Source organism: Rattus norvegicus, chromosome 7 (assembly GCF_036323735.1).
Source record: "Rattus norvegicus strain BN/NHsdMcwi chromosome 7, GRCr8, whole genome shotgun sequence".
NCBI classification, from domain to species: Eukaryota; Metazoa; Chordata; class Mammalia; order Rodentia; family Muridae; genus Rattus; species Rattus norvegicus.
Genome location: NC_086025.1, coordinates 56,758,657 through 56,830,745, shown reverse-complemented (window position 1 = coordinate 56,830,745; position 72,089 = coordinate 56,758,657). Strand labels below are relative to the sequence as shown.

Sequence of the window (72,089 nt, the reverse complement as noted above, 5' to 3'; positions counted from 1 at the left end):
GGGCACGATGCCCAGGTCCCAAGCCAAATCCAGATCAGCAAACACGATGAGGGTTACACAGTGAAGAGGCGAAATGCCCTTCACCCAGCATCACAGGACACTAAACGGTCCCTTCACATCAGGACCGTCTTGGGACTGGAAAGAAGAAAAGCACCGAGTGTCAGGGATACTGCAGAAGAGTTTTGGGAATGAACTGGGAACTGAACTGTTCTTGACTGGTAAGATCAGACGTCACTGTCAGTAGGAACCGGCTTACAGAGGTGGTAAAAGCAGTTATAGAAACTATATTTCATTTTCTACCTTTCAAATGATGTGTCCATTTTATGCAGTCCATCCCAAGGCTACTGAGACCAGAATCATCCTCCTGTATGTACACTCTAACCCAGTCCTATTTTAAGTGCGGTCTATAGGGTGGGGTACTTGTTAGCTATCCTGGTTAAATATGCAAGTGAAAAGAAAGACGGAAGAAAGTCCTGCTGCCACTTGACACGATCACATGCTCATCTGTGATTGGTAGACTCGTCTCATGCTCATCTATGATTGGTAGACTCGATCACATGCTCATCTATGATTGGTAGACTCGATCACATGCTCATCTATGATTGGTAGACTCGATCACATGCTCATCTATGATTGGTAGACTCGATCACATGCTCATCTATGATTGGTAGACTCGTCTCAACCAATGGGGTAGAGACAAGGGCGGGCCCAGTGGGTGACTCGTACACAATGCATTGTGCTGTGCAACTACAGTTCAACCTGTGACTAACTAAAAATAGTCCTTCTCCACAAACAGTCTAAGAAGGACAAATGGAGATGGAAAAGGACAATTGGAGAGGGCAACCTAAATATGACACCAATTTCAACGCTAAAATTAGGTTTTATATTTTTAGGATCACCACAGAGGACATTCCGTGTAGATGGTGTGTTTACGACCAGGAAAATCAGGCGGTATGGAAAGTTCAGATAGAAAAAGGTTAGAAGTAGCGACACTGCTTTCTACAGCAAGGGCTGTCTTTGCGTTGCAGAGCGAATGTATGCAGCAAGACACATGCAGTGGATGCTGCTCATTTTGACGTCACTGATTTTCGAACGGTAGTGATTGGTGTTTCACCTGCTTGGCTTTGTGGTCACAGTGCCACCAGCGCTAGGAGTTTGTGCCTCGTTTTATATTACTACGTATTTAAGTGACATCACAGAAATGAAGGGGAAAGCAGTAGTTTGGCAAAAAAACCAAAAAACAAAAACAAAAAAAACAAAAAAAAAAGCTTCCTCTTTACTTATAAGATCACAAGCATGATTTCAGTTTCATAGTGATGGAGTTTGGGATACTGGGGTTGAGGTCAGGGAGCTGACCAGAGAGAGCCAGTAAGAAGCTGAGTTCCCTCCGCATTTGAACTGAACCCCACCCCCACTCGCACCCCTACCCCCCAGCCCACAGCCAAGGATACCTCGAGGGAGGAGAGCTGAACGCCATACCTGATGCGTCTTAGATACGCATGTGCACTACTCTGTTATACGTGCCCTGCTCCCTGACACGGAGTCAAAGGTTGTAAAGCCCAAGCCGGAAATCGTAAGACCCATTTGGACTTCACTTTGGAAAACTAAGAATTAAGGTTTTAATGAAGGGGTATTTTTTGCTATATTTTATAAGACAATAATAACTCAAATAAAAGTCCAGTCTTGAGATAGTCTACTAATAGGCAAATGTCCTTCAAGAGTCTTACATCTTTGCCAGCTTCCCAACATGTAATACAGCCGTGTAACAATATCGGCTCTCACGTCTGTGCATCACCCCAGCAGCAGGCATGCCCAGAAGGATCCTTACTCTACAGAGGGGAAAGGGCAAAGGTACTAGGGGCCGTCTACGTGGGTCAAGAAGCAAGAAAATGCTGAAAAATATCCAGTCTGGGTTAGCCAATTCTGAGTCCAGAGTAAGACGTAGATTAAAAGTATCCACAGAACACTCATTTATCTTCAGAAAGCCCAGATAATGAAGCTACCTAATCCCATTGTACCAAGAAGGAAGGCACTTTTGTAACATAAACACTATCATCTTTCTCTTTCAGTAGCCAAAGGGCATCTAAAATTCCAAGTTATTTTTAAGAGATACACATATAAGACAGTAGCTAGTTCTCATTTACAATCAGACAGCATGTGAATCTTATATCATTAAAGTAGTAAAAATGTTAACCCATAGTAAACTCAACCCAGACTGGTGGACTGCTACCCTGGTGGTCCTTCCTTGTGACACTCATGGACCAGACCTCATTAAGTCTACCCAGAAAGAGCATCAGGTGCTCTGAAGGGACAGAGTTCAAGGCCAGACTGACTACATAGGTAGAGCGGCTGCTAGAGGTACTAGTAAGACCTCTAGAAAGAGAGAGAAAAGGGGCTGCAGAGATGGCTCAGCGGTTTAGAGCACGGACTGCTCTTCCAGAGGTTCTGAGTTCAATTCCCAGCAACCACATGGTGGCTCACAACCATCTGTAGTGGGATCTGAGGCCCTCTTCTGGTGTGTCTGAAGACAGCGACAGTGTACTCACATACATAAAATAAAGAAATAAATCTTTGAGAGAGAGAGAGAGAGAGAGAGAGAGAGAGAGAGAGAGAGAGAGAGAGGACACAGAGACAGGCAGAGACAGAGACAGGTGAAAGACAGAGAGAAAGAAGAGTGAGAGACAGACAGGAGGGAGAGAGAAAGAGAGTTGGAGGGAGGGAAAGAGGGAGAGGGACAGGGAGAGAGAGAGAGAGAGAGAGAGAGAGAGAGAGAGAGAGAGAGAGAGAGAAGACACAGAGACAGGCAGAGACAGAGACAGGTGAAAGACACAGAGAGAAAGAAGAGTGAGAGACAGACAGGAGGGAGAGAGAAAGAGAGTTGGAGGGAGGGAAAGAGGGAGAGGGACAGGGAGAGAGAGAGAGAGAGAGGGAGAGAGAGAGAGAGAGAGAGAGAGAATATGAATCACCAAATCAAGGCAGCAGCCTGTTCACTCCCCAGACTCTGCCAAGTCCCTACCCATCCCAGCTTCCCTCCACACTACCCAGGTAACCTTTCTAAGAGATGAACAGAATCTGATCACTCACCTTGGACAACTCCACATCCCCCCATGGACAGCTTGAACTTTATCCTGGCAATAGGAAGTCCCGCGTTTTAACTGCTCTAGGCTCATGTCCCTCCTCCACTGGGCTGGAGGCGAGTCTTCCACCTACTCCATCCCATACACATGCAGCCATGGTCTACCCGTCAGCCCCTTGAGAAATCACTAGCGGCCCCTGGAATATTCTGTCCAGTAATGCTCAGAAACACACCGTTCCTCACATCTCCTCCCTATCTTCCAGAAGCCTCTTCCTCCTTTCAAGTTGTCCTGTCCTTCCTCTTGTCACCACCACTGGCTTCTGTCTTCAGAGCGTCTTCGTCTCCTAACCCAGCATAAACTCCTTCCCCTCCCCTCCCCTCACTCTTCCTTGGCTCTAGTCTTCACAGGCGCAAAGAGGTGGCAGCTACAGGTTGTGAGTCATACCCAGGACTCCATAACTGTATGTAACCATTTCCCCCAGCCCAAAACAAGGCATAGTCTCATCCACACACCCATCAGGGCCCTGAGGGCCCCACAAGCAAGGGGACAAAGTGTGGCCTTGCCTTGTTTGTTTCCTCATTGAGTTTTTGCATCGTTGTAAAAGAATCAGATTAGACTACATCAAAGAGCCTGGCTTCAGAATGCTCCTGCTTCCCGGTAACGTCTCAGGAAGCACTGGGCTTGGTCCCCTGTGCCAGCAGGGGACCTTTGTAAGGAAAAACCTCTTACCATCCCATCACCTGAATGCCCTTAAGGGGCTAAGTTTACAGGTCTTATACTTCAAGGCGTCACGGAAGTAATGAGAGTTTTTGCCATAAGTGAGCATCCAGAACACTTGGGTGTTTATCGGTGTCATTTCATTGTTAGGTAAGAGAGATATTACTTGTCAGAGTGGACCGTTTGCACTAGATGCCATTTCTCATCAAATCACTTGTTCTCTACCACTGTGCTGAAGTCAAGGACTCTATTATCCAGGATATAAGGGATGCCTTCTCCATAGTCGTCCTTTGGTACCTGCAAGTTAAACACCGTTGAGATGAAGGATGGTAGGACGTTAAATCTGATATATTTTAATTGCTAGATATATTTAGACAACATTAACTTTCCCATAAAGCTGACAGCATCTAATACACTCGGGACCTCTTCGCAGAGGAAACCTGTATCAGTAGGTCTCTCCTAGTCACACTTAAGAAACATGTACATTTCAGAAAGTCACAGGTGTGTGAGACTGAAGACTTTCCGAGCCGAGGCAGCTAGAGGTGACCCTCTGTTACTGTTGCTTTTGCATCTGGTATTACGTACTGCTCTTGCAACTTCATGGGAAAACAAATCATTCTTAAACTGTCCACCCTTGTAGAGTGCTTAGCACAACAACATTAAATCCCATAGTATTCAGTCCTCAATTTCCCTCACTGGTATGAACTGATAGTTCCTTTTCTCTGGATAAGAAGCCAATCTGGTAGCTGCAGAAGAAAGCATTACCAGAGGAGGTCCCTTCGTTTGGCCACTGGTAGCCAGGCTGAGCGTTCAGATATATGGTTTTAATTACATAATATGTTTGGCAACAAAGCAACAGTACAATGCCCACTACAATGCAGTCATTTACCAGCTCACAACAGAAAAACAATACCTTGTTCTCCTTAATTCTTACCTTCAGGGCTACTACACTTTGACAACAAGGAAAAATGCAACAATGTTGGAACCTTGGTGGGAAAAGCTATTCACCTGAGTTAAATGAGTGACATTAAGCTTGTCAAATAATTTTACTGAGAAACATATTGAGCCAAGTGTGCTGGTGCCCACCTGTAAATCCTACCACGGGAGAGCTAAGGAAGGCTAGTTTTCCAGGGAAGACTGGACCACATGGAGAAACTATGTATCAAAATTAAAGAAATAGGGACTGTGAGGTATCTTGGTAGGTAATAAGACCTGCTCCAGAGCCTGACCATCTGAGCCCACCCTGGATGCTCACAGGCTAGGAAGAACTGACTCCCACGGTTGCTCTCTGATTGTCATACACAAGCTGTGGCATGACCTACACATACAAAATAAAGATAAGACGAGGAAATAAATGCATTCGTGTCATCTTTACTACTCAAGGGAGTATGTCTGTCTTCCAAAGTCAGTGTACAGAAAGCACAAAATATACCTGACAAGTGCTTTCCCATATAAGTAACTTAAAATAAAAAAATAAACCACCTCCTGAATTCTTGATGAAAGATTTGCCAGCAGCATTTTCTGAGACAAACAATGCAAGATGTTATCGTGCTAATAAAATAGGACAAAGTTTCTCTAAGGAATTGTAACTTAACTTCTTTTTTTTTAATTATCTCTTTTAGAAATTAGTACCCAGGGTATTGACTTTGTAACTAAAAGCAAATGTGTTGATTATGGGCCACAAGTTCCTCATCTGATATCAATGCCTTCCTTACAAGTATAACGGAAGCCCATAATTGCACAAAGCCACACATATGTGGCACCCAACAATGTCCAACACCCAGCTGACTCTCGATTTGTTCTTCTTCTTCCCTTCTCCCACACAAAGCTTCCCAGTCAAAATTCAAATGTCAGGCTGGTATTTTATTACCCAGGGTGTGAGGTGATGTCACCAGGTCTCCCTGTGATGAAGAAATAAAACAGACCAAGGGTACACAGTAAAGGCATACTTTTTAACACCCTCCTCATCAATGCGTTATCAAAGCTAACTACGACTAAAGGCATCTAGCGCTCTCATTGCCAAAATACACATAGAAACCCTAGACAGTAACTTCCATAGCACAAATGCTAAGCTCGCATGTAGACCTCGAAAACTTACAAGAAAAAAATTCAAAGGCAAAGATGTGGAGGAATATAAAAATAGATGCCTTCCTCCCTGGTGAGCATATCTGCCAATATAATATGCAGTTGAAACATCGTTACAAGTGGATCATATCCATATTCTCTATTAAGCCTAAATTTCAAATTTAAAGAAAATGCCAATTAGTGTTATGTTATTGCCCCAAAATGAACAAGGAAGGGCTGTGTTTACAATAGAAAGATGTCAGTCTTCCTAGGCAGCACGTTTGATTTTGAATGCTCACTACCTTGTTAAACTGTAATGAACACTCACTAACCAAAGCCTCACCAAGTCAGAGGGAAAGCCACCAGGCAAAAGACAGGCACCATTAAGGACAAGGTACCTCTGCATTTGTGCTGTCTCCTGAGCAAATGCATTCCTACTACAGCAGCTAAGAAGCAGATGTAAAACAACCAATAAACTGCTTAATTTCATTTGATTGGAAGGGATATTAAAGAGAACATCATACTCTTTCTTACTCTCCTAAACACATTTACCCCCAAAGCGTATGTGGTGGCTTCTGAATGGATTGGGTTTAGCGGCTCAAGAAGAAAAATGGGGGTGGAAGAGAGGACAGGACAGAGAAGTGTGTTCTGAATTGTAATGGTGTGTCACCTGACACAGGTGAGTCTCAACATGCCATCTTGGCAGTGTGAGCGCCAACTGCAACAACCCATATGTTGCCGTTTCTCTGCTCAAGCCTCCATGCAAGAGCAATAGCTCATTCAATAGTGTCTTGACAGAGGCCTCCACGACAAACCCATGCTATGAATGGCATGTGAGTTTGACAGGAAACTACGGAGAGTAGCCAAAACACCTTTTGTATGTGAGAATGCCAGGAAGGTACGCCTGCCTCCGAGTTGTCCCTGAGAGCTGATGCACTGTCATTCCTCAATTGCTCCTCTCCCTTGTGTTTGAGACAGGGTCCCTCACAGAACCCAGAGCTCCCCTACGCAGCTGGATCAGCTGCCCAGCAAGATCCAATAATCCTCAGGTCTCCACTTTCCCAGAAGGAGCATTGCAGGCAAGCACCAGTGCGCCTACCTGGTTGTTTACAAAGGTTTGGGGGATTGGAACTCAGATCCTCAAGCTTGCAAGGATGCTGAGCAAACCATCTCCCCAGTCCCTCGCATCCATCCCAGAACCCAAGTCAGTATTTAAAAGCGTAATGCCAAGATAGGGACTCGTTCACATAGATGGACCTCGAGGAAGCTTGAATTTCATACTCATTTGGGTTATAATCGACAAAGATACTTCAAAAAGTAAAATTCACATGTAAAAAAAGTTATGCTCATCTCCATAATGGGTTTTAGAATGGTAAATGTAAACTGGGGGTGGGAGAAGTGTGGGAGGGGCCATAGGCACAGCCCGCCTTATGATTTAACACTCAAATGCTACAAATTGGCCTTTTGATTGACTGTATTCTCGAACATTAAAAAAATGTGCATTCCAGGTTCATTTTTTTTTGACCAGCCTGATAATTTAATCCTTTTGTTTATATTTCAAAAGTAATCACAGGGCAGTGGGGCAGTCTAAACAATGTTACTTCAAATGCAAAGAGAAACCATCAGTTACTCAATACTTTGTAATAAAAATTCTGCAAAGGGCATAATCCAAGCAGTGTCCTCTGACAGGCATGCTGAAAGTCACATGGGCATCTCAATAAACTTACATACACGTGATACATCCACATCCACACGGTCAAGGTTTGTGCACGGTATTTAAAAAACAAAACCATTTTCACATTCTCAATAAGGCAGGGTCTCAAAAAATACTACTAATTTACATACATATATATGTATATATATGTATATATACATACACACTTCTATACCTCTTGATGTTTTTTAACATCTTATAAGCAAAGAATAAGAAACATTTAAAAAAAAAAAAAAGCAACCAAGTCCCATACATTCCCTGTTTCCTCCTGTTGGAGGAGCTAAGGCAGTCCAATTTTTCTGACTCAGATTTTGTGTACTTGGAGGAATTCCGGTCTTATCTCAACCAAGCAGATTAGGTGATCATCTTTCAAAGTTACCATATTTCTAGAAGACATACAAGTACATTTTGTTATAATCCAATAATAATAATAATAATAATAATAATAATAATAATAATAATAATAATAACAATAATCTACCTACTTCAGCACTCTGATAAAACCTGGGGGCAACACGTTTTTTTTTTTTAATCAAACTGACGCACTTAACATCAGGTACGCTGCAGCCGTTAGCTGATAGGACGGACGTGTGTGCTTGACAGAATGCTTTCTTTCGTGCTTTTACCTGGTGGTGAATTATTGGCACCTGGATCTGCACATTTTAAGATATGGTGGTGCGGAGGCAGACACAGAAGCATTTCTGAAGCAGGGATACCACTGGAGGGGGTAAATACATTGGTCACATGCCAGAAGTGTACTGGAAATGAATGCACAATCTAATGAGGAAGTGGTTTTAAAAGGGACAAATTCCCTGAGTCATTAAACAGGCTGTCAACCAAAGACATGCTGTGCCACCTAGAGAAAAAGTGGAAACTGTACATTGGTTCCTCTGCTGTAAGCATTATTTCAAAAGCCTGAAACTTTTAGCATGACCAGTAAAGCCAGCCACAGTCCATACCAGCTCCCCCTCAACGCTCCGGAATCAAGTTGGTTCTTTTTGTAGGGGTGGGGGGAATGGGGGGAGCTGTCCCTTCTACACACCAGATTGGCTTCCTGCTTCCCTCACCACCCTCCCAGGAAGCACCATTTAACCTCCAGCACCAACTGTTAGTCATGAAGACCCTGCATCCTGAAAGCTATTCAATTCTCAAGCATGTTCCTGGAACAAGCCAAGGCAGGCTGGAGCAGAAGCAGCAGAATATAAACCCTGGTGGACCTTGACAGCCAGGAATCCCTCTGGATGCTGCGCACCCCACAGCCCCATGGGGCCTTGGTAGGAAATTTTGGTGTACTCGGTACATCATATCCAGGTTACGGCCAACCACTGCACAACCCAAACACCATAAAATGACAGCAGAACCCAGCGTTTAGAGTGCAAAAGGGCCTTCAACTTTCCTCTCCGCAAGTCACTTCAAACCAACGTGCCCAGTACACTTGTCAGGCTGAAGCACAAAGGGACTGCAAAGCCACCTGGCACTGAGAGCCATCTCTTAAGAAGAAAATAGACAGTAATTATGAAAAGTCCGCAGTCCTGCGGTATTAACTAGAAAGCCGGGACTGCGCTGGGCATAACTCATCTCCTAGGCAGTCACTACCAGCCGTGGGGGTGGGGGAGGTGGGGGGTGGGTGGAAGGGGGACAGTTCTCTCCGTCTCCCCTCCCCCCTTCCAGCGACCCAAGGCAGCGCCCCCTTTCCGCCCCCACACTCTTTCCCCTTCTCCTCCCTCTTTATGAATTTCCAGCAACTTTGGGTTTGGCAGCACCATCGTAGCCCAGCCAGAGGCGGGGACATCGCAAAGGCGGCCGCGGCAGGAGGAGGAAAGTTTGAAAAGTCACTTAAAGCATTGCAAGATTCTCCCCCACCCCCAGCACCCGGAGCGCCCACCGCACATTCAGGAGCCGGGGCTCCACGTGCGAGCGGGCCCAGGAGAAGCTGGAGTTCCCTCTAGGTCCTCTGCAGGCAGAACAAAATCTTTCCCCGGGCGAAAAGTTGCTTGTCGCAGCACTGTTCCCTTGCCCCCACGGCTTCCCCCCGCCAGACCCCCAAATCCCCTCTCGGATTTCGCAAGGTGCCACCTGGCCGGGAGCGCGGTCCCCCCGGAGGGCACGGCGCCCCTCCCTTGCGGACTCGAGGACAGGTCTTCGGGAGCTGGGGGGACAGGGAGGCACCGAGGGCGCCTGCCCCGGCCCCCAGGCTCGACCGCCAGGCTCACCTCTCTCCTGTTCCTCGGCTTGCAAGCAGATGGGGATGTTCTTCTTCCAGCCCGGCATGGTGTCTGCTCCCTCAGCCTGCTCTGGGGCTCGCTCGCTCGCTTTCTGGTCGCCGGCTCCGGGGCTCGCCGCGCCTCCTGGCTCACGCCCTCCGGCCGGTAGCAACACGCCCGAGGCTGCTCAGCGGGGCTGGGGCGCCGAGCCGAATCCCCGACACATTGAGCAGACGCCGCGCGCCCCGCTGCTCGCCTCCAAGTCTCCGGAGCTCCCCGGGGGTGGCGGTGGCGGTGGCAGTGGCGGTCGGGCCGCGCGGTAACCGGGCAGAGCAGAGGAGGGGGTGGGGAGGGGGGATCTGCAGCCGCGGTGGCGCGGTGTGGCCGCGAGGCCGGGGGACCGGAGCAGGCCGGTGTAGGACCGCCGAGCCCCCGGAGGTGGGCGCCGGCGGGAGCTCAGGGCTGGCGCCGCCTCGCTCCGCTCCTCCTCCTCCTCCACCTCCTCCTGCTCGCCTCCTTCTTCTCCTTCCTCGTCCCTCCGCCGCCAGCAGGTGGGACTCGGAGCCGCCGCGGCCGCACAAAGCTCCTCCGGGCGGGCGGGACCGAGCTGCGGGCTCCCGGGGCGCCTGTCGCCGGAGCCTCTCCCCCGAGACGCGCGCGAGGCTGGGCGGGCACGGAGGGGCGCGCGCGCTCACACCCTCCGCGCCCGGATCGCCGGCCTGCGAGGCGCGCCTGGCCCGCCAGGTACAGAGCCTGGCACCCCGCCGCCGCTGCGGAGCCCTCACCCGCCCCTCCCGGGCCTCCCGCCCCGAGCCGGACGGGCCGCTCTGGCGGCTTCGGCGATGACCTCGATGAAGCAGGGGGCAGTGTCCTTCCCTCTAGTCCCTCCTTCTCGCCGCTCACCCCCACCCCTCCCAGCCCTGCCCGTCGCCCCCTCCCCCAAGTTGAGACTCGCAGCTCCGGATTCGCTAACTTCGCCCTCAACATAGGGGCAGTGGCAACTTTCGGGATGGTCGGCGCTGGTCCCAGGGGTGGGGACGGTGGGAGTGGGGAGCCCCTTTTGTTTTAAAGGACGGAAGCAGATCTCAGCTGAGTGAGTATTTAATAGCTGTCTTCAAGTGTAGGAAGGAATTTTATGATCAGGTTTTATGATTAGTTTCTTCCTCTTATCATAGGCTCACAGGGAAAAAAATTTCAGTGGAAAATGAATAAAGGTGGGGAGGGGGAGGGGAAGAAGCCTTTGTAGCAGAGCCGGGAAGATTCTGCCCTGGCATGTGGGCTCTTCCTTGAGATTTCAGTGCTTCTAGGAGAGGGGCATTTGGCAGCTGTCTGTCTTGTGTGGAGATGCCATCCATTTCCTCAAGCCTGAGCCTCTGACTGGAAAATAACCATGCTTTCCCCTCCTATCTGATATGTTCTGAAGAATTTGGGGCCCCAGCGCTTGTACCTACTGGAGTATGGTTTGGAGGTTTCGCCTCTGCGGTTTATTTTGGCCTCCGAAGGAACTGTGGTTCCTCTCCCTCAATGGGGACATCAGCTCATGCCAGCCTTCTCTCTCACACTGCCAGGGAAATAGCCAAATCACACAACATTAAAAGATAAGGTGTCTTCTTGCCATCTCATAAACAGTCTGATCAAGCAGGGATGTTGGCACCTGCAGTCGCCCCTTATGTGAGACTGGTTGGTTGTCATTGCAGAACTGCCCAGCTGCCAAAAACCAGTGACTATCTCTCCTAAGGAAAGAGAGGAGAGGATTCAGAACAGAGCTACGCAGCACCACGGAGCTGAAGGGCTAAGTAGAAATAGAGTCACAATGTCCCAGGGGTTAGAAATCCCATCTGAGCTGGGCAGTGGCGGCTTGGTGGTAGTGCATGCCTTCACTTCCAGCACTTGGGAAGCAGAAGCAAGCATATCTCTGAGTTCGAAGCTAGCCTGGTCTACGGAGCTATTTCCAGGACAGCCAGGGCTACAGAGATCTCCCACTCCCCCCCCCCCCGCTCCCCCACCCCTAATCCCATCTGAACTTGCTCCTTTCAGACTCTTCGTAAAGTGTAGAAAACGGATGGCATGACTTTGGTCTTGCCCTAAGACTGTTTCAAGAATGTGACGCTGCTATTGCAGAACAATTTCCAGAGCTATAGCTGTACCCTCAGCTTCCAGCAACCCAGAAACCGCTGGAGCAATTTATGTAATATGTAAGATGTGGATGATTATTCTAAGGGGTGTTATTCTGGGGGACATACTCAACAAACCTCTAATCTGAGCTGACCCTTACTCATAAGGTTCTATTGCAATCAATGGTATGATTGCCCCACTGAAGTGACAGCTTATCAATGACAGAGTTCTAACTAATGCCTACTGATTGTATTTTAACTCTGATAAAATCCCTACTATGTTTTGGACTCTTCGATAAAAGTTTGGGATACAAGAATTTTTTTATTTCAGAAATAGTTCAAATTAGTAGTTCAAATTATCTTAGATATTAGGATCAGATACTATCTGGTGAATTGTACAGCTGCAAGCAACAAGCTCTTGAAACCATAACTTCCCCCCACTTCGTGCTATTCATCCCAAATATGTGCTCGCTAACATCGAACATCCTACACCATCTTTGCCTGTATGGCCATCATCAACTAAGTCCTGAGCTGTGTGGGGATAATGTAGCGTTTCTCTTTTTATCTCTAACTACAATAGTGATAGCTTTTTGCCCTCACTTGGGCCCCTGGCGTTTCTTGTAGGAAAATATTCTCTGCATGAATCCTTCTCATTATATTATTCAAATCACTTGACAAAAAATTGGAACAATAATACTAGATAATCTAAATTGAGTGGATGTGTTCAGTTTCATTTCCACTGTCCGATGTAGCCCTTTATATTCAAAACAATGTATCCAAAAGTCTATTCAAAGAAATTGTAACATTATCTTGAGCTTTATTTAAAAAAAAAAATACAAGATCTCAAATAGCTAGGCACATTCTTTTTATTCTTTTTTTCTTTAGTAATTTGAAAATCAATGTCCTTTTTAAAAAGGCTATAACAATTAGTCCAAAACAGGGGGAGTGAATTTAAAAAAGAGTAGGTGTCTTAGCTTTCTATTGCTGTGAAGAGACACCATGACCAAGGCAGCTCTTATAAAGGACAGAGCATTTAATTGGGGCTGGCTTACTGGTTCTGAGGTTCAGTCCATTATCATTATGGTAGGAAGCATGGCAGCATCTTGGCAGGCCTGGTGCTGGAGTACCTGAGAGTTCTACATCTTATTCTGAATACAAACAGAAGACTGCTGTCTTCCAGGCAGCTAGAAGGAGGGTCTCAAATCCACCCCTCCCCCCTACACACAGTGATGTACTTCCTCCAACAAGGCCACACCTCCTAAGAGTGCCACTCCCTGGGCCAAGCGTATTCAGATCACCACAGTGGGGAAGGGGGAATATATAAGAGAGTTTGGGGGGGGGGGGAGAAAAGCTGTAATTAAATTAACTCAAACAAATTCAGTAAATAAAAAAGGAAGTACCTAACCCTGCAGCCATGGTTTCTAGATGAGGTCTCTAATCTGTGGGGTTACTTTGAACATAAGTTCTTTAAAGAATCTAGAGCAGCTCAAAATGGTCTAATAGCATGAGTTTACAAAATGAGAAATGGACATTGATTTATTTACCTTAGCCAAGTTAGGTTAAGGTAAGACCATTAGACACACTCCTAAAGGTGACCTTGCTTGGTCTCAATTTTATAGCTTTCTAGATTAAGAAGAAATGGAGGTATATTCTCTGAATTCTAATGCCCTCTTCACCTGGTAAGGAGGAAAAATTCTAGGCCGGGTGGGGATGGTGCAGACCTTTAATGCCAGCACTCCAGAGGCAGAGGCAGGTGGATCTCTCAGTTTGAGATCAGCCTGGTCCACAGAGGGAGTTCCAGGATGGCCATAGTAAAAACTTGTCTTGAAAAACAAAAAACAAAAAACAAAAAACAAAAAAAAAAACAAAAAACAAAACAAAAAAAAAAAAAAAAACCACCACCACCAACAAAAAGATTGATGGACTGATTCTGTAAATTGAAATCATTAACTGTGTCGTTTGGTCATGGTTTATTTAAAGACCTGAGAACATGTGTGTCCCTCTCATTTCTTTGCATCCCGACATGAGGACCTCCAGTCTCTTGCTCGTGAGGTCTTCATTCCACTGATGGTATGAGTCTGGGGCATTTGGTTTCAGGGATTGGAGGAGTCCTGCAGCAAAGGTAAAATCTCAGCTATTACTTTGGGTTTCTTCCAAGGTCTGGAAATGCCCTCTACGTATCTTTTTTTAAACTATGTATTGACTCTTTACTCAGAAACCTGCAGCATATTAAACAAACCCGAAAGTCTGAGCCATGCCACAGAAATCCAGCACCTGCTTACTACCGCATGCAGTGAATCTAAAACTCTTTTAATGCCCCATCTATTCGCCTACTGGGTATGTGCATTCTTTTAGATGTTGCTAACTCACTTTTACCTGCAAAGTCCTCTTTGAACATTTGAAATGAAAGAAGCTTCTGGGGAAGTTTATCTTCTTGTGGGAAAAGGGGTAGACAGCAGAAAACAAACAGAAGAAGCAGCCTGTGTTGATTTTTAGTTAAAAATCTTGAGTTGGGAGACTGTGTAACAGGAGAAAGAACTTCCAAGAGCAAAAACAACGCTCACTTTTAAAAAGTCGCAGTGTGCTATAAAATGACAGAAGAGAGCATAGAAGCACCAGTCAAAAGTTAGTTCACTTTATGCCAACATGACTGGGCCACCAGGTACCAGATCTTTAGCAAAACATTAATCCAGACCAATTGACATTCCCACAATCAGCATATATGTGTCCTTTCCCCTCAGATCCTCATTAGCATTTCTTGATGGTGACCATTCTGATCAGGGCGAAATGGAATCTCTGTGTACTTTCTGTCCATCGGTCCATCCAGTATGGAAATGGGCAAGACGTTTTCTCTAAACACGAACAGAACTAACTTATGACCCAGCTATACTGCTCCTGGGTCTAAGAATCAACACGGCCTACTGTAAGAGCTGACATGCAGAATTATCCTAGGTGTCTTGCCCAGAAGAATGAATTAAAAAAAGATAGGTAGATAGATAGGTAGGTAGATAGATAGATAGATAGATAGATAGATAGATAGATAGATAGAGTCTTAGTTAGGGTTCTATGCTGTGAAGAGACACTGTGACCAAAAAGCAAGTTGGAGAGAAAAAGATTTATTTGGCTTACACTTTCACATTCATTCATTATTGAAAGAAATCAGGAACTTAAGCAAGGCAGGAACCTGGAGGCAGGAGCTGATGCATAGGCTATGGAGGGGTGCTTCTTACTGCTTTACTTCTCAAGGCTCGCTCAGCCAGCTTTCTTATAGAACCCAGGATCACTGGCCCAGGGATAGCACCACGCACAGTGGGCTGGGCCCTCCCCCCATTGATCACTAATTGAAAAAATGCCTTATAGCTGGATCTCCTGGAGGCATTTCCTCAAGAGGCTCCTTTCTTTGTGATGCCGCTAGCTTGTGTCAAGTTGACACACAAAACCAGCCAGTACAGATGGATAGATATTGATAAATGATAGATAGATAGATAGATAGATAGATAGATAGATAGATAGATAGATAGATGATAGAAGATAGATGATAGATAGTTAGATGATAGGTGGTTAGATGATAGATAAATGATATATAGATGATAGATACAGAGATGATAGACTATAGATAGATGCTTGATGATAGAAAATAGATAGATGGTAGAGAGACAATAGATAGATGATAGGTAGATAAATAGATAGCTGAGAGATAGACTGATAGATGGCAGGCAGGCAGGCAGACAGACAGACAGACAGACAGACAGGTGAAATCCCCTCATTTTCGGAATGAAACTGGATACCATCCTTTTAGGTGAACTAAACCAGATTCAGAAAGATAAGTATCTGTGGGCTCGCTCACAGGTGGAGTCTAGAGAAAACCGTAACCAACAAGAAGTAGAAGAGTAACCAAGAAATTGGAAGTAGACCAAAGGTAGGGAGGCAGGGGAGAGTGACGGGATGGGAGTGATCATGTTACGTGACATATAAAACTATAACAGTGCGCTCCTCTGCAGGCTTGCATGATTAACACACAGCAAATAAAAACATGAACGTTATAAACATTAGTTTGGATGTTTCTGAGAGGATGTTTTGGGGAGGAACAAACTTTCCAGTGAGTTGAAGCAGACTGCTTTAGGAGACCCTCACCAGTCGCTTGAAGGTCTAGCTGGAACAAAAGGCTAACCCGCTCTGTGAAAACAGCTCCCTTCCCACTGCTTCCTGAGGAATAGGACTTGGTGCTGCTTCCTGTGTAAACAAGAAGTCACCTGTGTCTGGGTCCCAAACCTTTGCTCAGAGCGGAGCTACACAGCACTCTCTGGATCTCAGAACTTTGGACTCGGGCTGAAAATGCGCCATCTCATCTCCTGGGTCTCTAGATCCCCAGCACGCCTTGCACAGCCTGAAGCTCATGGGCCTCTATGGTGGCACAAGCAGTCCTCTAAATGAATGTCTCTGTCTGGGTCTCTGGAGAGTACTAACATAGAGACCTATGTTCAGTTTCTGGTTCTACCACATTCCAGCTCTGTGACCCTTCCCTGTATTCGTCTGGGGCCTGAAATGGAAAGCCTGAGTGTCCATGTCATGGGAAGGATTAACTGTGCCCACACAGGTCAGGTGCCTAGTACAGTCCTTAAGCATTTAATGATGGGTGGCAAACAGTAATAATTTGGTCAACAAGAGAAGCCTTACAGAGTACATTAGAGGACTCCCATAAATGCATTGACGTTCCTACAAGCGGATGCATTCATGATCATACCCATGCCCAAGAACAAGCCACAGTTTACATCAAACTTGCAAAAGATTCCTTAGTTTAGACACAGTTTAAAGACCCCCGCTTCTACCCCCATAAGTGTGAAAAGAAGACTGCATTGTGTATAACTCTGGGACTGACTCTTAAAAGGGAAGGTTAATGGCAAAGAACTCTGCCTTCCTATGGGAGCCTTTGGCATACTGACACCCAAATGCTCCACCACGCCCTGCCCTTTTCCTCCAAACTTTCCACAAAGGCCTCTGGACTGCTGACAGCCAAGTTTTGGATTCTGATTCACACCTGGCCCATCTTCACTTTCGGTCTCACTGCCTCCAGCCCCTGGGGCTGAAAAGGAAGGAACATTTTAAAATCAGCCCCAAATCGCCAGTTGGTTACCAAATTCTTTCAAACATACCTTGGGAGTAATTCTTAAATCTCTCTCCTTTATCTCGGCCTCGCCCCAATTCCTGCCTTTTATTTTCTGTTTCCTGGGTAATCCCAGCAGCCTGTTCCAGACTCACTTCCTCCAACCCTGTTCTCCCCAAAGTGAAACACCCGGCTGTCCTCCTGCTCACTTCTCTCCCACTACAGTCCTGGTTGCTGTTCCCCGCACTCCTCCGCCACAGTTCTGTGGCAATGCTTCCTTCTCCCCCTTGCTTGGTTCCTTCAGCTGCCGTGGAAGTCCCTTGAAGCCCCTTCCACCCATCCTGCATGGCTTCCGTTCCTTAAACGTGAGTGTTTCTGTACACAACTGCTCATTAGAACTAAAACAGTTTGAGGGCCCCAGGCTAAGAGAAATCATTTCACCACAAAAATGTGCTAGATCCAGAGTTTGAACCCGGGAGTGGTGGGCCGCTATCATCTTCCAACCCCACCTTGAAGCACTGCTTTTATGCCTATCCAACTTTTTTCAACTGTTTCTTTAGATCACGACTTCCGTCTTTTCGCCAAGACCTACACTACCATACCTTCTGGTTTCTGTAGATATGATCTGCCCCGCCATGCAGAAGGGTCTGTCTATCAAGCTGAATTCTGAAGTCACATGGTTAGGTTCAAACCCCAGCTCTCCACCTGAGAGAACCTTTATCTCCTGCTACTTCCGTTTCTTTGTCTGTCAAGCAGGAATAAGGATAGGACCAGTGTTGTATCGTCCTCTGGAATCTGAAATGCTGGTTCTGAGAGAGCCCAATACATTTTAGTTAATATCAGTATCGCAGCATTAGGACTGTGCCTGATATCACTCATTGCCTTCTGTAAGTTGTGTGTGCTCAATGGACACTTGCTAAAAGGGCGAATATTAAAAAAATAGTCTCTTTTCTACATAAACCCACCATATGGTCAGACAGACAGAGCTCACAAAATGACAGAAATTTCATTTGTTCCTAAAATCAGAAAGCCTAACAGTATCTGTAAGAGAAACGCTTTTGGTCCAAACGGAGGTCAGTAACCGAGCTCCAGGGTGGTGGTTACGACGGTGATTAGCAAGAGCACGAGCTGCCAGTTGACTAGAAGACTAGACATGAATAAGCATTTCTTCAGAAAATTAAATAGGTGATTCTTACCTTCCTGGCTTGGGATGGGGGAACGACTAATAATGGATTTAGGTTTCGTCCCTTGAGTGTCTGAAAAAGTAGAGCAGAGGAGTGTCTGTGGATACTGAGAGAAACTGTAGCCGGTGAAGACTGACTGAAAAAGGCTTGGTGGACACGCAGGGCCTAGGACACAGTGTAGAACCCAGGGGGCTGGGCAGGGGGACATTCTTATGGTAGCAGGTGATAAATGAGAATAAAGAGAGAAACGAAAGGAAAATAGCTGGGTGAGAAGTAAGATCTTATTGGTGTGCACTTTCACTAAGTGGTAAAGACAAAAGGATGGAAACCGCCTGGACACATTCATGCTCCAGTTTGTGTCCACACTGACATGACTGTTCAGGGAACCAACCTGGCAACAAATACAATCTGCCAACCCCTTGGCTATGGTTGCAGGCATCTCCCAAGAAAACAGTCAAGGTTATGGCTAAGAGTTTATATACCAAGATGTCTCTTGTATCTTTATTTGATTGGCAGGAAGTTTCGAATGGTTCAGAAAGTCCAGTACCATGGAACTGTTTACATAAAATACACTGGATCTTGCAAAACCCTTAAACATCGCCAATGTAAAAGACAACCGTATACAAAATCGAACAGACAGGTGACACACACACTGTATAGGTCTCCTTGTATCCCCAGGCTTGGCCGTGTTTACATGTCTGGAGTCAGGGAGAACCCTGAGTCTGACATTTGCATTGTACGTAGATGTTTCTGCAGGAAGACTCGTGGGTAGGAGGCACCAGCCTGGGGGAAAGTTCTAGAGAGAATAACAGAAACCCAGTAGTTACCCAAGCTGGGAGAAGATGTCTTATGCAGAAACACAACCTTCAAAAAGTCTGAATCATTTAGTGAATCATAAATGTGGATGTAGAAAAGTTTTAGTAATGCTTAGCCAGCTAATTTCATTTATACTGTACTTATGTAATCGTGAGGTATTGAATAGGATCTATGCTTAAAGACAGATTTATTGCCTTTCTCTTGAGTTTTTAAGAATTTGTGTGTGAGTGCATGCCTGTCCGCCTGTCTGTGTCTGTCTGTCTGTATCTGTGTGTGTGTGTCTGTCTGTGTGTCTGTATGTGTTCATCTGTCTGTGTGTGTCTGTGTGTATGTGAGTGTCGGTGTGCACATGATGTCTGCACACCAGAGGACAACTTCCTCTTAAGAGTCACTTCTCCTCTTCTACACATGCATAGGTTCAGGGAAGCAAACTCAGGTGGCCAGTCTTGTGTGCCAGGTGCCTTTTCCAGGCTGAGTCATTTTGCCCAAGCATCGGTTTTTGAGACAAGGCTTCACTGTGTACCAAAAATCATGAGATTGGCCTGAAACTCTCTATTTAGTCTAGACTCGCTTCCAACCCACAATCCTCCTGTCTCAGCCTCTTGGGTCTAGGATTGCAACTGTGCATCACCAGAAATTTCCTTCCTAAAAAGTGTAAAAACAATGGTATTTGCCAAGACTGATGATTTCTTAAGTTAATAAGAAGCAAAATGTCAAAAGAAAAAAAATGCTCTGGAGGGGGATGAGAAAAACCATGATATGTTCTTTCTTGCTATTGACGTCACCTCGTTTCAGACATTTTTATTTTTATTTTTGGTTTTTAAAAGGCAGTTGCTCAATGATGGAGATTCATGTTGAGAAAAGTGTCATCTGCTGATCTATCTCTTGTGCATAGTTCAGGGTGTCTTTGCACAAACCTAGATGGGTAAACACCTAGTATGTGTGTATCTGTGTGTGTGTGTGCACACGTACATATGTGTGCAATGCCCTATTGCTCCTAGAGCTAGAAGAACAGATCATAAGTTTAAATCAAGTGTCAGGGAGAATGATATTCTCAAGAGATTCAAAACTTCAGAGATGTCTAAGTTGAGGGTCTGCATAACCCAGGAGGCTGTTCTGTTTTATATAAGCAAAGAGAAAACTCTAAAATAATGGTGAGGAGTGGGAGTGGAATGGTAGGGCACTAACCTAGCATGAAGAGACCCCAGTCCTGAAAAGAAACAATTCAAAGCACAGTAAAGACACAAAATAGGAAGTGCCTAACGGTCATGACCAAGAGGAATTCACTATAGCTATCAATGTGCAGTATGATTTTGAGTGAGTGAAGCGCAGCCAGTGTGCTGACACCAGCAGCACCCCACACAGAACCTGCACCACCATCTTTTGATGGCTACAGTGTGGCAAGGTGACACCTCTGATATGTTCCCCCAGGACTACCACTGTCCTCTAAGCAGACTATAGCTGGCTGAGACATTGTTATGAAACTTATAACTACTATGTCCACCAGTGTTTTGCCTGCATGCAGGTCTGTGTGAGGGTGTCAGGTCCCCTGTAACTCAAGTTAAAGGTAGTTATGAGCCACCATGTGGGTGCTGGAAATTAACATGAGTCAGTACTCTTAGCCAGTGAGCTGTCTCTCCAGCCCATGTCTATCACATTTTAAAGGAATATTTTAGTAATTCTTTTAAGTAGCAAGGACAAACAACTTGGATACTGTTGTAAAGCCACTCTGCTATGGATGTGTCTATCAGCAGTTTTGTGGTCAGAAAGCTAAGAACTTGAAGTGGAGATACTCCAGTTGAACTGCTGCCTCTGCCAACACAGCCGTTTGCAAAGCTGTACTCTGGTAGAATTTTTCCTATCTGGTTGTGTCAAAATTCCCAATAATGTTCAATTTGCCAGCTTCAAACTAAGAGCGATTGGAAGTCTGGAAGGAAACAAACAGATGACATCATGAACAGCAGGACGTCTCAGCAAGGAGCAGAACACAGTATCTTGTGAAGACACAATGTTTCCCCTTTAACTTATCACGAAGCTCCTCATTGACCGGCTAGCTGAGGGGCCCTGACCAGCCAATGTATTGAAGTCCCCAAGAACACAAACCTCACATCAGTTGCTGTCTAATGTAGCAAAAGGTTTTCTTTAATCCCTTAGGAAATTGGGAGCTTATTTACTTTTAGAGCCCACAAAATTCAGGCTCCGCAACAAATGCAAAGTACTTGACACATATGTATTATGCATGTAGGAGCATTTGTTTCTATTCTCTTTGACTTCTTCAAATCTGTTCAATGAGCCTTTTTATTCCATACTTATTATATACGAAGTTTCATTAAGATCCATGGCGAGCGTCTCTCCTAGTTTGTATTTACATTATTTAAGCATCGCCTGTGATGTTTGCTGCTAGTTATGTAAATGGAAAATAACTTAGAAGATTTATGATATGATTAGCTTCCTTGCACTTGGTGACTCTGATGCCTCTTGGTTTTTATTTATGTCTTGAAGGATGAGGCCTTCCCACTTGCCCACCCACACGGCCGTCTGATCTTTAGATACTGCTGGGAATGAAGGTAGCATAATGTAACTACAGACACTTCTCAGCGACAAGAGCAAGTCTAGACACCACGAGGTAGGTAGGTCAGCTTCCTGGAGGAACTGGAAACCTGCTCTCAGGGCCAGAAGCTGTCCAGGGCTTGAGGCAGAAGTCAGCAGAGTGAGGTCCTATGCAGATAGCTCGGTGGGAAACCAGAAAAGACCTATAGAACAGAGACAAAGGCTTATAAATGATTAACAGTCAGACAATGCAGTGATTCAAAATGGTAAGAAATAGTGGACTGGGCACTAAAGAATATAATTACCAACAGCTGTCCTGAAACCGAACTGAAAACCAGGACAAATGGCGAGTGTTGCCTGAGAGAAAGTGTGAATCCTGTGGGAAAGACCAAATTCCGACTTGAAGAATTTTCAAGATAATGCCCCTCCCATTCACAATTATTAAGCAGCTCTTATATTATCACCCACCTGAAAAACCAAAGCAGAAAAATCCAAAAACAAGCCAGAAACAGAAATAAACCCTCCAAGTGGTCCAAATGAGGTGCCCTGTGGGGTTTCCACAATGTAGACTTTATCAAGGAACAGATGTGGCCACACTTTTACTTCAACAAAATATAATCCACATTGAACTTAAGGAAACTTACCGTATCCTACTGATCTACCTGTAATTCAGTTCTATTTTTACCTCAGTTCACAATCTCAATTATCCAGTGGTTTGGTCTTAGTCATATCCAGAACAGCCTGCAACAAAATCCTCTTTGAAACTGCCTGTAGCCTTTTCAAAATCAGCCTCTTTCCTATTCACCGCCCCCATACCCACCCGCAGGCTACTGGGGCCATTTCAAGATGCAGACCTTTCCTCCTCCTCCCTGCCTTCCCTGAACTGTACTGGCCCCACCAGATAATCTCTGCTTCCTAAGGACAATCAATTAGCATGACAGAATGCATAAGGTCTGTCGGGTCCCTGGTAAAAGGACAAAGGACTTTGGTTTTCCTATCTTCTGTTCCCTTCTGGGGATTTCTACTTTGAAGAAACATCTCAAAGAGTTAGAGTTGGTGCAATACCTTTAGGTAAAGATGTTAAATCAATCTGTGTGTGTGTGTGTGTGTGTGTGTGTGTGTCTGTTCAGCATGTCTGTATGTGTATGTTTGTCCGTGTCTGTGTGCCTTTCAGTGTGTGTATGTGTACATGTTTGTGTGTGTCTGTGTTTGTGTGTTTGTCTATCTGTCAGTCTGTTTGCACATGTGCCTTTCTGTGTGTGTGTGCCCGTCTGTGTGTATGTCTTTCTCTCCTGTGTATGTGTGTCTGTCTATTTGTGTGGACACGTATGTCTCTGTGTGTGTGTTTGTGTGCCTGTGTGTGTGTTTGTGTGTCTGTGTGTGTATGTCTCTCTGTCTCTGTCTCTCTGTCTCTGTCTCTGTCTCTCTACTCTCTACTCTCTACTCTCTCTCTCTCTCTCTCTCTCTCTCTCTCTGTGTGTGTGTGTGTGTGTGTGTGTGTGTACTTTGTGAAGACTTGCTGTGGACTGAGCATTAGGTTGAAGCCTAGGGAAAGCATCCTTTCAGAAGCCTTGCAATTTGAAGTCTATGATAAAGGTTAAGATACTTGAGCTCGCTTTTTAATTGGTCCATATTTTAACTTTGCATGCAGTGGTAAAAGAAGGAGGTTTTTGGCATTGAACTCCTAATGTGTAGAACCCAAGTGTCTAAAACTTTATTAAAATAGTAGTCTGGTTTTGACAGAGTCGTACCACTGTGGAAATTAATTGATTGCTTTATCACTTGAGCTTTAGAAAAGTCATTAAGGTTTTTATGGTTTATGGAAAATTGAGAATTGAAGTGTGCTAGAATCAATGTGTAATCTGATGTACAGAGAAAATGGCACTTCAGATGAAAGAAGGCGTCAACAATTGCTCAGAGCTTTTCTTCTCTGTTCTGCTTTGACGGGCGTATTTACACAGAGCTTCTATATTTACTTGTATTCAGAAGTCCTTAGTCAGTTGTTTCATTGTGATGCTCTTGAGCACAAAATAATGAGATCTGAGAGATGAGCCGCTGCATATTAGAATCTATTCTTTGCTGAGAACTAACAACAACAAAAAAAAAAGTATCGAGGACATAATCTAGATTCCCAGAAATGATCCAGTACGGCTGCATATTTTGAAACAACCTTCAAGAAGAAGGTTGAAATCGGCCTAACATGTCAGCTCCCCCCCGACCCCCTGCACCACACACACTGAAATGCTCTATGTTTGGCTTATATACATTATGGAGAGAGTCACAGAGCCTTGAGCAAATAACAAGCAATGAGTTGGGGCTAGCTGATGCTACCAGGACTTCCCAGCTCTATCTAGGCCTCAGAGTAGATAACACTCAGTAGGAACAGAGAGTTCCACCCTGTAACTTTGTTCTCACTTTCTCATTCCCACGTGTTCTTCTGATTCTTCTTCTCATTATAATCATCAGTGATCCTGGAGGAACTTGCTCTTATCTAGTTTTTATAACTAGTTTAAGGGTTGGGAGTTTAACATGCAGCCACATCTGCCACATTCATTTCCCTCACATCAATTCCAAAGGGGAAATTATATTTTCCTTTCTGAAGGCTCCTAGTTTTTTCGGAACTCCTTCAGCTATACACTTTCCTCCTTTGGGTGGAGTTACCATCCATCCTTTTACACAGTCTTGGCCCTTACACCACTCTGCGCTCTCCCAGGAGCGAAGGTGGGACAGCCAGCTATGAGAAGTTGTTGGTTAGGACAAGCCTTGCCGAGGGAGCACAGAGCACCTAAGTTACAGATGGGCTATTTCCTTTATCCTTGGCATCTACTAATGAGATGGTTTGCTAGAAAAGAGGTGGCTAGAGGGCATCTTTCTACAACCACTGGGGAGCAAGGAAGGTCATTAAGTTACCCTTCATGGCTGCAGTTAGGGGTTCTCACTTCCACACACCTTATCCTTTTTTTTTTATCTAATTAAGGTGACCATGGTTTTCTCTGTTATGAAATTAAGAATATCAAAGGGACATATCACAAATAAAGAAGCTTTAACTCTCCCTCATATATTGCACCTTACTTCAAAATCAATTTTTCTTTGTTTTTGTAGCTCTGTTAGCCAAACAGAAGATTCATGACTCCATTATGAAGACAGTGCTCCCCCTCCTCTCCCCGCACTAAGGCGGGGTGCCAGCTCATCTTATGGCTGCCAACCCGGCGTGGAGGTTACCCTTGGCTCTCTACCACCGACTTCTGAGTGACTAATTCCCGCCTTCCTCTCCCACAGTTAATTTATCCTATTATATGTTCCTCTGATAGGCATCTCTGAACATGTTCTAACAACTTGTTCGGAGGAAGGCTTTCAGTTGAAATGGAAGACTAGCAATTTTTACTGCTTCACTGACTGCTCATAGAAATATAATGTATTAATCTATATCTACCAAACCAAAAGTATTGCAGATATGGATTTATTGAGACATCAAAAGGAAAGGATAAAAACGGCCTTTTCAAAAGACGTGCTGAAGCACATATTCCTTAGAGGGGGAAAACTTAACTAAAGTACAGATTTGAATCAGGAAATGCACCATTATTTTTATTTTATTTTTTTTTTACTTATCTGCTCATTGACCCCCAATCATTTGACATCAGGGCCTAACAGTCATCTTTCTGAGCAGCATTCTTAGTTATTTTATTTTTATTATTTTTTTTTTTGCTTCTGAGTTTAGTCCTCCAGGATGTAAGACCAATGTGGTATTGCTCTGTGTTCTATTTCAGAGATCAGATTTCTATATCCAAGGGAGGGATGGGTAGACAGAGAGAAAGAAGGAGAAAGAGAGAGACGGGGACAGACAGACAGACAGACAGACAGACAGACACACACACACACACACACACACACGGGTATTTCGGGTCAAGGTTAGGAAGCCTGAATTAAAACAGGCCTGAGGGATTCAATTCATCCACTTCTTAGCATCAGTCAGAACATCGCCAGAGGTTGATGAATTGCGCCTTACCCAAGCAACGACCACCTCCAGATGACAGTGTCCAGGAGACCAAAAAGATAGATGGCAGAAATGAGAATTGTTCTTAAGAAGACAGATGTATGTGGGATGATGGAAAGGTCCCAGCCAGGAAACAGAAAGACCCGAGCTATCAGAGATGGGGGCTCCAGAAACTCACAGGCATCCCACAAGTCTTCCAAGATGTCAATATCTAACCGGATGTTTAAAATACTGAATTATATTTTATTTACTTATTGCATGTGTGTAGGATGATGTCATCACACAGGTAAAGGCAGGTACAAGATAGAACGAGGCCTGTCATTGGACAAGAGGGGCAGGAAAAAGGTTTTAGAGAGGAGGAGACTGGAACCAAGGAAGAGAGAGAGGCAGCCTGCACATTTACAGGTTGTTATGAATATTCTTAAGGGATGGATGTGTACAGAGCTTTGTATATCTAGGTGGGCAATTATATCTTATCAACTGGATCAGAGGTTATTGTGTTGTGTGTTCTTTCGTGTGGTGATTTAATTGAGTTCAAGAGACTGTGTGGTGGCTGGACACTCTGAGCTGACATGGAATTGGGATGTGTGTGTCTGGCATGGTGGCAGCCTGCCTTGGGAACTAGATGGGTCGAGAGATTGTTGCTGGGCTCAGAGAGTAGCCATCGGCAGTGTAATATGGGATACAGCAAAGCAGCTGAGAACCATTACTGACTGAGATGAAGACATCTACCAGATATCTTGGGGCACTATGGTGCCAGGCCTAGTGTGGGATAAACGACAGCACCCTTTTTTGTAATTTTACAGCAACACATGTGTATAAAGGTGTGTGTGCCACAGCATGTGTGTGGAGGTTTTACTGTGTGCAGGGTGGGCTTGAACTCAAGTCGTCAGGGTTTGTAGCAAGTGCCCCTGGCCACAGAGCCATCTCTCCAACCTGCGACTTGATCTTTATACAGACATTCAGAGGCTGTAGTGACAAAAAGAAAATATTAGCCATGATTGGTTTGTTGCCGTCAATGTGCAGCCGTGGAGCCTGATTTGATTCTGACAGAGGTAGGATGCCTAGCTCTGTAATTTCACAGAAACTGGTGGTATATTTTTTAGTACCCAGATCCCCCTGAAAATCAGCAACTGGGTGTGCTTGGGGTCCACCCATGAGACAGTTTATTTTCCAGTGAAAGTGAAGACAGTGACAAAGGCAGATGCCACCCCAGACCTCAAGGTGACCCAATATGTCTGTGGGATCAACAATAGCTGACAGCCACTTCACTAACACTCTGTACTACATTCCACCACAGCACTACTATCCCAACACACACACACACACACACACACACACACACACACACACACACACACACTCAATTAGAAACACTCGAGAGTCAGAGAAGAGAAACTTAGACACCGATGGCTCACCATAACTGTGGGGAAGCCACTGAAACACAGAATCAAATGGAACTGTATTTGACGCTGTGCTGTGTCTCTGCAAACCAAGCCACCCTCCCTGAACCTGACTTCCTGTCTGGAAGACTGAGTGGGGCAGTAACCATTCATGGCAATAATACATAATAAGTACTTCATAAGTCAGCTGGCATCAGTTTGTCATAGTTAAATATTGTCCCATTAGAATCTACTTCTGTGACACAAGAGATTTATTATATCATAATTGTACAGACAGATGTCATTCTAAGTTGTCAAACTATGATTAAATACACACACACACACACACACACACACACACACAGTACTTCTCTGGGAAGTTTGTGAACAAAAGGAAATCTATAAGCCCTAGTCTTTCCCCCTAAGTACTATATCTTATAGCTAGGGAGGCAAGGCTAGCATGCATGTGTAGTCTTCCGTGCATACAGGCAATGTTAGAAATAAAGCAATGCAGTGTTTGCCCAAGAGCACAGCCTTGGGACAGAGTGTTATGAAATCACATGTGCTATAGCATGGTCTTCAGCTTCCAAAACATCAACGGCATAGAGTGGCCAACACCTTAACAACGACTCGAAGTCAGGAACAGCGTAGTAGGAGGCACAGTACATTTCCTGATTTTATTTTCCTCAGTCATTGCACAGCCTAATAGGAAGCCCTTTTCTTGTTCTCTTTCCTTTTTCTTGCCTGTTAATGTGTACACACACACACACACACACACACACACACACACACACACACGCAACTTTGAGCACGTGCATGCGTATGTGCATGCGCAAGTAGAGGACAGAGGTCAAATGTGTGTGCCATTCCTCAGGCTCTGTCCATCTTTTATGAAAGAGTCTCTCATGCCCTGGCTGGTTAGGTAGACCAGCTGGCCAATGAGCCCCAGAGAGCCATCCGTCTTCACTTCTGCAACACACAGGCTACATGTACACACCCCATGCTTGACTCTCTTCCGGTGGGTTTTGAAGGACAGAACTCCTCAGGTCCCCAGTCCTTCGGCTCAAGCGCTTCACTGACTGAGCTATATCACCCCAGCTTTACTTCTTCCCAGTTTTCTTTCCAGTGAGTCACCTAGAGAATCGAGCTGATAGTGCAGTGGTACAGCCTACACGGTGTGAATATCCCAGCATGTTCTGTGCATTAGTAAACACGCATTGCTGGTCAGGATTCAGAGAGCTCAGCCTGACTGAAGAAATTGATTATGCCAGTTCCGTGTCCCACCCCTGTCCCCTGTAAGATGGGCAATAGGAACATTTTCTCCACCTCTCCTCATTATGCACTCCTTTAACCATACACTGCAATACACTCACACACACACACACACACACACACACACACACACACACAGAGTCACACATATCCCACCACCATTAATACCCTACTCTGCCCTATGTATTCGTCTTTGACTGCCACAAACTAGGAGAGATGGCCACTGGAACAATTAGGAACTCTTTCTCCAAATCAATCACATCAGTCAGTTTTTCAATGCCCCCTTTACGTGAACAAAAAAAGAAAAGAGAAAGCGACAAATTTTCCTAAGCGCAAACAGATTCCAAAGGGAGGGGCTGCGTGGTTATAGAGTAACTGGAGATTTCAGAGGCATGCTCACAGCTGTACAATGTTTGCAAGCTTGACTGATGGTATCCCTTAACTGATTCTGCACTCATATCTTCTGTGGATAGATATCTGGGGTATAGGTCAGTTGATAGAGAGATAGACCAGCACACACAAAGCCCTGGGTTTGAATCAAAGTGCTGTATAAACCAGAGTGTGGTGGTACGTACCTGTGGAAGATGCAGGCAGGAGGGTCAGAAATAGAAGTTCACCATCCTAGGCTACATAATAGCCAGCCTGGGCTACACGAGATTCTGTCTCAATATAATGTAGATATGAAAATGACTTCAGAATTATTAGCTACTGGGGCATATCATTTCCATGAAACATTTAAAAATGGTGTTCACATTCATATAAGAACAATGATACATTCAGATTTTTAATCTTGGCAGTGTTTGAGTAGAGCATTCAATGTGACTTTCAACAGACAATGCAAGACCATATTTATCATCTGCCCATGTAAGGATCCCCCTGTCCACACAAGATTTTATACTATCTTTACTAATATATAATAATACATGTTGGGCTGGAGAGATGGCTCAGTGATTAAGAACACTGACTGCTCTTCCAGGGGTCCTGAGTTCAATTCCCAGCAACCACATGGTAGCTCACAACCATCTGTAATGGGATCCAATGCCCTCTTCTGGCATGTCTGAAGACAGCTACAGTGTAGTCACATACATTAATCTTAAAAAAATTAAATAATATATATCATCTACTTTCTGTAAGGACAAAGAGGGCATTAAGAACAAATAGGGTAGAGAAATGACTTTAAAGCATTTGCCTTCCAATTTGCCAGCATGAGAACCCGAGTTTAGTCCTCCCTCCACACTAAAAAGCCAAGCATGGTGTCATGTCCTTGTAATCACAGTGCTAGGTAGAGAGCACACAACTCTGACCCACCAGCATATAGAATTTGGAAAGTTCAGCCCTAGGAGGCACTTTATCTAAAGCAAACAACTACAAAATGTGAGTGGTACATGAGTAACAAGCAGTACCTAAGGCTTTCTGCTGTGCCTCTGAATGAGTGTTTGCACACCTGTACACACACACACACACACACACACACACACAGAGAGAGAGAGACAGAGAGAGACAGAGAAAGAGACAGAGACAGAGAGACTCTACTGGCTACTCTTGTGTGTCAACTTGACCCAATGGTATCATCAGAGAGAAAGGATCCTCATTGAGGAAATGCATCCATGAGTCCCAGCTGAACGGCATTTTCTGAACTGGCGATCAATGGGGGAGACCCAGCCCACTGTGGGTGGTCCCATCCCTGGGTTGGTATTCCTGGGTTCTATAAGAAAGTAGACTGAGCAAGTCATGTGAAGCAAGCCAGTAAGCAGCACCCCTCCATGGCCTCTGCATCAGCTCCTGCCTCCAGGTTTCTGCCCTCCTTGAGTTCCTGTCCTGACTTACTCTGATTTTGAACAGCAATATGGAAATATAAGCAAATAAAGCCTTTTCTCCCCAACTTGCTTTTTGGCCATGGTGTTTCATGGCAGCAGCAATAGAAACCCTACCTAACACACACAGAAAGAGAGAGAGACAGAGAGAGACTGAGAGACAGAAAGAGATAGAGACAGAGACAGAGAGACAGAGACTGAGAGACAGAGACAGAGAGAGGGGGACAGATATTTCAGGCAGAGTGATTATAGAATTCTGTACTCACATTCTATAAGGAACGATGGTAGACAGTCTCCTGTTTCCAAGGAGAAGGTCTCTCACCTGGACATTTGTAATAGCTGTGAGTTATATTTGTTTTTATTGTTTCATTTTGTTACTAAAAACTGGTCATTGTTTCTTATGTGCCCAAGGCCTGTGTTGAATTTGTTCATCTGAATGTCAACTTTTTTGTTAAATAGAATGAGGAGAATTTTGACTTAATATTTTCATTTGAAATTATAACAGTATGACCTTTAAGATCTCTTCCACTCTATAACCTCTACTTTTATTAAACCTTCCCTTAAAATGAATGGTTGGAAACACCTTTATAATAATCGTTGAGCAACCCTTATTGTGGTAGCAGCTTAAGATATAGGAATATTTACATGAGTGATGGCCATCTGCAGAGATAATATGGATGCTGGGAAACCTCCCAAGTCTTTTCCTGGGGTCCTTAAGCGGCTGCCTGGGGGAACATTTCTTTTTCTCTAAAAATTATATCCTTCCACCCAAAGATTTTCACTGTCCTTCCCCTGATTTTTACCCTTCTCTTGTTCTGGTAACACCCTTGAGGGGAATCCCGTGACTGAGAAGCCTACAGAGCAACAAGAGCATATGTACTCTAGCAATCCACTGGAAGGCGCTGGCCCATGGAGAGATTTACAGCAGCTTTCACATACGTTAATTTATTGTGGTGGAGCTCCTAGCTCTGAGGCCGTCTGTCCAGGCTCCCTGCTGAGCCTCCTGCCTCATTTTCTTCCTTTCCATCCTAGGTCAACACATTCCTCCCTGCCTCTCTGGCTCCCAACTTGGCCTCTATTTCCAGATTCAAGTGCCCTCACTGTGGGTGCCTCATGTCTGTCCCCTGCAGCCTGGCCGTCACTCACTAGGTCTCCTCGGCTTGCTGAACGTCTTCCCTCTGTGTGGACAGCATCCCCTCTCTACTTGTAGTTGTTACTCACTGCATTTGAGGCTGAGAGGACAGAACTCAAGGCTTCCCACAGCTCAGCACATGCTGAACCCCCACAGCCAAACCCCTGTTGACTACTTTTCTTTCTTTGTTTCTTCTTGGGGTGTGTGTGTGTGTGTGTGTGTGTGTGTGTGTGTGTGTGTGTGTGTGTGTTGAGACAGGGTTTCTCTGTGTAGTCTTGGCTGTCCTGGACTCTCTATGTAGACCAGACTGGCCTCCAACTCAAAGATCTGCTTGCCTCTGCCTCCTGAGTGCTGGGATTAAAGGCATGTACCACCACCACCCAGACAATTTTGTTTTTTAAGTTTCTACCAACTGTCCTTTTTTTTTAAATTAATTTTAAGACTTTCTCAATTTAGATTAGCATGCCGAGTTTGCCTTTTTGTGTCTGTGTTTACGTATCTGTACTTCAAGTCTGAAGGATGATATCTGTAGAAAAGCATTAACATTCACCACGAAGAAATGAATTAAATATGTTAAAATATATGCGTTTATAATGATATTTAAAGTCACTGAGCCAGACACGGTGGTACATGCCCGGAATCCAAGTACTCAGAAGGACAAAACAGGAAGATTCCCATGACTTTAAAGCAACACTCTCCCGAAAAACCAACAACCAAACCAAACCAAACCAAAAAACCACCACCACAACAAAACAAACACTAATAATAATAATAATAATAATAATAATAATAATAATAAAACCCCACACCCCGACCAACACCAGCAAGCCTGCCATGCATACTCGTAAACTCTCACAGACCTCATTAGTCATTTTAAGAATCTGGTAGCAAAGAGTGACAGATGAAGCATCTTTTTCATGCTTTTCCCCATAGGAATATATCACAGAATTGACAAATAGTTCAATTTATCTATTTCCTGGGGTGTACATAGGTATTAGTGTGTGTGTGTGTGTGTGTGTGTGTGTGTGTGTGTGTGTGTGTGTGTGTGCGCGCGCACCTGTGCTCTTAAGTGACTTGTATTTAAAAATGCAGAAGAGTTAACAGAATTCAAGTGTCACTAGCAAAATTGACAACAGGCCAGAGTAACAGCTGTTAATAAACCACTGGAAGAGATTAATGGAAAACTTCATAAAGGGGAGATGGGGCAGATCTCACAGATGAAATTAAACACTACAAGGCAGTAAATGACTTTAGGTTCTATGTTTTCTCATCATATACAAAGGGGAATGTAAAACACTATGAAATATCCTTGTAAAAATGGAATGATCCGTGTCGGGGCCTCTTGATCCACCTATTAATTTTGCAGAACATGCAATAGACAAAGAACACTACAGAAAGGCAATCAGAAAAACTCCATATGGGGGAACTCCCAGTGGGTGAACTGCCGGCCGCACTGGAGGAAAACCATGAGAGAAGAGGAAGGAGGCAGGAGGTGGAGAGACCACTGGGCAGTGAAGAGCGCTGGCTCCTCTCCCAGAGGACCCGGGTTTCATTCCCAGCCCCCACGCCAAGGGGTTCACAATCACCTGTACCTCTAGTTCCAGAGAGCTTACCTTCTTTTGGCCTCTCTAGGCACCAGAAATACATGTATGTAAAAATACACATAACACATACATAAAAAATTTGGGGTTTTTTGTTTTGTTTTGCTTGTTTTTTGTTTTCTCAGACAGGGTTTCTCTGTGTAGCCCTGGCTGTCCTGGACTCACTTTGTAGACCAGGTTGGCCTCAAAACAATAATTTTTTTTTTGGCTAAGAACATTTTATGTTTTTAAATTTAATTTTTCTTAATTATTTTATTTATTTACATTTCAAATGTAGTCCCCTTACGGTCTCCCCTCCATAAACCTGCATCCCATTTCCCCTCCCCTTTTCTAATAGGGTGTTCCCCAGCCACACTGAGGCCAGATAAGGCCATCTTCTGCTTCATATGTAACTGGAGACATGGGTCCCTCCCTGCGTACTTTTTGGTTGGTGGTTTAGTCCCTGGGAGCTCTAGGGGTTCTAGTTAATTGATACTCTTGTTCTCCTTATGCGGTTGCAATCCCCTTCAGTTCCTTCAGTCCTTCCCCAACTCTTCCATTGGGGTCCCTGGGCTCAGTCCAATGGTTGGCTGTGAGTCTCTGCATCTGTGTCATTTTATTTGAGAAAAGAAGACCCCCAAACCCTGCCGCCATTCTGGAGGGAGAGGCGGCGGCAAGACCCAGAGGAACCTGAGCCGGCAAACCTCTCTCCTGGGCAGGAGAAAGACCCCAGGGTGCCTGTGCGGGCCTGTATAGCCCTTCTGCCTGGGGTAGGTGCGGGCCTGTATACGCCCTTCTGCCTGGAATAGGTTGTGACTTTGGGGAGGGAAATACCTTGAAAAAAGAAAAGAAAAGCTGACGTGGTATGAAGCGTACTGACGTGTATTTTGGCTCCTTATTTGATCAGAGCCACCGTAAATGAATGCTGTCTCGGGAAGCCATCAGATATATCGGAAGATGGAGTACTTGATAACGTCGAGCTGTCGGCTTTGATTCAATAACAATTGTATTAGTTATTTTAAAGCAACCCTCGTCTTAGACACACGCTGTAAAATATTAACGAGCGAAAGTGATAGAAACCCAGGCTTGATGTTAAAGCGCACAGACCATGGGAAATTCCGATTGGATAAAAGAAGAGGCTATGAATGACCCGAAGATAATCGGGCATGGCTACGTGGAAGTTCGTTCTGCATTTATGCATTTTTTAATTTTTATTCTGTGTATGCATGTGTGTACACATGTTTGCATCCATGAACACCAGGTGAGGATGTCAGGTGTTCCGCATTCCTGGTCTTCCTCTTATTCTCTTGAGACAAGGAACCTCGACCTGAAGTTTGCCGTTTTAGTTAGTTCAGGACTGGCTTATAACCGCTAGCCCTGGATTATAGGCTTTGGGCCATGTCCAACTTTTCTATGGGTTCTGGGTATTTGATCTCTTTATTATCCGCTGAGTCACAACTCCAGCCCTGCAGGCTAATTTGCTGTGCTGGTCTTGTGCTGGTCTTTATATTTTTGTGTATGTTTAAAAATTTTCACCATAAAATGTTTCTGAGGCTGCGGTGACTAATACATTTCTTTGCAGATGTAATAGAAACTCTAACATCAAAAGAAAAGTTGTTTCTAAAACTGTACCCCATCCAACATCATCAGAATTTATCCTGTAAGACTGGATGATGCAGCCGACTAATCCCCCCACCCCCAGCCCCACCTCCGCCCCCAGACTGCCCCAGATCAAGCCCTCAGAGAACATGATGCTGTCTGTTAGAATGCGGACACTGCATGAAAAACGGATGCTAAGGAACGTGTTTACTAATAGTTTTAGATCACGCCTCTGCATCCCCATTACTCTGAGGAACACAGTCCAGCAGGAGCCCAACAAGACCCCTGAAATGATCTGGTGACTCCTTGCTAGGATTGGAGGGAGACAGAGAAATCTGCGGCTGCCTGGACAAGGTTAGAGACCTGGGAACAGGGTAGCTGACCGCTAAGGGTGTTGGAAGAACTGGACTGCGTAAGACCAGTTCCGGTCCTAACCAAGAGTTGAGACACAGAATGTGAACTGTAGCTTGCAAACAGAAGCTAGTGCAAAGACTTCCTGAGTTTGGCAGGAAGAGGAGAGGGGCCTGGGAGCTCACTGATACCCAGGGGAAAGCACAGGGAGAAGAAAGTGGCCACATTGAATTTAATGAAAGTCCTGGGGCCCTCTGATTAAGTGGCTTACCTGGAGTCCCATGCGGTATACAATCGCACTGATCCAGGACATGGACATCGAGGTACACATGCGGAGATGGGATCTGAGCCCTGGTATGAGTTCTCATTCCGCATGTCCGTTGTGTACTATGTCCTAGATCATGGAGTTGGAGTCAATAGGCTTTCAGAACATACTTTATCAAATCCATCACTGGCAGTTCTCCCAGCCCCACCTCAAATGTTATGCCCTTCTCGGACAGATGTAGGGAAAAGAACAATATGTACAGGGAAGAAAAGAACCGAGCAACCCCAAGACCAGACGACAGGGACAAACTCACCTGGGTTTTATTTCTTCTCAGTTTGCTCCCTCTGGGCAGGTTTCCCATTCTTTTGGAGTGTTTGTTTTATCATTTGCAAAACAAAATTATCTATCTGCGCTTGTTATAAAAATGGAATTGAAAAGGAATGTGACACTATATTAAAGGACCCAGAAGCACCCGCTCATATATATGTATGATATGTATGTGTATGTTTATATGATGCATATGTGTGTATACATTTCTTTACATTTTCTTTACACTTTTTCCATGCAATGTCTACATTCTAACAGTGTCATGTTTTTTGAGGCTTGTTCTGGGGGAGTATGAGGAGGGAAAGTAGATAGATAGATAGATAGATAGATAGATAGATAGATAGATCAAATATATTATCTCTATATAAGACACATTATATATTATATGTATGTAAAATTATGTATATAATATATATGGCTATTGGGTCCTGGGATACATGGAAACCAGGCAGATGCAGGATAGCAAGATTTTAGATTTTTTAATGTCATGCCAGAAAAGAAAGTTGTGTCCCGAGCCTGTCTGAACTGTTTTTATAAAATTTTATGAGTCAAAACGTTATAGTGCCAGTTCAGTCTCTTCCTTGAAGTAACCCCTTCCTGTCATGGCTGAAATTGCGGGCCTGTTCTTAGTTTCCTGTTAATAGCAGGATGTTCAAAAGACATTTGTTTCTCTATTCTGTGGTTTTCAATCTTCCAGCAGATTGGACATCGTACTTCCAAGATGTTGATAGCTTGAGCCACACACATCAAAAGAAGTTAATTCCTTAGGGCTGGAGCAAGAACGTCTTTCTAAAACAATTATCTGGAGAATTGTATCAGGGGTGGCTCAGTAGAGCTTTTCCAAAGAAATGGAAAATCACAGAGGATTAGAGTCCAGTGTCGTGTGTCAGGGGTTTGTTCTGCTCAACAATCTAGCCCATGAATGAGCAGCTCAGCTTGAGGGCTAGCCCAGACAAGGTGAGATTTAGTGTGTGCAAACAGCTGTGGATTACGGGAGACTGGAACGGACAGCAAAACATCTTACTTAGTGTTCTAGTGCTGTGAGGAGACATAGTGACCAAGGCAGCTCCTATAAAAGGAAGATTTAATTGGGAACTTGCTTACAGTTTTAGAGGGTTAGTTAGTCCACGATCATCATGGTGAGAAGCAAACACCATGATAAAGCAGAGGCTAAGAGCTTTACACCCTAACCTTAAAGACGAGAGAGAGAGAGAGAGAGAGAGAGAGAGAGAGAGAGAGAGAGAGAGAGAGCGAGCAAATACCTGAGCCTGGGTCTGGTATGAGCTTTTAAACCCCAAAGCCAACCCCCAGTGACACCTCCTTCAACAGACACCTCCTTACCTTTCCCAAACAGTCCCCCTCCCTGGTGACCAAACATTCAAATATTCAAACCACCACACAAAGAATTCTTGTTTATCTATTGTAAAGGTTTTTCTGCCGTTGATCTTATTTAATATTGATTATTTAATACAATTTCTAAATCGAAAAACATTGCTCACAAAATGCGACCTCCCTCAGTCCTGGCATTCCTTCCATAACTGTTTGTCTGAGACAGCCATCGTATCATTTTTTTTCCAGATCATTTTAAAGGAAATTAAATTTGAAAATAATAATGTATTTAATTTGCCATTATACAAATAGCTTTTACTTTTTTCTAGGAAGAGTGTCTAGGACAGTTGATTTATTTCTTGCACCATGAGCTGCTCCTTACTGATCTTCAATACCATGTGTATACGACTGTATTTGTGTGTATACCTGTTTATTGCCGCGCCCTCAGAAGCTGAATGAGGGTGTCAGATCCTTGTAGCTTGAGTTACAGGTGATTCTAATCCACCTGATATGAGCCCTTTGAGCTGAATTCTGGTCTTCTAAAGAGCAGCTAGGGCTGTCGTGTTTCTACTGTTGAGAATCTTAGTGTAAGCTTCTGTATTTTCCAATGGTTTTAGGCGACCCCTGTGAAAAGGTCATTAAAAATCCCCAAAGCAGTCATGGCCCCCAGGTTGAGAACTACCCAACTGAGCCATCTCATATCTCTCTCTCTGTGTGTGTGTGGGGTTAATTCTTTATTTTATGTATATGAGTACAATGCCAATGACACACCACCAGAAGAGGTCATCAGATCCCATTACAGATGGTTGTGAGCCACCATGTGGGTGCTGGGAATTGAACTCAGGACCTCTGGAAGAGCAGTCAGTGCTCTTAACCTCTGAGCCATCTCTCCAGCCTCAACTGTGCTTATTCTTAAAGCATCACTTCACTAATGCTTATCAGACTACATAGCCAGCATCAAATTTAGCTAACTTCTTACCTGGTTCATTTCAATTAATTAAAAAATAGTATTAATAATGATATGGAATTTAGGCAATTAGGGAAAATAAATATGCAGCTCAGGAACCCCTTACATACCTTTTCCAAGACAAGGTTCAATCAACAGCCAAGCCTGTAATATTGCTCATTTCAAGCTAAGTTGCTGACAATATTTCTGCTATTTGCAGAAGTCAATTTACCAACGCTTTTGGGTTACCAAAACACAATTACAGATTCTTTTCTGACACTAATCTTTTGAAACCATTCTCTGGTATAAATAACTTTTCCCAGGGCCCATCTAAATTATTTTAGATTTAATAAACACCTTTTATTTTGATTAGACGGGGTTTGTTCTGCCATTATTTAAACAGTGACAAAAACCTCTGGATCATATTTCTCCACTATTTAGATGACCTTAAAACATCCGTGTGAATAGAGAAAATTATCTGTTATCTGAACACAACACCTGATAAAAATACCACCTAGAATATTAGCAGTTTCCCACCTCTTACCTAGCTTGATGCCTGTCAACAAAATCAGGAGCCAGGCTGAAAGTATCGTGCTAGTTTTGCTGAGTTCTGGGCAGTGTCCCAAGATTGAAATGAATTGTTCTTGGAGCTATGGGGAGTGGATATCTGAAATCGCTCTTTTAAAAGCCGTAGGAGGCTTAGGGACTATGAAACAGTAAAATGTCAACTTGCAGAAAATTAAAGGCTTCAAGTCCTGAGCGTGACCTTGGAACAAGGTTGATTTCTAAGCAACTGCAGTGGGAGAAAACCACGGGCGCAGAGGACCAGGCAAAGAAGTCTGCCTGAGCCAACAGCCCAAGAACTCCCCCGCAGAGCAGGATGCTGAAATAAGAAAGACTGGAGAAAAAGTCTAAGTTCTACCACTGCTGCTTCTTGGTCACTTAAATCCCCTGGAAGCCATTGAACCAATATAATGGTCGGTTTAGCATCCAGGCTCCAGAGGCAGATTGTCTAGGATCAGAGCAGCGATTTCTGTCACTTGCCAGTGAATAAGCTTGAGCAGAGCAACCCTTCTTAGCCCCATTTGTAAAATGAGCTTAGGGTAGAACTTAGTCCTTGGAACTGCTGTGAAGAACCAGGGACCGAGTAGTAACCTGCATGGTAGAGTCAAGGTTCAACCATTATGCTCCAATAAGCATCTTTCCCATGAGCTATTGGAGAACACCTGAGATATAGCCCCACAAGCTTGTTTAGCTTTCAAGAAGTCCTACCGTATCTGTACAACAGACGTCTGGATGAATCACAAGTCCCACTGGGAAGGAGGGCTCCTTTTACATCCTGGTACGTAAATGAGCGTAATGGTGAATTTTGATTGTTATCATGATGGCATTAAAGGGAGCTAAGCGAAACACACATCTGGTTGTGCCTGGAAGACTGTTGTGGATTTGGTTTAATGCTTGTGTTGTGTTAATTGGGTTCCCAAAATTGCACAAGAATCCGCATGGAAGACGCTGAGGGTCCCTCCCCCAAGTTGGTTCTGATTGGTAAATAAAGTTGCCCATGACCAATGGCTGGGCAGGGAGACGGAGGAGGGACTTTGGGATTCATGGGCAAGGGGACCTAGAGAAGAAAGAGGATTTAGAATCGCAGTGCCAGAATAAGGAAAAGGACCAGGCCTGAGGGGTCAAAAGAGAAAGCATGGCAATTATGTAAGAGCCAGGAAGAGTAGCCCCAGCCCCCCACCCCCACTGGGTCCAGAGCAACAAGGGTGGAATATAGATTTCAGTAAGTGATAATTCAGTAATATCGGAGGGGAGAGTGTGTTAGCTGCGTGGAGGTTTGGAAGTACCCAACCACTGAACTGATTAAGGCATATTAAACATAAGGGTATGTGTGTGTGTGTGTGTGTGTGTGTGTGTGTGTGTGTGTGTGTGTGTGTGTGTGTGTGTGTGTGTGTGTCTGTGTGTGTTTCAGGAACTCAGATCTTTGGGGCAGGTAAGGAGGAGTTTGCGCTGCCTCCGCTGGGGCAACATTAATCGCCCACTACAACACAGTACCATAGGGAATCTGGCCCGAATCTAATAGGCTGAGGTCCCAGATGAGACAAATGTAGAAGGAAGAAGCCGGCCAGAGCATGGGCACCTGGCTGCTTTCTGAACAGGTGTGTGGCAGTTACTGCGGCCATCGCTCATGGGCTCAGCTTCTTTAGCTTTCAACCACTGATTACATCAGCAAATCCAGAGAGACTCTCCAGTCTATGACTCTGAAGCTTCTAGTTTCTTGAATTGAGCAACTACTGGTTTCCTTGTATCTCTGGCCTACCATCAGCTATTATGGGGGACTACTCAGCTCCTAGCTTTGTAAGCCAATCTACTAAACCAGTCTCTGATTGTAAAGCCATCCTGTTAAGTCTCTCTCTCCCTCTTCCCTCCCTCCCCTCTCCCTCTCTCCTTGGTTCTACTCCTCTAGAGATTCCTGACTAGAACTCTGTAACCTGTTTTCAGAATGTATTTGTTCTTCCACACATGTGTATGTCTGGTCTGCTGGTGTTCTGGACTAATGACAATCTCTTCTTTTAATAAAGCATGGGTCCATCTCTTGCCCTTGGAAGTGAGAGGTGCAAAGAAAGCAGGAATTGGGGGCGTCTGGGCCCCTCTTCTCTTTCTTATCCTGGTAGATCCTTCATCCTTCCTGAGTTTCTGGCCAGTAGATTCAACACTCCCTGAGTAATTACACAGGATCATGGATCCCCTGCTGGCACCACAGTGAACAAGTCAGACGATACAAAGACCAACCTTTCCATGGTATAGATTAACCTGGGCCAATTCGGAAGTGGACCATTAACTGAGGTGGTTTGGGCCAATGAAATGGGTTCTATTGCCTGTGAACACTCCTGGGAGAAGAGAAAAATTAAAAGCAAGCAAACAAACAAAACTATGTCCTAGACATTGGTCCTCGCTGTGGGAGTGTGGGACAGAATGACAAAAGGGGCTATCATTAGAAAACATGCTCTCAGCCCTTTTGTGAAAGATGTTATCTTCATCCCAGGACTTTCGGTACTTGATAAAAACCCTATCAGAAGGCAAACTTTCCTCCTAAGGTCTGGTGGTATCACCATCATAGAGCCAGACAAAAGGACACTTCAGAAATGAGCTCTCTGGAGGAATCACACGGAGTTATATACACTTAGCTAAATACATGCTTTGAAAATTGCCTTTGAAGCCAAGCTCCAGTTTTAGAGGGGAAGAAAGCAACAATCAATACTGTTCGGTGTTGGGGATTCAGTAAACCTGTTAAAAAACAAAAAAACAAAAAACCAAGTCCTTTTCTCTAACAATGACTAATCTTGCAAAAATATTATCACTAATATCAGTAATCATTTACCAAGTGGCTATTTAACCAACCATCCATTTACACTGTCTACACCTCAGCAAAAACCCTCCTCGAAGTCTTTGGGAAAATCTCAACAAAGGGACATTTTGAACAATTCTCAAAGAAAGTTGGAAACTGTCTCCCTGGCCTTTCTTGGCACAGTGCACATCTGTTAGCAACAGAGGGTCAGTTTATGTTTAGACAACATGGAACTGGATTGAATATCATGGACAAACACTGCTAATTTATGGGGCTGGGGGGAGGGGAGGTTAGGGCCAGGGCTCTGAGTCAGCACAAAATGGCGAGCACCGGATGTCTGGGAAACACAAATGTAAACAGTGATGTAATCTGTTATATAGCTATTTCTGGTAGAGTCATTTCTGGGTTGTGTAATTCTGTATAAATCTGACCTTGAAATCAGAGGCCTTTGCCTTTGCCAGTCAGCCTGTGTTTGTGTTTGTCTGTAAGCATGTGCACCTACCTCTTCATAGCCTGGGTACTGGGGAGCATGTTTCTGCACCCATCCGTGTGCAGTACTTATGTGCTGGCATACACCTGGGTGCCTGCAGGCATCTGACTGACAGATAGCCTGTGTGCTGGTGAAGAAAATGCGTCTGATCTGCCTTCAATACCCAGAATCATCCACTGCAACCTCCAGAGACCTTCTTTCCTGGCATTGAAACTTGGACATCACGACATCCCTCAAGCAAAAGTAGCAGAGACTCTAAGCCACACCTTCTCCCTTAATCCTCAGAAGGACTACAAGGATGAGGAAATGCTTGGCTGTGTGTTGGGAGGGTTCGTGCTGTGGCTTTTCACCCTCAGGACCATGTTACAGATGAAGTTGGGTAGGTAGAGAAAACCTGTGGATGGGAAGACATTTGTACCTGTTTGCAAAGCGGTGTGGAGAGTATATTTGACTGTGAATTGTGATAATTATCACAAGCACGACGGTCCTTGATGCCTCCACGCGAGGGAGAGGTAAGCATTGCCACGTGAGTGAGTCGGCATTACGAAATTGGGAGGGCTCTCCTATGCAATTACCTTTAGCCTTCTCTGAAATCCTCCAAACAAAGTGCTCAGCAGGAAAGCAAGGTTGGAGAGCAATTTTGGCAGTGCATCATAGTGATTACTGGTTTATAATCTTTGAGGGAGAAATGACTAATTGTTGATCAAACCCATTCTCCTCTTCCTTGGGATTTATATAGCATCAGTGAGATGGAAAATCCCCAAGTCTTTGGAGATTAGGCATGAGATCAAACCTTAAAAGTAGGATGTGCATGCAGGGGATGACCACCACTCCCCAGTCAGTTCTGAACATGAAATGGATGTGCTGGGCCTGCTCTGTCGCTCTGTCTGTCTGTCTCTCAGTCTGTGTATATCACTCTGTCTCTCTTTCTCATTGCCTCCCCACCCCCATGTGTGTGTGTGTGTGTGTGTGTGTGTGTGTGTGTGTGTGTGTGTGTGTGTATGCTGAAATGAAAAGGGCTTTTAGGGGTGACCTTGATAACCAAATAGGTGAAAAGTGACCACCGATTAATCAAGGAAACTTGGAATTCGAACTCACCTGGAACCTTTGTGTCTGTCCTGCTTACCTCAGGTCTGTAATGACAGGAAAACACACCCCCGTGCCTTGGATAATTCTCTTAATTTTGAATTTTTGGATTAACAGAAGATATATGTAGTCTACTACACACTGTGTCATTCCATATATGTGATGTTTAAAATTATATTCATTTATTGTAGCTGCACGTCAAATCGCAACCCGAGGTACTGTAAAACGTAAGCTTATTCTCTTACATCTCTGCGCACCCAGCTCAGATGGAGTCTCCACTCTGAACTCTCCACACCGGCACTGAGGGCTCTGCTATCTCATCTGAGGTTAAGGTCATCGAAACGCATACGTCTGAGCCACGCTGGTTTCTGCATTGCTGAAGAATAGGGTGAGGCTGTTACTCTCTTGTTAACTGTACGCGGTGACTATGTTCAGTTTTCAGTGTCCCTCTTGAGTTCTAGTTCATGTGCCTCTCGGGGTACTTCCTACCACGCCTGCTACTTCTTGATACATTCCAGGTTTTCCTTCCTGTAAAATTCTGGAAACAGCGTTCTGCTTTCAAAGGGGTCGTCTTGCTACAGAAGGCCTAACATGGATAATATCCCTTTGGAGTACTAGTTAGCACAACTGTAGAAAAGATGTATTATCATATTTACAAGATCACACACTCCAAGAAGGGGATTAGCCAAGACTGGTAACAAGGAAGTGTGGTTTTGACAGTGGTTGAAGAAAGACGCCTAGGTAAGGCTCTGTAACTGGAGATAACACCTACACCACTCATGGAGCACAGAGAAGTCGAGCTGGCGCCTACCTAGAACCTTCATCCCTACAGACTAGTGTTCATGCTGCCCAAGGAGAAAGGTAAACACCAACCCGACTCCAAGTTCTTCCATCTACAGCGATGACTTACCTGGAAGATGTGCTATTGTAGTAATGGTGCAAAGCTTGTGGGAGTAACCAACCAATATCTGATTGGATTTAAGGCCCAGTCCATGAGATGGAACCCATTCCTGACACTACCTAGGTGGCCAAGAACCTGAGACCAGATAGGCCAGGGACTGAGGGTAAAACCGAATGTTTCTGTTCTGCTAAAGGAACATAGCTGTATCCATCCAATGACTTTTAACAACATTAGGCGGTGCTCATAGATCAGTGCAGTGCCCAGCCTTCATCAGAGTAGCTTCCTTCTGCAGAAGATGAAGACAAACATAGAGATTCTCCACCGGACAATGTGCAGAGAGTGAAAGATCTTGGGATGTTCAGTCCTAATGGGATGACTCCATTAAGTCCATCTCAACAGGGCTCAGGGAACTCTGTGGAAGAGAAGGAAGAAAGAGTATAAGAGACAGGAGCGATGGAGGACACCAAGGAAGGAAGGCCTCTTAACCACAGCAGGATGGATGAACATGTGAACAACAGAGACTGTCATAGCATGCATAGAGCCTGCTGCATAGGTCAACAGACAGGGTCCCAGTGCTGACTGGAAATGGACACAAGCTCACAAACCTATCCAGAAGCTAGCTCCAATAGATAACTATTCATAATAAAAAATTAGTGACATCATGGCACTTGAGTCTTGGAGAATAACCAATTACAGTTTAACTTTATTTAAGGCCTACTCAATAGGCAAGAACTCATGCCTACTATCATAAATCTAGCCAACTCCATGTAGCTGGTGAGGTCGTGAACCCTAGTAGGGAACCTAATACTGATACTTTCCTGAAAACAGTATCATCTCTAGCTACTTTCTAAATTCATAGGTAGGTGTAGCACTCACCACTCATTAAGGAAAACTTTTCTTGTAGCAGAAGGAAACTGTTACAGAAATCCACAACTGGTCAAATGCAGAGAATAAATGTCTGAAATTCTCAAGATACATGAATAAATTTTAATTTTAAAATATCCATATGTAATATATAGCATAGTTACACATTACTAATAATTATTACTAAACATTTGGTATTAATTTGGAAATACATTAGCATGCATTCCACCAATGGAACATTATGGAAAACCTATAAAAGGTAGCATTATCTCCCCTATTTAACAGATTACAGAGGAAAGATTTAGAAAGGTTCAGTTACTTGACCAAAAATATATGATTTTTAAGTTGCAGAGTGTGGATTATACCCACATCTGTCTGCCAATGGCATGACAATGCCATTTGTCATGAGATATGCAGATTACACTGGCTCTTGGTGTCCTATACTTTAATATCATTTGTCATGGTTCCAAATAAATGACTACTGTGAGATAAAATGACTGTGTCTGTCTCGACAGATATCACCACCACCACCACCATCATCAGTATCACTGTCATCATATAGAGAGAGTTGTATTCATTTTGTAGAGTATTAACCTACAAGTACCAGAGAACCTGGGTTTCAGTGATTATACCACAACAGAATCATTGTCAGCTCTACACAAATGCAGAGGTGACGGTTGATGGTTCAGTTATAGCCAGACTTTTGCTATTTTGTGGGCTCTTTCTTCTTCTACCCTTCTCCACCCCTCCTCTTCCACCCTGTCAACCCCTAACACTAGATAGGAGAGAAAGAAAGTATGGGGGAGAGAGAGAGAGAGAGAGAGAGAGAGAGAGAGAGAGATTTCAATAAAGTCAGGGGTAGGAAAGGGACATTAGACTACTTCCTCTTGATTAGGGGCATCAAGTTCCTTGGGGCAAATTTTATGATATCTAATTATTTTCTTCTTCTTCTTCTTCTTCTTCTTCTTCTTCTTCTTCTTCTTCTTCTTCTTCTTCTTCTTCTTCTTCTTCTTCCTCCTCCTCCTCCCCCTCCTCCTCCTCCTTCTCCTCTTCCTCCTCCTTCTCCTCCTCCTCTTCCTTTCCCCTCCCTCTTCTTCTAGTTCTTCTTGTTGTTCTTCCTATTGTTGTTCTCCTTATCTCCTTATCTCCTTATCTCCTTATCTCCTTCTCCTTCTCCTTCTCCTTCCTTCTCCTTCTCCTTCTCCTTCTCCTTCTCCTTTCTTCTTCTTCTTCTTCTTCTTCTTCTTCTTCTTCTTCTTCTTCTTCTTCTTCTTCTTCTTCTTCTTCTTCTTCTTCTTCTTCTCCTTCTCCTTCTCCTTCTCCTTCTCCTTCTTCTATTTCATGGTTGTCATCTTCATCTCCTCCTCCTTCTTTTTATTTCTTCTTTGTTCACAACTACTTAACAGTCTGTAACCAACAACATCCAGTCAACAACCCACTAACAGCTCTCCAACTCTCAGGGCCCTCCAACTCTCATATACCCTCTGAAGACTCCCCAGAATTCCAAACAGCACACACTTGCAGAAACTATGTGCAGCTAACATTCCTATTAGCGCACAAGACATATCATAGGCAGCAGCTGTAGACAATCTGAAGCCCATATCCTACACCTGGGATTCAAACAAAGCATATTCTTATAATATGACTGTATATTTTTTAAAGAAACCAAAATTCTCACTATAGTAAGGCTTTAGAAGCTCATTCCTGTCACGTGGTTTTTAACTGACATCCTGAAGCTAGCTGTATCAACTCAGTTATACATCTAAGTCTATCTAGAAGAAAGAGAAAGGGATTGAAATTGCCATTTCTGTCTAATTTTAGTAAGAAAACCTTTATTCTTGGCCATAAATGTGTTGCTTGCAATTCTAAGCATCACAAGCTACTGACAAAGTGAAAATTTCACAGTCCAAGTTGAGGAAAAGTAGAGTGGCGGGTAGGCAACACACATCTACAATAAGAGGGTTTGTATCTGCTGTGTCCATTCTATCTTTAGTGTCCCAACTTGGTGGCTTGTATATAGTAGGCTCTCATCTACTGTTGAGTGAATGCTTCTTAAATAACGCACATATGACTGGCAAGATGACTCAGTGGGTAAAGCACTTGCCCTGTAAGCCTGAAGACCTGATGTCAACACTCCGATGCCATGTTGCAAGGAGAAAACTCTTAGTCCCAAAGAGGGGAGGAGAAAGACCACCAACCCAAATCATCGTGGCCAAATTGATTAAAGCAAACCATTAATTAAAACAGACTTTTTACTCATATACATGGGTTGTCTCTCCCTAAGGCAAAATTTTTGAGGGCAGCAGCAGATGTGAGGAAGACAAGGCTTTTGTAGCTCTGGTCAGGGGGTTCTAAATGGGGGTTTTGGTAGGCAAAGTAGGCAGGGTTATAGGAGCAGAACTTAAACATAACAACTCAGTCCCTCCTGAATCAAAGACATGGTGGCAAGGTAGGCGAAACAAGGTAGTCATGGGTGGTCATATAACCTTTTGAAACAAGGGTAAGATTGTTATAGGCAAATGGTTTTAAGGAGCTTTTTGATATGATCGTCATTCCTGGAACAGGCAGGACAGAATCATTTGTAGTTAAAGTTATGGGGGCAGGTGGTGGTGGTGCATAGCCCAATGCTTGAGAAACAGAGGTTTAAGCATAAACAGGTATAAACCTACTTTTCTTTTATTTGTGAGGTGGTTTTTAAGCCTAAGACGGAGGCAGGCTTGTTTTTCAGAACCAACTCCTAAATTGTTGTCCTCTAACCCTTCATGCACGATGCTCACTCTCTCTCTCTCTCTCTCTCTCTCTCTCTCTCTCTCTCTCACACACACACACACACACACACACACACACACACACACACACACACACACCACAAGCAACCAGAAAGTTCACATGAATGTACACAAAATCCTTGGCATTGTGCTTAGCATATCCTAGATAGTCAACTAATGGTGAGGACTGGTAACTACATCTCTTAGCAAACCCAAATTTGTGGCAGATGGGTGCTACCTGCTGCTCCTTTGGTGGATTTGAGGATAAGCAGCGACAGCTGGTGGCTCTGCGGGCCTCATTAGGCAGAAAAGGGCCTGAATTTGGTCTGCTGTAAGCTGAGGAAGTGGCAAGCGATGAATCTCCTTCAACCTCAGCTGGCACTTTGCAGGGGAGGGGTGGCCAGGGGAGCCAACTGTAGCAATCACTTAATCCTTGTGGCCCAGCAGGAAGGATGGATGCTTCAAGCTTTCTTCCTTGTGGTAAAGAGAAAAAGATTATTTTCCTGTGATGGGAAGACTGTTGGTGCTCACTCGAGGAGGTGAAAGGGCTTGGAAACCTCGCTGTTGGAAACCTTACCCCACTTCCCAACAGCTTTTCAGCAAGTTCGCTGATGGCCCAATTTCTCTTCCTTCCCTCCCTCTCCCTAAGCCTCTACCCATCCCCTTTCTTCTCCTCGGTCTCCCTGCCCCTGTTTCTCTTTCTCCACACTGTTAAAGGAACATTTTTGAACTCTGGGACCCTGGAGAGACCTAGTACCTGAGAACTGACAAATGGAGCCAAAACACCCTAAACCTTCTTGAGCACCCTGCCCCCACTCCCACCCACTGTGGTGGGTGGGTTCCCTTACAGGCCAGAGCTGCTTAACAAAGCACAACCTAAGGCTTAAGCCACAGATTAAGGTCTGAAAGGGCCAACCAAAATGCCACAGATTTGTTTCTTTCTGAAGCCAGGAGCAAGTTCTAGTCCTTGTTTGTCCTCAAGCTTCTTATCATTTTGCCACCTTGCCCATTCCTTGTTAAGTAGAGATATCACCCCTTTCTCTCCCTTCATCTTCTCATGGCTTACGTATACGGGTGTCTGTGTCCAAATTGCTCCTTCCTCGTAAGGACCTAGTAATACTGAAATGCAGCCTACCCTGATGATTGCATTCTAACTTGATAGTCTACAAAGAGTCTATTCCTCCGTAAAGTCATATTCATAAGTCCAGGGGATTGGGATTTAATATTTTCTGAGGGGTACAACTCAACCAATAGTGGCTAAGAACTATTAGATACATCATACTTAGCTTGACAAAGACCAATGGCGATCTTTAAGCCTCCTGAAAGCTCCTGATTATTTCCAGGTTTTTAGACAAGGCTCAGACCTGTGCAATGGACACTCAATGACTTGGTTATTCTTTTAGGATGACACTATTTCTACATGATGTTTTCCAATAGAAGTAATAATGGATCAGACCCAATTAAAAGAAGTTTGAGCTTTGTATTTTTATGATATTCCAAATGAAATAAACTGGAGGCATGATTTAGTTAAGGCCCATAGTGAAGAGCACACCAGCACATATAGGCATTGGGGGAGGATACATTGGGTACATGTATGAGTCACTGTCTGAGGTTCTGTCGCTAGTGAGGCTGCATGGTGGGTACCAACAGGCTTGTTTAGTGAGTGAAGATTCAGTGTGTCTGAATAGTTGTAAAGCACACCCAATGTAAGATCAGGTAAGGAGAGCTGGGTTTAGGATTCCAACTGCCGTGTGTCTGATTCCTTAAACTATAGAGTACCCTACTTAGTTTTTGTATTGGAAAACACAATCTCCATCCTTTCCTGTTCCAAGTCAGATGTTACAAATTTCAATGACTCATTGTGAACAAAATAAAACAAACTAGGCGTCCTGGCTAGTTTTATGTCAACTTGACACAAGCTAAAGTCACTTGAGAGGAAAGAATTGCAATTTTAAAAAAATGCCACCGTAAGATTAGGAAAACAAGTCTGTAAAACTAGCAATTGATAAGGGAGGGCCCAGCCCATTGTGGGTGGTGCCATCCCTGGGATGGTGGTCCTGGGTTCTATAATAAAGGAGGCTGAGCAAGCCATGTGGAGCAAGCCAGCAAGCAGCACCCCTCCACGGCCTCTGCATCAGCTCCTGCCTCCAGGTTCCTCTCATTTGAATTCCTGCCTTGACCATCTTCAATGATGAAGTGTGATTTGAAAAGTAAGCTAAATAACTCTTTCCTTCCTGGGTTGCTTTTGGTCACAGCAGTTCATCTCAGCAATAAAAACTCTAGGTATGACATTAGAATTTTAATTAAAGGGAGAAAAACTGCAACCCAGAGCACTGAGCTGGGCATCTTTGGTTTCATGGCTGTTCACTCCCATCAAATCCATTGCATGTTCCTCTGAGGTGAGCAGGCCTCTGCAAGCTTCAAATGCTGTCAGGAAAACCTAACAGCATTCAATGGATTCAAACGCATGAGTTTTGGCTTTTGAGGGCATCTGTAGGTAAAAGCTGAAACACTTTAGGCCTTGTCTCTCTTGGTCCTGAACACAATTGAAGAAGAGAAAGAGACACAACTGAGAGTTTGATATCAGAGAGTTTATCAAATATGCATTTGTTTAAAATAATTCTTTTTTTCTGTTGTTTTGTCTTGTTTTTTTTTTTTTAAGACAGGGTTTTGCTCTATAGCCCTGGGTGTCCTGGTACCCACTCTGTAGATCAGGTTGGCCTCAAACTTGTAGAGATCCACCTGCCTCTGCCTCCAAGTGCTTGGATTAAAGGCATGAGCCACTACTGCTCAGCTAAAATAATTCTTGTGATCTAAAAGAATGCATATTCCTCATCAAAATATTTCATTGCAATCTTCTTGACATACAGGTTAAGCCACATTAAAGAGAAGACATAAGAACGTGTTTAAATCATTTTGCTATAATAGGATTTTGTAGATAAGAGCCTAATTTAAAATAAATGGGCCACTGGCTAGATTTAGACATTTTCATTGCATGAATTTCTACTCGGCATGCATTTGTAGTAATGGGTTTTGGACAACTGTCAATTGTTTTAGACACCATGCCTCTTTTTTTGTAGGTCTAATTACTGATGAGTACCTTATAGAGGTTTTAATAACGACAAAAAAGACAGAGTGTAGCATAGCTGTGAGGCTTTAGCATAAAATATCAACCCCTCAAATAATTTCTGTTCAGGGGGTTCAAATGCAGAAAACTTCAGTATTCATTCAACAAATGTGCGCCCAACCCTTAGGTAGTGAAACATGGTTCTCATGTTCAAGACCCATCTCTGGATGCACTAGGCAGAAATGGACAAGGCTGAGGTTTGGTCTTTATCTATTGTAATGTTAAGTGCAGACCCCAAGACCTGGTTGTCTCAGAGATAAGAGAGTCTGCAGTAAGATGCTAACTGACCGTGACGCCATTCTCATTGATAAATAAAGATGCCCACAGCCAAGAGTTGGGCAGAAGAGACATAGGTGGGGTTTAGCTTTCATGGCCTTGGGGTTGGAAGGGGACCATGAGGAAAAGAGAAAGGTGGGTTGGGGGAGAGCTAGAAGTCAAGAAAGCATGGCCCTGAGGGCTGGCCAATTGGAGTTAAGAGCAGCCCAAATGAAACACAGTAATAACTCTGGGTTATCAATAGGAAAGTAGATTCTAACAGCAAAGAGGGAAGGCAGCTGGCCAGCTTTTGTACTGATTCATTGTAAATATAAAGATGGCGTGTGTTTTTCATCCGGGAACTAAATGGTCTAAGGCAGGGTAGAAACCCCAGGTCCGGATGAAATATTTCTACATCAGACAAACTAATACTAAACATGCTAAATAGTCAGACGTGTTTGAATAAAAGGCACACGTAAGTGAGTACATGACAATGTGAGTCTTCCATGGGAGGAAGGAAAGTGAGAGTCAGGTAAAAGTCAGGGCAATGTTAATAGGTGACGCTACCATTTTTAAATCCCAGGGTCACAGCAAGCCTGCCAAAGAAGGTAGCAACAGAGCCTCAGACCTTTGCAACAATGTCCTGATTAGATAACAGAGTAGCAACATGCAGAATACACTGTGTGTGTACACTGCACGGGAGCCGGGTTCCCACGGGGTAGACAGCCCAAACCCAGCTTAGAAGAGATCTGGAAAACAAGCCTATTTTGTATTTCCTCCTGTCCTCCCACTTACTGCTGCATTTTAAAGCAAGAAGTATACAGGGAAAGGAGACCAGACATCACAACGGTTCTTTGTTTTGTTTTGTTGTTGCTAGGAACGAAGGCACATAGTGTGAAGGTATATGGCAGTGACAGCTTGTACACCGGAGTAGCAAATTCTTAGAGATGGAGTTAGAGGGTTTTAGCCCCTGCCAAAAGCTTGCCAGGAGGGGAAGGATTTATTTTTGGCACGAGGTCTCACAGGACCTCTATAGTAATTTGGCTCCATGTGCTTCATGAGCATGGTGAAGAAGATGAGCAGCAGAGGCTGTTCACGTATTGGAGGACCGGAAGCAGAGAGAATAGAGAGGAAGCGGGAGGATCAGGAGCTATAAGGGGTGTTCCTGGATCCTTACATCTCCAGGTAGATCCAGTCTTCAAAAGTTTATAGAACCTTCAAAAACAGCACTGCCAGCTAGCAACCTAGGTTTCAAAACATGAGCCCATGGTGGGAGCATTTCATATTTAAGTCCCAACAGGGTCGGCGCCCTAAAGCCAGCTTGGGGGAAAAAAGGTGGAGGTTCAAAATTAGCCTTGAAAATTCCTCTGGAAGGTAATGCAGATCAGCAAGTCTTGCCTCTGAAGATTTATTCCGACAAGTTTGCATTTGAAACAGATCTGGTGTTCCTCAGATGAGCAGCAGATAAGATGGTTGATTGTTCAGTGAAGGAGAACTCAATACGGAGCTTTAAATACAAAAGAGGAACTGAGATGGACTTAGGACATGACAGATTCCTCTCTCCGGCCTAACATCTGGCAGCTCGGCCTTTGGGAGCAGTAGCAGCAAGCGCTATCTTAACATCTATTCCCTATCCAGGCAATACTGTTGAATTTTTAAATCATTTCTTCCAATTAATTGGTGAACGCTGACTCTATAGCAAGAAGCATCAAGCCACTGGCTTATTGGGTGCTGTCAGTGCGTCTCCAGCTTGCTGTGGCTGCTTCTATCAGTGACGGTCTCACTGCTAGCAGCTTGTGTTCTAATGCCAGAAAGCTTCTGACATTTAGGGTGTCGGGCAGGCATCTTTTTTCCCTGTTGATCGTGACTCTGTCCCCTAAACTGTTGCAAGAAGAGGCCTGCTGGATGCTCTTCTTTGGGTTCATTTCAATGAAGAATAAGTTACTAAAGAAAAGGCTTGTGCAAGATACCACATCTCATCTCTGCACACTTACGTCAAGATCTCAAATTAAGAGGAACGAGAACTGCTGGAGACAGCCGATGGGTTTCGGGAGAGTTCAAGCTATCTTGAAGCACGACGACCCCTGGTTTAGTTATTAGCCAGGATTTTTCTGATTATGTATGCATAGTCTTTTCCCTGGGGATAAGAATTAAGAAGATTATGTTTCCTTTGTCTAAGCAACATATTACAAGCTTACCCAAGATTAGCCACATTATAACAATGAGATTCTGCATTCCTGATTCCAGCCATTTGACTTTAAATATTACACAAATTGAAGGAGGCGCCTTCAAATGCCTCAAACTAAAAAAAAAAATCAAGCAAATCTCAACCAAATGCAACTCTTAAGTGTGTGTCTCTTTCTCCTTTCTTTTCTTCGTAAGACTGTAAAGGAGATAGAAAGAAAAAAGCCAACGAAACGAACAATAGAAATTTACTCTCACACCCTTCTAATGTTCTTAATGTGACCTGCAGACAAATTCAAAAGTATTTATGTCACCTCACATCTTCATTGGGACCGAAATGAGAATACCGTTGGTCCCTTTGGGTAGGCCTTTGGGATCTCCTCAGCTTACAAATTGGCAACAGAGTCTGTTTCAAAGTTGAAGAGAGTCTTGAAGAGTTTTGCTGCATCCCCACTGCTAGTCAGGTTTGTCTAAATTCTCCAGACAGTTTCTCATAAATAGAATGAAATGGCACCTAGTTTAAATTAGATAATCCTGGCCAATAACTTTATCAGCATGGGTTAGTTACTTGAATAATTTAAAGACTGTTTTAGTTGGGGATGAAAATTAAGTTGTTCATTTTAAGTGTACGTTAGCTCATTAAGTTGTATATACTTTGGGTCCAGTTAATGTTGGCATGTGATATTTTTTGTATTAATTGAATGGATTTTTTAATAACAAAGTTTAGTAAAAATAAATACTTAAAAAAATTAAAGTTGAGGAATGAATGGCATTCTAAAAAACAACTCTGTGATCCAACCTGAAAACGGCCCAGCTACCTGTAACAAGGCTGGTGACACAAGGGTGTTACCTCTAAGCAAACGTTGGCTGTGCACAGGCATGCACTAGAACTCAGTGTTTCGAATGACCAATGGGAGCTCACGTGGAGCGGGGTGCTACTGTGACATCTGGAGTCCGGGAGGCCTCTGCAAACCCTGATGATTCGCAGCACTTCAGAGGACCAGTGGTTAAGTCCGACTAGCGAGAGTCATTTGCTAGAATACCACATCTGGCACAGCTTGGTCCTGGAACCCAGTCTGGGGTGCTGACAAAACAAAGACAGGAGTGACATAGTAACCCAAGGACATAAAATCCAGGAGTCATATGCAGCCTACTGGAGGCGCAGAGACCTGGAGTCATGTGCAGCATGCTGGACGCGCACTATCTAGGCAACAACTTGGAACTCCAGAGCTTTCTTTATGTACAGCATAGGGGGGAAGAGCTAGCTGCTCTTGGTGGGATGTCCCTTCAGGCAAGCAGTCTCAGGCTGTAGATATCTCAGAGGAGGAAACGGTGATTGCTTGCTTTTGCAATCGCTCGCTGGTCAGTCATTTGTAAACGCTTGTACTGCAACCAGAGGATGGTTTGCCCATCCCTATGGGTCTGAAGCAATGAGGTCCTTGGCATGGCTGTGCCCATGTCAACAATACACACTCACTCAGGAATTCATCTGCTTCCCACACTGGAGGAACTATGCAGTTTTATAGGAAGAGATTTAGCTGAAGTAGGAGGACGTGTGCAAGCTCTGCTCATGATGAATGGGTCACCGCCAGAGGGGAGGGGCACTCCTGAGGTTAACAGAGTTTTCATTATTCATGTTTCCTTCTGGCTTTAGTTGCATCCAGAGCCCAGGGCCAGATCCCCAGGGGAAGCATCTGGTGGAAAGCTGAACTCACATTTTGAGGCTGTAAGACACAGACAAGGCAGCATGGCTCTGTGGGTTAAACAGAAGTGAGGCATTGGGCCTCATTCCTCAGCTCAGCCTAAAGGCAGTTGGTACTGTGCTAATTACACAAGCCAACGGCCACCGAGACCAGACACCTGGGAACCCCATATTTACCACTATACGATTTACTGGAAATGCCCACCTGGTTCTATGGGGGTCACAACAGTGTGACACCAAAGCAAATAACCCCCAGAAAGGGAATGGCGGGGGCTCCCTTGGAGCTGGAAAGATAGGCCGTGTAGATACTTCTTCTGGGGACTCTCTCTTCTACTTCTGGGAGCCTGGGAGGGACTGGAGCCTCCCATAGTTCATGGGACATAGATTGGACAGACTTTCTTTGGTTGATTCTCTAGATTCTGCTGCTTCCCGGGCCTCCCAAGGCTGCTGTGGCCTGGGAAACACAGGTTTTGTATGGAAGTGCTTTCCTCCAGAAAACCAGATATCGCTGCCTCCTCCACCCACTCCTACTGTACTCATGCTCCAAGAGTCCCCACGGGAGTCAGGGCAGATGCCAACCGAAAGATGCTTTTACTTCGACTGCTTAAGCCAGTCAGGGAGGGACAGCATCAATCAGGAAGTGTGATTTAAGATAAAGTGTTCCCTACAACTTCAGAGTTATAATGAGCAACCTGCTCGTGTCATCCTGGAAAGGGCTCACGCAAGACGTGAAACAATAAAAATGTTGGCGATGAATATATTCCTGTTCGTCGTACCTTTGTCAGAATAAAACCTCATGCCCTCTGCAGCAGTCCTCCTGACCAGATAGATCCCTATGTGCGTGCATGCGCGCAAACACACACACACACACACACACACACACACACACACACACACACACACACACACCATAAAAAAGAGAATTATCTGAAGTGGGCAAGGTCATCGAGTGGCACTTCCAGAAATCCCCCAGGGTCCCATCCACATCCTAGGGCCTCTGCCAGAGGTGACAGAGTAAGTAATAGCTATAAAAACTTGAAGTGCCTATGTTGGTGTCTCCTGGGCACCCGACTGCTCCAAAATCTATTTCAAACAAGCAGAGCTCCCTCGAGGAAGCGCTTGAAGGAGCCCTACTGAGTCAGACACCCAGCTTGAAATGCAAGGTTTCCTCATGGGATCCCGCAGAGACTGCAGATCTTTTCTCTGACTTTGAGTTCTATAAAATAGGAATCTCGATGCTCACGGTAAAGAATGCTGAGGAGGGGTAGAGCTAAGTCCAGCAAGGGCACATAAAACACTGCGCCTGTATTCTGCACACTGAGCCCCTGTCTCCTTTAATGAACTGCAACGGGAATGCCAGTGGTTTTGGGCAACACAAGAAATCAGGGAGATCAACATATTTTGAATTTGTCCAGAAGAGTCATTCTGAATCCTGTCACCCTCCTGTGCTCCAACTCAAAACCTTTCTGTTCCCTTCTGAATTCAGGGACAATTTGTTGGTTCTTCCCGAAGAGACCAAGGGAAGATGATGTCAAAGGCTGACGTCAAAGGTCTATTGGCTGAGGGAAATTCCTAGGAGTGGCTACTGCTCAACCATCGGAATCCTCTGTTGGGGCTTTGTCAGCAATGCTCATTCTCTAAACATGGCTCTTGCTTTCTTTCCCCTTCCGTTTCCCTATTAAGGCTACTTTCAAACGTTCGCTACTGTTTATGCCAGCTCTTGGCCTACTCCAGGAGCTGGGCAGGGTTAGAAAGGAATGAGACCATCTTTTGAGGTATGAGATGTAGAACAGTAAGAGAGTAGATGGGAGGGGGATAAAATCTGAAGTGTAAAAAAAATTAAATAAAATTAAGGGAAGGAAGGACAGAAGGAAGGAAGAGAGGGAGGAAGGGAGGGAGGGAGGGAAGAAAGGAGGGAGGAAAGGAAAGAAGGAAGGAAGAGAGGGAGGAAGGGAGGGAGGGAGAGAGGGAGGGAGGAAGGAAGAGGGAGGGGAGGAAGAGGGAGGGAAGGAAAAAAGGAAGGAAGAGAGGGAGGAAGGGAGGGAGGGAGGGAAGAAAGGAGGGAAGAAAGGAAAGAAGGAAGGAAGAGAGGGAGGAAGGGAGGGAGGGAAGAAAGGAGGGAGGAAAGGAAAGAAGGAAGGAAGAGAGGGAGGAAGGGAGGGAGGGAGGGAAGAGGGAGGGGAAGGAGGAAGAGAGGGAGGTTGGGAGGGAGGGAGGGAGGTTGGGAGGGAGAGAGGAATAGGGATATACTTCTGTCCTGGGTTGGACTGATGTCTCTCAGGACTTAGCTGGGTTATGGCATCAGGACCACTCCTCTTTCCAGTGATGCCTCTTCATTTCCTCAGAGGAAAAATGTTTGTTCCTGGTTTAAAAAGAGGCAATTCTTAAATGTTTGCATTGCCTCACACCCCCCCCCCCCGTTCCACCTTGGTTGTCCTCTGACTTCTATTCAAACACTGTGTCGTACACATACGTACCCATACACACATGCTTTGAAAATGACACCAGATAGCCCATGAGCAGCATTGGGGGGTATGTTATTTGGCACCCCTGTTTCCATTACTCTATATTTATGGATAACACACTTGATGAACTCTAGAATGTGGATCCTATTCAATGTTCCTCTCGCTCATGACTCTAACATTCTAAAAAGAACTCTTAATGGACAAAGCCATTGCAACACACACATTTTTTTTTTTTTGTGCCTCTCCAATGTCTTCAGAGTGGTGAATAGGTACTAAGTACGTGGTTTTGGTTTACTGAGCATGGCAGTACATGAGAGAATACTTTGTGTAAGCAGCAGGCAATAATGAATCCACTTAATGAGAAGTGGCTTCCTCCATTTTGACAAACACAGGTCACATCTATAATGTCATGAGATTTTTGCTTAGGCATGAGGGAGGCCCCAGCTCATTTTGCAGAAGGTGTTGGTCAGATGAGTCCTGAGCATGATGACAATCTCAGCCTAGAAGACAGTAAGAATCAAAGGCCTGGTCAAGACAGGAATGGATTTGTGCCTGTAAGCCTGGCCATGAACCAATGACAGGAAGCAGGAGGAGTCCAGTGGGCAGGCCTGGAGTAGTGCTTTGCAGTTACATGTGCATTGTGGATAAGCAGTGAATTGTGGGTAAACAGTGAATCGTGGGTAAACAGTGAATTATGGGTAAACAGTGAATCGTGGGTAAACAGTGAAAGTTCAAACAGGAACAGGGCAAAGGTACAAAACACCAGAGAGGAAGCAGAATGCACTCCATAGAGAGGAAAAGCAAGCAGAGAAAATGCTGACTGTGTATATGAAGAAAAGGGAGTTAATAGATGATTGCAAGATCAGGAAATGAAAGAAAAATTTCACCAAAGGATCCCATTCATGTGCTATACAAAGACAAGTTAGATCCTCCCAACCCCCAGCATGGTGGACACTCCCTTCTCTGATGAACACCTTAACCACGGCTTTAGAAAACCATGTTTAGAGGAAAAAAACCAACCCCTTTAGACAATGTTTCTCCAGCAACAGACATCTGCTGTTGAGTGTTGAATTACGGGCACAAAGGGGTTTAGGAAAAGACCTGGGAACTTAAGCAAGCAGGGAACAGAGAAAGCATCAGACTATCTCCGGTTACTGACAGCTGTGGATCCTGCAGCCTCACGCCATTGTGTAACCTTACAACTCATTCATAAACCCATCTGGTCACATGGGTTTTCCAAATCTCACCCACCAAGCATGGTCCTGACTACACAGACCTGTGTCCAATGGGAGACAAAGGAGAATGTGACCACCATGTGTCCTTTATACAAATAAGATACATGTACACTCCCAGGAAAATAAAGTGGTACCTTAACTTAGCACACCCAATTATATACTCGTATTTTGTACTAACTAGCTACCTAACAGAACTGATTAGTCCTAGCCCCTAAATATTTTTGAGGGGCATACGCATCCATAATAGCATCTTTGTGCAGTAACAGGTTGGTTAAAATTTTACTTTTATTACTACCAATTTCAAAAAATATATTCTAGTGTCGCATCTCTTTTTCGTGCAAAATTTTAGGAGTATGCAAGGGAACTGGGAAACAGCCACAGTCATCTTTTGTGCATGAGCAGTAAGATTTTACTGGAGTTCAAGTATGTTTTAAAAGCAGAGGGCAACCTTCAGTTCTCTCTGAAGTAATTATATCGTTAGCCTGCTGCCATTGTGTTTTCATTCCGGTGGCATATCATAGATTGGATTTTTTTCTTCCTTAATGTCAATTATTTTGTCAAATCAGCAAGAAATTTTCCTCTTTTTTTTTTTGTTCAGCACTAAACTCATGTGCTTCACTCTTCTCTACCAATCGTATCATATGAATGAATTTAACTTTGACTTTTTATTGCCAGCGTAACTATGACATATTTTATCACCCATCTTTGTCTCATGTTCCCTGTTTTATTAAATTTATTAATTTATTAATATTTTTATGTTTATTTATGTATTTATTATGTGTGTGTGTCTGTGTATGGGTATGGGTATGGGTATGGGTATGGGTATGGTTATGGGTATGGGTATGGGTATGGGTATGGGTATGGGTATGGGTATGGGTATGTGTATGCCATGGTATTTGAATAGAGGTCAGAGGACAGCAAGATTGGATCCATCTTTCTGCTATGCAGGTTCTGGGGAGCAAGTCTGTGTCATCGGGATTGGCAGCAAGCCTGTTTCCCCACTTGGCCGTCTCACTGGTGTGCTTCATTTTGCATCTGAATACCTTATGCTTCTTTAACGAACAGACCTAAATGTTATAAAAGGAGGGTATCTTTTTATGTGTTCAAATCAGAAATCTGTGATTCTTGCTTGTTCTATCGAAATGGTCACAAGTGATTAGGAAATCCCACTTTGGTGTAATCTCTGAAGTGGGACTGTGACAAGACTCTCGGCGTCTGCTTGGTGTCGTTTCTGTTGCATGACTGCCATGGCTGTGTTAAATCAGATTGCAACATCAAGGCAAAGCAAAATCCAAGTTGAGACATTTATACACACATACCTATATGCATACATCCTGTAAATATTCTACATAGGGGAAAAATCAGCCTTTACAAATTATCAAGGCAACCAGCAAGCTTGGGCAGTGTCTAATTTTCCCTCTACCAGCATCATAGAAAAAGCTGTACGTAGCATATTCCATAAACTAATTAATGCTCTTCATAATAAGACCTTTGCCCTCACTGTTTTAAATGGCTGGTTGTCTCGACCTTTGACTGCTAGTGTTTAGTGACAGGCTGTAGCCAAACAGATTTATTTCACTTGGCCAAGGACAGTCCCTCCAATGCTTTCCTTTTGGCAAGATAAAGCAAGGTATCTTATGTAATAATACACATCTCCCTCTACCAAAACCAAATAAAATTCCATCTCAACTTCTCAGCTAGCTTCCTAAATCAGTTATGGTCACTCACTCCGCTGCCACTCGACACAAAGTGGCTGGTGACAGAAAGGATGCTTCAGCGAAGACACAGTGTCCTTAAGTGATATCACAGTTACAATCACCTTATACTTCTGCATTTGTGGACACGCAAATGATCTTAGTTTATAAACCTGAAAAGCTCTCCTTTCCCCCACCTCCCTTCCCCTCTCTGTATTTCCTGTATAAATTAGACCCGAATCAAGGAGCTGGGACCAGCAAGGCTGGGGTCAATCGAGTAGGGTCATCGCAGCATTCCGTCACGGGGATGACAGAGCACAGAAGGGACCAAGGAGAAATGATTATGTGTGGAGTGTCATACCTAAAAAGATATGATGAGGTCGGCTATGGAGTGAGAGACTGGACTAAAGAAAAGGCAGTGTGAGTATGAGGTAAGATGGGTCGTGTTGCTAACGGTTGCTCAGAATACAAGCATCAAAGACCAAGAAAGACAAGGGGAAAACCAATGCATGGCTTGGTGCACTTAGGACAGGGCCGAGGTAGTGCCTATGTGATGGAGAGAAGGAAGGCTGGGACATGAAGGGAAAATTGACCCGACGGGTAAAGGAACTGCAGTTTTGGCAGACAGGAATCTGAATGTCTCAGAACGGAATCACGGTACTGTCAGGAGATGATGGAAATGAACTATACCGTGCTACACCGTGCTGAATTAGTCAGTCCTGCGGTTTCACATGTAGGAGATGAAATACAGAAGTGTGTGTGTGTGTGTGTGTGTGTGTGTGTGTGTGTGTGTGTGTGCACATAGTCCTCACCCTTTCCTGGGACCAGCAACACCCTGAAAGGAGTGAATGTAGGCATTGCTGAAATCCTCTTCTCTCAGGACCACTTCAGGTTTGGTGGAAGTTAGCATAACCGGTGAGACCAAGGAAAGCCACGTCCACCTGAAGGATGCAACGAGCAAAACGCAACCTCTGGAATCCTACTCGAAATGGGTCAGCTGTGCTTAACCACGAGGCAAGCCCGGATGGACTCAAACTCAAGGGCATTTTGTAGACTCTTTGGTTTGTAGTTTTCCAAAGACTGAAGTCATGTACATCTGGGAAAGACTGAGGGACACAGTGTGGAGGGATCAGAACATGCCCCTCCCCCAAATCATCACCTTCCCGAAGGCTCATAACCAGGAAGTTGGACAGAGTTCAACCAGCATCTCTGGATTTCCTGCCGGTTACACACCTCCTATTCCAGTTTTCTAGAATTAATTTAAATTAATTTTAAGACATGTCCAGAGTCACAGCACATGAACTAGGAGAAGCAGGCACATAAATTCAGTACCCACATGGTGGGGCACATAAACTCAAGAAGCTTCATGATAAATCTGCTTCAGGCCAGGGGTGGTGCACCTCTGTGATCCCAGCATGGGGAGGTGCAGGTTTGAGGGTCAGAGTTCAAGGGCAAGTTCCATGCCACCGTAGGCCACAAGTGGCTCTAACTTAATACAAAGTAAGTAAGTAAGTGAATAAATGAACCTGCTTCTGCCTAGGGTCCACCTACATAGTATACATTCCTGGAAGTGAGGATACCAATTACACCTGTATGTGTTAGCTGCACACACCAGGGAGATACATTTACAGAAACATGCTTTAGTGATGTTTCTTTCCATTCCAGGAGCCATGCTGGGGGCTCAGTCACACATCTTCCAGTTCCGATGATGGCGGCCACTCAGCTTCTTTGCAGTAATATTTACTGGGTGTCCTGGGTACCGAGAGACTCCTATCATTCCCTAGTTAGCCAATAGTTTCTACTATTTGGTATTTCCACAATCACCTTGAAGACACCTTGAGCTTCCTTAGTACCTGCGTTTTTAAGGCCATGAGTTATTTTTCCTTCCTAAGATCTGACTGGTAATATAACCCACCTATCTTTAGTTAGCAACCACCAGTTCAAGTTGTTTGCCACACCATACAAATAAATGACAGAGAAAAATCACAGTGGAGTAAACCACTCACATCTCAGAATAGGCACAGTTTGGGCGAGAACACTGAAATACCATCGGCTGAGGGCACTGGACAGCCTTTTGGAACAAGGAGGGATGATGTTCACATAATGAGGTATGGTTGTATATTATCAAAACGAAAGTCGTTAAATTCGGAGTTGCGTGAGTAAGTCTAAAGGGATTTGGTCTGCGTGGCTAATGTTACATAGTACTAGGAGGTTAGCGGAGGGCAGCATATTAAGCATTTTAATTGGCCTACCCAGCCAATTGTTCTTCCTGTCTCTATAGACCAAAGTCATGTTTACCAGGAGCCTCAGGGTTAGGTCAGGCCAGGACTGAAGTATGACAGGACTGGAGACAAGGAACTGAAGCAAAGCTAGTTCAGTATCCGGGCAGCATTAGGTCTGGTCAAGGCAGAAGCTGCTGGCTGGATGGCTATGGGTTTTCCAGACTAATTAATCAGGACTCCCAGCCCTATTGAATATGCCAATTGATAAGTGGAAACAACTTTTAACCACTAAAGTCTAGCTTGAAACTTGGAGTGGCGCTAGCGATAGTGAGACCTGATTGGCTGACTCCAAAGCTACAAATCATATGCCACAAGGAACATTTGCTGGTTGTCTCCCATAGACATTCTTACAGGTGACAAAGCACAAACAAGCCGGAAATGACACTGACCAGCCTCTTTTGCAACTTGGGCAGAAATCTTGCCTGAGACAGTACAGATGTCTCATTAAAACAGAGGCTGGGAAGCATAGTGAAAGGAAGGGATTATTTTTTAAAACACATATACATTTATTTATTTGTTTCATGTATATGAGTACACTGTAGGTGTCTTCAAACACCAGAAGAGGGCATCAGATCCCATTAAAGACGGTTGTGAGCCACCATGTGGTTGCTGGGAATTGAACTCAAGACCTCTGGAAGAGCAGTCAGTGCTCTTAACCACTGAGCCATCTCTCCAGCCTGGGAAGGAATTCTTATTCACTGCTGCTGGGATGAGAACTGGTGGGGCCGTTGTGGAAATCGGTGTGAAGACTTCTAACAGAATGTCTTGGTTGCTAGTGCTGTGATGAATCACTGCGGCCAAAAACAAGTTGAGGAGCAAAGGTCTTATTCTGCTTACACCTCCAAATCATCGTTTCATAGTCTGCTCTCTTGCTCTTCCTCTCTCTGGCGATTCATGTGTTCCTGGCTTGTATAAAATAGGAGCCCAGGCATCTCTCTTTGCCTCTTTCGTCAAACTCCATATGATACTCCCCACCTGTTCTTCTAAGGCATGGTCCAGTCATATCCCTCCAGCTACACACTTCATCCCTTTCCAAGCTTCCTACTATTCGTAACAATCATCCATGTCAAACCCTTTAAAACGAAACTCTCCTCACAGTGTCCTCCACCCCTAAAAATGTTTCTCCCTTTGAGGGGTAGGGGGTGAGCAAAATACTACTGAGATTTTACAACTCTACCATTGAACTCCGTTGGTTTGATGAACAAACCAAACTCCATTAGTTTGAACAGTAAGCAAATGGGTTATTTTACAGAGTGGCTCATTCAGGAAACAGCCCAGCCCTCGATTAGTTAGCCCAGATTACAAAAGATTTGGAGCAGGGTTTCAGCTTCTTCCTACTTTTGCTCTTTATTTTGAGTCCATGGCCAGGCAAAAGTAAGGAGTTTGGGGGCGGGGGGAAGTCACTCAAGGAGGAAACTCCAAGAAGAAGGAATTGCCACTGACGAGAGGCTGTGTGTTTGTGTGTGGGGTCAGTGTGGACTTCGTTCATGGCCTTCCATGCTGGAGAGTTATTGTAAAACAAGAGTGGAAAGTTCTTCACAGGAGACTGGGGAGAGTGGAAGCTTTAGCTAGCATCATGGTTCCCAATCCTTAAAGCAATTGGCTTTGGTTTAAAAAGAAAAACAAGGGGCTAGAGAGGTGATTAAGCAGGTTAGAGTACTGTCTGCTCTTCCAGAGGACCCAGGTTCAGTTCCCAGCACCCACATTAGCATGCTTAAAAGGATATAAAAAATAGGCAATTGAAGCTAATAAGTTGTAATGTCTATAGTACGGGGCTTGAAGAAGGGCATTGGTAGCAAAAGTTGAAGACTACTCCAAGATGGCAAAAAGACAGACATTGACGTTATCTTAGCTCGTCTCTGAGTCGCTATGACAAAGCAGGACAGACTACATAGATTACAAACAACACTACCTTGTTTTTTAGGTTTCCACAGGCTGACACATAACCAAGGTGCCAGCCGATGCGGTGTCTACTGAAGACAGACTTCCTGATTCATAGATGGCTCCCTTTGAGCCTTCACATGGCAGAAGGGATTTAGAAAGACTCCGCAGGACCTATTTTATGAGGCCATTAATCCAGACTATGAAGTCGAGGTCTCAAGATCTACCCACTTTCCTCAATGGTCCACCTGCCAGGACCATCATTTCACACCCTGAGATTTGTGACAGACGAGCATTCAGGCCACAGCAGAGGGGGTTAAGTCATCTGACCCTGATAACCTCTGCTTGGCTTTTGTGCTTCTCTACATATGTTTTCTCCTTTCTTTGCCAACCCTTACCATGATCCCTAAATAGTCTTTCTCATTTTCTCATCCTCAATAAACAAGTGAACAGAGATGGAAATGAACAGTCAGCAGGTTTTTATTAAACAACTTGAATCAGCATGATCATAAGATTAAGGAAATTGGTTATTTCCTAGTGCTATGAACTTTTGATTTCTGAAGGTTTCAAGCAGAGATGGGCAAACAGCCCTGACAAACGTTGTAGTCCGAACCAAAGTGCTGGATACAAGCAAGTGAGCGTTCTACGCTACCATTCAAAGGTGCAGAGCATTTATAGGGGCAGATGAACCGTTGTAGGGAATTGAAAAGAACAAGCAGGAGACAGAGTTGAGAAGAAATGGGGTCCCATGACAACATGAGACTCCTGGGGTAATACAGAAAGAGAAAGCAAGAGAGAGTGTTCAAAGTAAGTGGCAACATTAGAGTTTGGTTTACATGCCAAAGCCACACTTTGAAACCACCTTAGGCCACGTCTGTACTGAAGCCTTAAACTGAATAGCATTTCCAGTCTGTCCTGGTGACCAATCCCTTGTGAGTAAATTATTGCATGAGGCATGAAAATTCACACTTTGGGCTTTCTATCAGCAGAAACGGGTTTAAGAACAATTCTCAACAACCTTTGAACTCCAGTGTGGCAGAGAGTAGAAATTATTAGTGGAGAGTATTTTTGTTAAAAGTAAAGGAATCTGTTCGGTGACTGATAATAATTTATGTACTACTTTTTCTCCCATGAGCGAAGTATGCATGCCAATAGTTGTAAATAATGGGCTAAATGCCAATAAGGAAAAAAAAAAAAGAGGAACACAGACAAAAGAGGTGCTCTGCTCATTGTGGAAGACAAAATTGTTGAGATCTACTAATTATATTAATTAACTAAAATGAATAATGTATCAGGAAAGGAGGCTGATTGATATCACTAGTAATGAATTTAAATCACATAACAAGCTTTTCAAGATGCGTGTCAGATTTCACAGGCACCCCTTAGCCACAGACTTCTCTGGAGCTATCAATTTCTAGTTCATGATGGGAAAGCAAGTGTGGGTGGACAGGTAACTTGCTACAGGTCATGTACCAAATGGCTGGCAGGATCTAAGCTCAAGATAGAAAAAGTTCAACTACTGTAGTATATAATCCTTCAAGTGTCAATTTGTATTTCAAGGTATTTTCACAAAGGATTATATCATATTGTTGAAAGAATGTCAAGCAATAGGTAAAATAGGAGTGGTGGAAATACAGAAATGGCTTCACAGTGACTGACTGAATGAATGAATGAATGAATGAATGAATGAATGAATGACAGAGACAGTTTCCTAGTGGAAAGACCTGTTGAGGTCAGGCTGAAAACGCTTGGTTCAATTTTTCACTCATCATGAGTGCTGTGAAGCATACATATGTATGTAATGGACACAGATAGCCCTAATCTGTTTCATGCACCCATGCTTAACATTACAACCAAGGACCCACATGGTACCATTGGGATATGTGTCAAAGCATCCTTGGGGGGACCACTGATAATATTAATTTTCATGCAACAAATGGTTGGACTCTAGAACAAGCAGATGAGTCACTATGAAGAATGCTGTGGTTCGGATGAGAATGGCCCCCATTGGGTCATATGTTTGAATCCTTGGGCTCCAGTTGTTAAAACTGATTAGAAAGAATTAGGATGTGTGGCCTACCCCAGAGGAGATGTGTCACTGGGAGCAGGTTTTTGAGGTTTCAAAAGACTTACATCACCTCTACTGTCCCTCTCTGTCTCTCTGCTTTGTGGTCATGGATCAAGGTGTGGACTCTCAGCTGTGCCTTTGCTCCACCATTGTGGTCTCCAGCCCTTTGAGACCAGGAGCCAAATTAAGTGCTTTCCTTTAAATGCCACCTTTATTTGTGATGTTTTACCACAGCAATATAAAAACGAAATTAAGACAAGTGCTACGTAACCACCACTGGGCAACAGAAACAAGCCAAAGGGAGAGTTAGCCAGGATACTATGGCCCCTAATCTCAACGGATAGGCCAGAATACAGAGCTTCCCAGTGTCTGAAGTTCATTTACTTCATATAACACAGCCATAGGAAGGGGGGGGGGGGGTTCCCAGTATCATTTTTATTTGAAGATGATAGGTTCTTTATAGCATTAGAGTGTATTCAACACAGGTGAATGCATGTTCATTGAAGAGTAATTTGAATAGGTAGGACTTAAAATCACAAAGTAAAAAACAACAAAAAAATCCAAACAACAAACAAACAAAACGCCATAGGCAGGATAAGAATTTGGAGGAGGGGCTAGAGAGATAGCTCAGTGGTTAATAGGAATGGCTACTTTTCCAGAGGTCCTGAGTTCAATTCCCAGCAACCACATGGTGGCTTATAACCATCTGCAATTGGATCCAGTACCCTCTTCTGGTGTGTCTGAAGACAGTGACAGTGTACTCATACACATAAAATAAATAAATAAATAAATCTTTAAGACAAAAAAAATTGGAGAATTTGAAAGAACAGGAAAATTTCATTGTTCTCTGGGATTTTTTCTGGTCTTTTAAGGTTGTGTTAACTGTGCCCTAGCCCTGACTCAGCACATTTAGTCTATAATCACTGTTTCTTAAGGTGCGTGATTTTCCCCATTGCTTTCAAATTTTCTGAGAGCAGGGGCCTGGTCAGTCATGTTAACCTTCCTCACTAACTAAGCCTCGAAGGCTCTGGTGTCGGAGATGGAGAGATGTCTCAGCAGTTAAGAGCACATGCTGCTCCTGTAAAGGACATGAGTTCTCACAATTGCCTGCCACTCCAGGGACTCCAACACCTTCTTTTCACCTCCTTAGGTACCTGCTCACATCACACACACACACACACACACACACACACACACACACACACACACACATTAAAAAAAGATTCATTTTAAAGGTTCTGGCTACTGTGATCATTCAATAGATTTAGTAAATAAATGAGTTAAATCAATGCCTATTGGGAGAGAAGCCACTGCTGGTCTCTCATTTGCGAAAGCATGTGACTTAGAAGCATCAAGTGTCAGGAAGTATAGAACACCCTAAAAATAGGATCTAAACCCCTCTTTTCCTGTAATGTTACCAGGGGCTGGGCAGGATGCTGCCTTACCTGGACCCAAGCCTTTTGTATTTGTGCTTTTAAGTGACTGTGAAATTTAAAGGGGCAAGAGAAAGTCACCGGCTACACTCCTCCAATCCCCTCCTACACAAGGAACTTCATTATCTTAAAATCACCACTCAGGATACAGAGTACCACAGGAGTGTTAGCTTTTCATGAGTCTGTATAAAGCAAACAGATAACATATCTCTGTTCCCCACGTGTCTCTCTCAGGGCTGTAGTTGGCATGTCTTTGTTATTCTTTAGGAAGATTCTATTCTTGGGATTATTAAGGGTGTGTGCAGGAAGGAGATCTGTTGAACATGGACAGTATTGTCTCCAAGAGTGGTTTGTTGAGGGTTGTAAAGACGGTTACCACATAAACAAAGAGAAAGAGATGGCAGCTTTGAGAGATTTCATAAGAAACAGTTGTCCTGACACTGCTGTACACTCAGAAGACAGGCTCCAGAGACTAAGAGAAGCTTCTCACTTTTGCATGTCCTTCTAAGTCTGAGTCAAGAAGAGTACTGCTTAGCCAAATACTCTTACCCAACAATAACAGCTATGGAGATTTGTATCGATTTGTATTCAACCAGGGCAATAAAATGAAGACTCTACTTGACAACAAAGAAGAGTGGGAGGAGGAACAGGAGATTGCAGAGTGCATTGAAGTGCCAGCGAGAGAGGCATAGAGGGTTTGTTAGCAGAGTCCAGATAGGTATTTCTCTGTTCTCACTTTGTCATAGAATTCCGGGTTTTAGCCATCCACATTTTTATGTAACTAAGAACTACATTCCCCAGTGTTGTGTGGTGCTATTCCTCAGGAGACGTGAACAACTGTGCACTCACCCTAGACAGGGAACCAATGAAAGACCACCTTAAATTTACCACCAAAGCACAACTTGGTTATATACTGAAGTATGGGTGCTATTTCTAAAAGCAGAAAATACTCAAAGACAGCAATTATCACCGAAGCCCACCCCAACATGAGCAACAAATCATGAATTCTAGAACCCTAGAAACAGCGAACAGTTTGAAGGCCTGGCAGGTTAAAGAGTGTCTCTGCTAGGTAGCTCAGCTAATCTGAGTCTCTTCTGGACAGTTTGGCCGATAGCTGCCTCTTCCAGGAGGCTTGCTGGTCTGATCTTTTCCTAGGCAGCACAGCTTGAGAGAGTCTCTCAACAGTCCTTAGTGCTTATATACACCCGCGAGAGTGTGGGCCTAGTGAATCTGGTCAATTTGGGGAACTTCATGGAGCTTTTGTGTTGTTTACCCCATAAGCTTGAGAAGCCTCCCTGTAGCCTCCCAACCATGGGCTATGAAGAGATTTTGGCTTTCGACTTGGTTTTCTTTTCTTTCAGTTGATACTCAGAAGCCATGATGTAATGGGATGGGATATGTTTCACCTCCCTCTACAGCAATTCTCAATCTTCTTAACGCTGCAACCATTTACTATAGTAGTGTATCATATTATGGGGACCCCCCTCAACCCCAAAGTTATTCTCGTTGCTACTTCATAACTGTAATTTTGCTACTGTTATGAAGGGTGATGTAAATATCTCATGTGCAGGATATCTGATGTGTGACCCCCTGTGAAAGAATTACTTGACCCCCAAAGGGGTTGGGACCCACAGGTTGAGAAGTACTTCTTCAGAACATCGTTTAGCCTTATGAGCTCTCCTCCAAGATGGAGCTCTTCTTGGAGGAGAGTGCTTCCGAGCACTCAGACTCACAGGCAGCATGTGACAACAAGCTCTGGGTAATGAGAGCCTGGGGTTGGCAGGGACTGGCAGGTTGGTCCCTGGTCTTCATCTTCCTGGACACACCTTCTCCTTGAGCCTGGGCTGAACTTAGTAACTCACTTCCACTGACCACACTAGACAAGAGTGAGAGGCTAGCGCTCTCACCGATGGGTCGTGAAGAGATTTTCTTCCTTTTGCCTGATGCTTAGAGAGAAGCCAGGATGTGATCTTATGGAGAGATCTATGTTGCAAGAAAATGCTTGTCTTCACCCGGCAACCAGCAAGGATCGGAAGCTTGCCAACAACTGTGTAAATGAGTCCAGAGCCCTGGAAGGTGAGCCTTTGAATGACTAGGGACCATGCAAACTCTAATTACAGCAGTGAGAGAAACCTTGGGCTGTGAGTACCCAGCCAACTTTTATGCGGTTTGCTGACCGGCAAGAAACTGTGAGATGATAAATGTTTGCTGTTTTAATCTACTATGTTTTGGTATAATTCATGATATGACAAAAGGCAACTAACATGGATACAAAAGATTTTCCACGAGGCACCTGTAGAAGGTCTGCTGTTTCCTAAAGGAAAGCAGCATAGACAACATGCCCCCCTACTACCTAGAACATAGCTATGCTGGATAGATAGATATTCACCAGTCAGCTTGGATCATGAGGTTAAGATGCTTGTGGTTGAGAGGCAGAACAGGGTGACCCTGAGTACTGAGACCCTGTAGTGATGCTGAGCAGATTTCTAGGCCAGCACTACTGGGAACTGGCCAAAAACTGGATCCCCACAGCCGGCATGTGGGGCACTGTGGATCCTGTGGGATTGGTGTGGGTCACGGACTGGCGGCTGATCCTGGACTGGGTGTCTTATATCAATGGCAAGTTTAAGAAGGACAATTAGGCAGCTCCCTCCCCACCACAGGCCTCAGTGCATGCACGGAGTCCTCAGAAATGGCTTCGTCCTGTGGAGGACATGGAGGCTGTCTGCATCGATCCAGGGAGCTCCTGCATTGATGGACACTGGAGCTGCCTTGACTGGTGCAGCACTAAACCTTGTTCTTGTGCCTTGGACGCCTGGCTCCATCTGTGTCCTCTCCCTCGAGGATTTCCCAGCTCAAGGATCCTTTCAGCTCCCAACATTTGCACATCCGGGAGAGTCTTTAATGTCAGGCAGAAATCCTTATTGCCCTCAAATATTTTCTGGAAAAAAAAGAGAGAATGCTTGTGGATATGAGTGGGAGGATCTTGGGCTCCTGAGGACCTCCTGTCTTCTTGGTTATGGTTTATTGGCTCTCTAGCTTAAACTTTCCTGAAAAATAATTACAACTTGAGTTCTATGTGCTAGTGTATTAAACCAAACTGGTACAGGTAGACGGTGAAGGGCCAGAGACTCTGACAGTGATGAGTGTGAATCAGCTGGCAAGGGAGTGGAACGTTGAGAGTGGTACTCTCAGAAGATGAGCGGCATATGTATTCACGATAAAGAACAGAGTCTCCATGATTAGGTGTTTCCATTATAAAGCAGAGTCTCCAACTGCTGTTGTCAAAGGTGCTCTGTAGAAAACTGTCTTGGTAACATTAAAGATACCCCCACCCCAGTTCCCTAGGCAGACATTTACGGTAGCCATTTCTTTGCATACAGTGAAATACTTGATATTTTAACAGCAAAGAACAACTTAAATTCAGTGTGGTAGTTCCACATCTCCCTCAGTTCTACCGTATTGAGTATTTGTTGATCATCTTCTCTGCTCTTGGCATAATACTCAACCATATGACCATCATTATTGTTGGATATTTTCCCTTTAGGCAAAGAGACATAGGGAATACTCAGACACACAATGGATGTCAAATTATAATTTCTGTTAGAACAGAAATGCCTTCTGAATACTAATAAATCAATTGCAACTTAACTTTAACCTTCAGTTCTATCAGGGTTACGAAACTAATCAAACATCGATGTGAGACAAGCATTGAATCAACTACACCCCAAAAGTACATTCTCCCCAAGCCCTCCTGATAGTTCTGTCTACCAAGAGGCAAGGAAACTGGTGGAGGAGAAATGATCCCCTGAGAGGCTACAGGCAAGAACGTGTTGGAAATGTAACATAAGCTACAACTAAATGATATAGAGAATGCTTTCCTGATGCCAAGAGTGAGCATAGGAGGGCTCAAGGAGGAGAGAGTCAAACACATTTTCAGCCATGATTACATTTTTATATATGATATTTTAAAAATGTTCAAAATAGGCATTCACCGTAGGGGAGTACAGAAAATAATCTAGAGATAATACTGCTAACATGTTGGTATACATCGTCCTGGTTTTTTTATATGTGTATTACGATTCTCTTCTTAATTTGTCTCATAAAATTTACACAAAATTTTATACCCTTTCCTCCACCACTGATGACACATTGTAAGCATGTTCTTGTTTGACCAGATGAACTGTTGAGACATAATTTAATATTTACATGATACTCTATTAAATGAAAGTACTAATAGTTAATTTCCATCAGCCCTGTGTGCCAGCCGCGACAGACTCAGTGCATTCTTGTAGCACTGTGGTTAAAACTCACAAGGAGCTTCGTGTGATGTTCTCTTAGGACTCACTCATGCCTGGAAAGGTAAGAAATGGAAGATTCCGATTGGAATGTGTAACTAGAGTCTATAGTCTTAACTACTCTGTCATAGACTCTCTCTTATTGCAGGAGTTTATCAAAACTTATTCTATCTCTCCTGTTGTTATTTCCAGCTGGCTTTGTCGTTCAGGATTGCTTGCAGAGGACACAGTCATTCCCGGTGTTTGCAGAATTAAGGTGTTTTCTTGGTGCAGTCTTTTTGAGTTCTCGATATGCATTCCCATAACCAATGTCCTTAGCACTATGGCGGATCTCCTGTCACCTGCTCTTTTGCACTGCTTGTGGCTGCTGTAGGCTGTATTGCTGTTTTCCTGCTTTAGGGGCTGGATAACACACACACACACACACACACACACACACACAGAGACAGACAGACAGACAGACAGACAG

At 44.2% G+C, this 72,089-nt stretch overlaps 2 protein-coding genes and 1 long non-coding RNA gene across 5 annotated transcripts in view; 1 reads left to right on the top strand and 2 right to left on the bottom strand.

The window, feature by feature from the left end:
- The window catches only part of Grip1 (glutamate receptor interacting protein 1), a 657,377-nt gene extending 647,132 nt beyond the window's left edge, over positions 1-10,245 (bottom strand). For both annotated transcript variants that reach the window (XM_039079960.2, XM_039079965.2), the window contains exon 1: positions 9,786-10,245. In XM_039079960.2, the coding sequence (XP_038935888.1) occupies positions 9,786-9,843 (58 nt within the window). In that variant the 5' untranslated portion in view covers positions 9,844-10,245. The remainder of the gene's footprint in view (positions 1-9,785) is intronic.
- Positions 10,246-42,303: 32,058 nt separating this feature from the next.
- Positions 42,304-56,839, bottom strand: LOC120093612 (uncharacterized). Of its 2 annotated transcripts, XR_005486994.2 has the most exons (8): positions 56,742-56,839; positions 56,515-56,626; positions 53,413-53,646; positions 52,373-52,515; positions 47,235-47,470; positions 44,241-44,322; positions 43,374-43,776; positions 42,306-42,839 (listed from the first exon to the last, which is right to left on the bottom strand). It is a non-coding gene; the product is annotated as an uncharacterized LOC120093612 (long non-coding RNA). The 2 variants fall into 2 exon arrangements; XR_010053326.1 differs by lacking the exon at positions 53,413-53,646 and having other exon boundaries at positions 42,304-42,839.
- Positions 56,840-69,793: 12,954 nt separating this feature from the next.
- Positions 69,794-69,964, top strand: Uqcr11l1 (ubiquinol-cytochrome c reductase, complex III subunit XI like 1). The gene has a single exon (XM_039080584.1). The coding sequence runs from the start codon at positions 69,794-69,796 to the stop codon at positions 69,962-69,964; it is 171 nt and encodes a 56-aa protein (XP_038936512.1).
- Positions 69,965-72,089: the final 2,125 nt, after the last annotated feature.

Coding starts and splice junctions, on each gene's coding strand:
- Uqcr11l1 (XM_039080584.1), top strand. CDS start 69,794: ATGCTGAGCAGATTTCTAGGCCAGCACTACTGGGAACTGGCCAAAAAC.